General features: G+C 47.5%; 3 protein-coding genes across 3 annotated transcripts; 2 read left to right on the forward strand and 1 right to left on the reverse strand.

Annotated features, from left to right (window-relative positions):
• The first annotated feature begins 2,588 nt into the window (after positions 1–2,588).
• On the forward strand, positions 2,589–20,855 carry LOC133352726 (potassium/sodium hyperpolarization-activated cyclic nucleotide-gated channel 1-like). The gene is made up of 5 exons (XM_061568555.1): positions 2,589–3,871; positions 6,991–7,060; positions 12,357–12,430; positions 17,216–17,384; positions 19,407–20,855. The coding sequence occupies exons 1-5, from the start codon at positions 3,772–3,774 to the stop codon at positions 20,116–20,118; spliced, it is 1,125 nt and encodes a 374-aa protein (XP_061424539.1). The 5' UTR covers positions 2,589–3,771; the 3' UTR covers positions 20,119–20,855.
• LOC133352733 (cysteine-rich, acidic integral membrane protein-like) lies at positions 15,504–16,052 on the forward strand (the record flags this gene model as incomplete). The annotated part of the gene is given in 1 exon segment (XM_061568563.1): positions 15,504–16,052. A coding segment is annotated over 1 exon segment (549 nt), but the record flags the coding sequence as incomplete, so codon positions are not given.
• A 31,770-nt stretch (positions 20,856–52,625) lies between the features above and the next one.
• LOC133352645 (WD repeat-containing protein 25-like) lies at positions 52,626–70,363 on the reverse strand. The gene is made up of 7 exons (XM_061568414.1): positions 70,166–70,363; positions 68,831–69,696; positions 65,121–65,268; positions 64,291–64,421; positions 62,698–62,868; positions 58,261–58,401; positions 52,626–53,747 (listed from the first exon to the last, which is right to left on the reverse strand). Exons 2-7 carry the CDS (start codon positions 69,677–69,679, stop codon positions 53,523–53,525), a joined length of 1,665 nt encoding a protein of 554 aa, XP_061424398.1. The 5' UTR covers positions 69,680–69,696; positions 70,166–70,363; the 3' UTR covers positions 52,626–53,522.
• Positions 70,364–71,609: the final 1,246 nt, after the last annotated feature.

A 71,609-nucleotide genomic window follows, 5' to 3' on the forward strand; every position in this document is an offset into this window, starting at 1 on the left:
TTTATTTTATTTTTATTTAACTTTTATTAATTTTAAATTTTTTACCTACGTGACTTTACCGAAAAAAACCTAAGAATGTGAATCCTTTCAGTCACGAAAGCTTCCAATCTAGAATCAGAAATCCATTGTTGTACTCCACTTTGCTCCCCCTTATATGCTCCCCGTGGTGCACGGAACGTCCCCCGTGGAGCAGACACATTGCTCACGACACTGCAATGGCAGCAAGAGCAGCTTGTGTCAATGCTGTCGCAAGAGGTCACACGGGTAGCAACGGTCCTCTGTTAACCATGCGTGATGGTAATGGTGTGCATGTATTCATTTGCTAAATTATGATTCTTCTTCTTGGTTCTTTCGGTAAAGTCACGTAGAAGGGAAATAATAAAATAATAAAAATAAAACATAATGAAATAATTCTCACGACGTTTCGGCCACAACGCAAGCAGCCGTCCTCAGGTGAAGAACAGGTCTGTCGGAAATACAGCGTCTGAATGATGAATCCTGCAGTCACGAAAGCTTTAAATCGAAATTTAAATTATGATTGTTGTTACATTTTCCACTAATAAACGCAGCGAGACATAAAACACGTGGCATTTGCAGTCTTAATGAAAGATCAGCAAATGATGAAGACAAGATGACAGAGTAAAAGAACATTATTTAATAAAATTCGACTCAACAAAAAATACAATGTCTCGTGAACGGAATGTCCAGCATCTGTTCGTGTGACCCAGAGCAACCACGCGTAATCTGTTTGTCAATGCGGCCAATGGTTTAGGAGGAGAAAAAACCCAGCACAAACATCCAAGGATGCGAAATGGGATTCTGATGCAAATTAAGCATCTGTTGACAAAGAGACGGAAGGGCACGGTGGGGTGAGTAGCCCTATGGAGAGGGGGAGTGGTTTTGGCGAGTGCGGTGGTGGTGGCAATTATGGTGATGTGTGCGCGTGTGGGTGGATTTGGCGAGTGTATGGATGGTGATGATGATTCTGGCGAGTGGCGGGCTGGGAGGGTGTGGTGATTACGATGGTGAAAGTGGTGTCTTCGTGGAGGGTTTGCTGATTGCGGTGGCGGAGGTGGGGGGGTATGGTCGTGGAAGGCTTTGGGGAAAGCCAGTGAGGGTCTCCTGTGGAAAGAGAAGGAAGAGGAGAGCGGTGTAAATGTGATGGGTGTTGTGCGGTTTCACTTCGGGTCGCGAATTCACCGAGGTCTCCCCCACGCGAAACGGTTCAAAATTCCACGTGCGGACGTGTGGACGAATGCGGTGAAATGGCAGCATGGTTGCGTTTCGGGACATTTGTAACTAAGCGGCGTGTTTCGCGGCCCTGTCTCATGAGGTTGGTGGATCACGCAGAGATCACAATATATCGCGAGGTTCAAGCGATACAGCACCATAATTTTTATGCGCTCTGCGAGTGCCCACGTTTTGTTAGAATCCCGAAATACTATTTATAGGCTGAGTCGAACTAGGGGCGGCTCAGGACTGGTTAATATAATCGTCAGTGGTGATAATCTGTGGAGGGAGCTGAAGGTTCGAGTTGCCAAACGTCAGCCTCGAAACCTTAATGACTTGGAGAAGATCTGCAAAGAGGAGTGGGACAAAATCCTTCCTGAGATGTGTGCAAACCTGGTGGCCAACTACAAGAAACGTCTGACCTCTGTGATTGCCAACAAGGGTTTTGCCACCAAGTACTAAGTCTTGTTTTGCAGAGGGGTCAAATACTTATTTCCCTCATTAAAATGAAAATCAATTTATAACATTTTTGACATGCGTTTTTCTGGATTTAGTTGTTGTTATTCTGTCTGTCATTGTTCAAATAAACCTACCATTAAAATTATAGACTGATCATTTCTTTGTCAGTGGGCAAACGTACAAAATCAGCAGGGGATCAAATACTTTTTTCCTTCACTGTACACCGAACATCACACCCATACAACCGTATACATGTATACTAACTAATGAATTAAGAGATATTTGACAAATGTTGATGGAGTACTAATACTGCAGTAGTAATTATACAGATCATAATAATTGAAATAGTAATTCAATATCATTGAGTGATATTTAAGCGTAACATGCTATTCAAAAAATAATTATCGGAAGGAAATAGATAAGTTGACAATGTGTCACCTTTACGCATCTTTTTTTATCTTCTCAACATACAAAAAAAAACCATTTTGGACACAACCTATCCGCCCCACGGCTTTTTTGTCGTGCATAATCTCAGCAGCTTTGATGCAAGACAAGCAACACTCTGGACCAGTTTCCGCACACGGGTGAGAAGTCTCGTCAGCAAAGACCTCCGATTATTCGCACGCTTGGCTACAAAAGAAGTGCAACATACAAACACACAGCAGCAGTCAGGCTGGACCGGTCTCCACAAACAGCGTCTCATCAGCAGAACTCAGGCTCGCGTTTAAATCAATGCTGGCGAACTGCCAGACGTTATCGGCAAGGGCCCTCTCTTTAAGATATCGATCCCTGTATCAACGCTAAACTCTGTGGGAACATAACGGAGAATGTTTCAGGCGGGGGCAGGGCTCGGCACGAGCGAGAGAGCGAGTGCGTGACGTCACTCCAGCACCACGGACAGCGAGCGCAGCAGCCGCGGCTCGCGCAGAGCGAGACGCGGCGAACCGAGGACGCGGTTGCTGGCTACCTTCACAGCATCATCATCATCATCAACAGTATCATCGTCAACATCATCATCAGTAGCAACATCAGCTTCATCAGCATGAACAGTGGGAGATCGCTAGCTCATTTGATGAGTGAGCGAAAATGTAATTAACCCTTTGACTCCACTCCGCTGTAGGGGTTCTTTTATGAGTTAAGTTTAAGAAAGGATCCCTTATACTGGCTTAAATTTAAATATCGAGGAAGGACAAATCCTAATAATAATAATTAACAATATAAACTAGTGGGCCCTGTGTTCTTGTCACAGCTCAGGTCCCCACGATGTCACAATAGTCATCGCGTGCTTGGCGGTTACCTACCGAGTTTTCATGCTGGGGAGGAGGGGCAACGCATTTGCAAATTAAACCCCACCTTGTAGTTACGTTCACCTCTGTCCTGTGATATCTAATGCACGGCAGCGCGAGTGAGTGTGTGTAGCCAGCGGAGTTCTCGGCTGAGCTCGGGCACAACGGCGGACGGGGAGCAGATAATCCAAATCGCTTGCTTGTCTCCTGCGAGCTCGACGCTCGAGTTAAATTTGTCCCCGTGATTTGTTTTCTTACAACCCTCTATATATATCATCTGTCTTGGCTACGCACAATTTGCACAAATGCAATGAAGGTACGTAGCACAGCGGTATTAGTTGAAGAACAATAATACGCAATAACAATTACATTATTAGAATTATTAGTATTACTTGGCGCTCCAATCATGTAAACTATATTCACAGCCACACGTATATAAATGTAATCGTCCGCTTAGAGCAGGGGACATTAATTTAGCAACCTCTATCGCGCGTTCCGTCGCACTGAGCAGCCGCCGTGCTGAACATCTGTGAAAAAGAGTTTCACAGCTCATCGGATTTCTCCTCCAGTCTAAATCAACATTTTTATTCTGGGTCTAGGGGTGAATTCAGCCTCGAGTCATCATAGTATCCACCACGGATTCATCTCCTAGTTCGTCCCCTCCCCACTCCTCCCTCTCTCTCTCTCTCCCTCTTAAAGTCGCAGACTCTCGCCCAGCTTTAGGCCACCCAGAGTCAGAGCTCTTCTCCCCGTCTGTCCATCGGCCGAGTCACGGCCGGGCCGGGAACGCTCGGCAATGCTGGAGTCGCGCACCCGGCGGGGTGTCCGTGCGTCGTGGCTCGTGGCGATTTGCGTGAGCGTGGGGCTCACAACAACAACAACATCAACATCATCAGGTACCCGCCGGTTCTGCTTCGTCCCTCGTTGCGTTCACCTAGCTAGGAGTTCGAGCGTGCATTGTTTCGCTGCATTGTATCGCATTTCTCGGGATGAATGTGTCTTATTGGCGGTGTGACACATTGCGTGTACATGGTTGTACGCAAAGCAAAGAGAGAGAGAGAGAGCAGGCGCTGTGGTATATTCTGTCGTTGAGGCTCTTCCGCTTGTGCTGTGCTCAAATGGGAGGGTGCGTTAAGTTAATGCGGTCGCTTCACCGCGATGCGATGCATTGTGGATACACGCTTAGCCCTGCACCTCCGATTAGCACGGTTGGCTACGTACGGCGCGAAATAAGTTCAACACGTACATTTATATACACGGATGACGGGCGCGCGGATTCGTAACGATTGTTCGAAGCCGTGAAAAGAAAAGTAAATTGGGGAATGTTTTAGCAGGACACGTTACGGCTGGAAGGGATGATAATGACAACGATAATGAGGATGATGGTGATGATAATGATGATGATAACGACGGTGATGATGATCGCCGATGGTCAAGAATAATGACGGAGTGGCAGCAATTAAGGAGCGGAACGCGTCCGAGAGAGGACGTCCACCCGTCGAGGAGATGGAGCGATGGAATCAGCTCACGTGTAGCTGCTCGGTGGATAATTAATTAACAACGCATGACCGTGATGACGACAGCTTGTGGGAGAGGGGCGCGGGAGGCCTTCATCCAGCAGTGGATTGAGCATGGATGCTGCTGCTGCTGTTGACTATGATGCAAGGAATAGTTGTCAATGGATGAGTTTCGTACATGCTGCGTGACTGTGTACAGGGGAAGCGCTACGCTACGCTACAGCGTGCGTGCGTGTGTGCGTGTGTGTGTGTGCGTGCGTGTGTGCGTGCGTGTGTGTGCGTGCGTGCGTGCACTCGAGTCTGTGCGCTTACGCTGCGTGCGCATTGCACACGCGAAGTAGCGCGCGTGTCTGCATCCCCGCAAATTCAATGGATTCTGCACAAGCAGCTGCTACATGCACGGACATATATCCCTCGTGCTGGATTATAGACCGTAAGAGCAAGTTTTGCAGCGCACAGGCATGATATAAAATAACCAACCCATTTACTGTAGAGCCTCTAAAGCAACTGTTCAGGCATGTGCTGGTAAGCGAGCGCCTATTAGGACCCGCGTGACGCACGAGGAAGTGGTTTGACCAGAGGATCGGTTCGAATATCAATCGCCACTGATGTTAGCCGTGGCTGGAAATCGAATCCAGGTCGCCGGGTTCGCAAGTGGCTAACCACTACGTCACGTGAGACACAAAAACAACACACAGACGAAAGATGATGAAGAGCATCTGTATATTCTTGTAGATTGTAGCGGCACGTGATGTTAGCGAGCACCGATTAAGGTCGTCACGACGTACACCAGGAGGGGGGAGTGGTGGAGGAGTGGCATGAAAGCACCACAATCGGTCACCTTTGTCTCTCTGTCTCCCGTGTTGATGTTAACGCAACGGGTACGTGTCCACTCGTTTGAGGCAGAGTAAAGCTAGAATATGTCCAAGGCAAGCTCAGTGCTGATGATATCCGCGAACGGGAGTCGAACTGAAACTCTCTCCGGGACCGGAGTGCAGTGGGAGAATCACAGACACGTGTGCGTGGGCGTTTCAGCACCTCCGATTAGCACGGTTGGGCTCCGAACGGTCCGAAAGAAGTTCAACATACATACATACGCACCCGATTACACTGTACTGTATATACAAACACGGACCTGCAAAGTGTTGCACGCGACGTTTTTGCTGAGTAAATGCATTATTAAACGCACGACCTTAGCACTTGCAATATTATTCATCAAAAGCTGGCCATAAGCACACCCATTGCGAGCATGTCCACGTGTGCGGATATCTGAAGTGTGCTCGTATTAAACGGGCTCCCTTTGCATTTCACCCCCCCCACCCCCCACCAGTACAATGTAGGGATGTGTATTTTTAAATAACCGACCAGTGCTTATATTAGCAAACGTAAGCAGAACTCCATTCTGTACCTACACATAAATAGAAATGTGTTTAAATCCTGCGGCCCTTTGGCTTTACAGACCGATAATATGAAGCAGGATGTAAGAATTGTATGTGAACTCTGGTCCGGTTTTGACATTCTGGGTCTCATCAGCAGTGTCAGACGTTTTAAACGGAACACGTTCGTCAACAGCAGTGGCCTACAAATACAAACCATATCATGGGCGACGTTTCGGGCAATGCCCTCCTTCTTCAAAGCACATTGTCTGAAACGTCACCGATTATACATTTGCTTACTTCTGGGACAGTGTTATCGACAGATGTGTTGAGTTGTTTTGGTTGTTTATAATATCAGGTGTGCTTATATACCAGCTTCCGCCGTACAATTTTGAATGCAGAGATAAGTAGGACACGTGCCTGTGTATTTAGCCGCGCAATTCGGGAGACTCTGGAGATTTCCCTTGCTCGCTAATTGTGGACCCAGGGTGATTTATGACGTTCAATTCACCATTACAGATATGTCGCGTCTCCCGCAGCCACGTGTCTTCTGTACGTGCCTTCCCTATCTATCAGCGGCTCCAAGTGTCTCCCTCTCCTGCGGCTCGGTTCTCTTAATGTTTCCCCGAACGCGTCTCCTTACCCGTATCTCGCCCACTCGCCTCCTCGTGTCTCTTTTGGCTGTGCGTCCCAACGTGTCTCCCCAACGTGTCTCCAGGTGCCTGCTCACGTCCCCCAATGCCTCCTCTCTGTCCTCCTGCGTCTTCCAATACCCCTTCCTATTTACCCATGTCTCCTTTCGTCATTCATAATAAAGGTCTTGTGGGTTAGATCGCGTTGTTATAAATGAGTCACAACCCTCCATCACCCGACACGACTAATAAGTAAAAAATGTGTCACGTTAACAAAACATCAATTAGTTACTTCTTCAGCCCACCGGTGTGTTTGAAGAGTGAATCCACGACATTTCCTCTGACCGTCTGCGTCTAACTGTGTCTTCCTCGTGGCTCCCCTGTGTCTCCTTCCCTCTGTCCGTGTCTCACGGCGTCTCCCCGTGTCTTCCATGTGTCCCCCCTTCCCTCTGCCCCCCACCCCCTGTGTCTCCCCGTGTCTCCTCTCCAGCTGCCTCCGTCCCGTGCCATCCAGGATGTAATATCGTAGGCGGCTACTGTGGACCCAGCGGAGGCTGCAGGTGAGAGACCCCGAATCCGTACTCAAATTTCACTTTCAAAACATCAGTGACCTCACGCTCTGGGTAATCTAGAAGCCCTGCTTGATTTAGGAGGTCGCTCCCTATCTTCTGCTGCTCACAAGGTCTGGGTCTGGAATGCTTTAATTTGTAATAACAGCACTTGCCACAACAGCCCTGTTAAAGCCAACACGGGGGCTCTTTGCTGCAGCAGGAGATTGATCATGACTGATTATGATGATGATGACATCGATCAGCACAAAGTGCAAAGAGCGTGGCTGTCACGAGATGAACGCGCGTGGTGGGTCAATTGCTCGTCACGTGCAGGGCTATTGTCTGTGTGAGACGAGCATTTAAACTCGTTATGAACGCGCAGTCGGGTGCTCACGCAATGTGCTCGTGTTATATAGATACAAAGATAAAGCTCGCCCCTTATAGCCTTTAACGGGTTGTTAGGGCAAGTGCTGTTAGCGAGCACGTGTGAAGGCCGCAGCGGCACACGAAAGGTGGGGGGGGGGGGGGGGGGGCAACACCACCCCCGGCAGTTTTTGTCTCCCCAGTAGTGATGATAATCACATCGCACCAGGCACCTAGGGGAGGACCAGAACCAGTTCAGATATTCGTCACCGGTTTAGATTGATCGTAAGCGGGAATAATAGTCGGGTCTCCGGGATCGTAGAGCAGTGCAATAACAACTGAACTACCGCGTCCCATGTATGTTATATAGTATTGTGTACTCATACACAGATTACGGATTTTGTTTGTGGGGGGGAGGGGGGCGGTGGCGCAGCAGTTAGCACAACGCGTTCTGAAACCCTTAACTCTCGATTTAAAGCTTTCGTGACTGCAGGGATTCATCTTCTTGGTTCTTTCGGTAAACTCACGTAGAAGGGAAGTAATACAATAATAAAAATAAAACATAATAAAATAATTCTCACGACGTTTTGGCCACAACGCAAGCAGCCGTCCTCAGGTGAAAACCAGGTCTGTCGGGGCGACAGCGTCTGAATGAAACAGCTCCAAGCACGTGTGCTGTTTCATTCAGACGCTGTCGCCTCGACAGACCTGGTTTTCACCTGAGGACGGCTACTTGCGTTGTGGCCGAAACGTCGTGAGAATTATTTTATTATGTTTAATTTTTATTATTTTATTATTTCCCTTCTACGTGATTTTACCGAAAGAACCAAGAAGATGAAACCCTTAACTCTATTCCCGGCGACGGCTAACGTCGGTGGCCCATAACATACGAACCACCACCCCGCACCGACAAAGCGTGGTGAAGTATGGTCAATCAAACATCTCCCACGGCCAACACAGCGTGGAAAGGAGGCCTTCATCGAGCGAATGTTTGACACTGGGACAGTGGCGGCTCCTGCAAAATCTCTCAGGGGGGGCAAATGTCTGGATGATTGATAAGGATAAGGTCCACCCATGCAATGGATAAATTAACAGCTTAAGCATGTAAAGGCAACTTCACTTCTTTAATATTAATGAAAAATCAAGTGACTCTTACAATACATCTTGTTTGTTTCTATACTCACTATTAAAACAAACCACTCAAGTTTCTTTTATTAAAGATTCCACTAGGTGGCCACAAATTATATTGTTGGATGAAACGTGCTTACGTATGATGACGTAAGCACGTATGATGACGTAAGCACGTTAGGGCGAGCCCTCCCGGAAGCCATAGAGAATGCATTGCAGCGCCCCCGTTCGAAAAAAACATATTTGAATGTAAGTCTATGGGAACACTCGGGGCGATTTTCAGCCGGAGTGAAATCGCCCAAAAAGAGGCGGTACTCCACAGAACGTGACATGACGCTGATTGGACTATATCCAGAGGCTGCAGTGACGGCTAGCGTGACTCTGTGGTTCAATGACATTGGTGGTGCGTCACCCAATCGCCCTAATGAAGAAACCGCCCCTGCACTGGGACATCGGTAATGTAGTTTTTTTTTAAAGCAAGAGGTGCATTTTCCCGTACACTTGAAATGCATCGCAGTGTCGAGATGTGCGAACACATGAACTCGATCTGTCTCTTTCACTGTCGACTTCAATCGAAGTCCATTAGCAGGGAGCCAGCCCTTAAATCCCCTTCAATAACGAGGCTCCTCGACAGCCCATTCGAATGTTCCCACACCAAGCACCCTGCCGGATCTTTTTCACTCTCTCTCTCTCTTCGCTCCCTTCTCTATCCCAGCTCTCTCCTCTCTCTCACCTCTCCTCTCTCTCTTTTCCAGCTGTTTTCTCTTTCCCAGCTCCCCTCTCGCCCTACATTCCATTTCCTCCTTCTCTCTCCTATCTCCCCCAACTCCCCCCTCTTTTTCTCCCAGCTCTGCCTCTGCTCTCCCTCCGAGCTTCAATTAGCTCCAATCTCCCCAGGACCCCACAAGGCTTTCATGACCGTGTAGCTACAGAGATTCTAGATTTGAAGCTTTCGTGACTGCAAGGATTCATACTCTTAGTTTTTTCGGTAAAGTCACGTCGGTAGAAAATGAAATAAAAATAAATAATAAATAAAATAATAAAAAATCACGATGTTTCGGAGGCAACACAAGTCTCCGTCACCAGGTGGGACCGTCACAGCCAGATTTGTGTTGCCTCCGAAACGTCGTGATTTATTTTAATTTTATTTTTATTAATTTTTATTTCATTTTTTACCTACGTGACTTTACCGAAAAAACTAAGAGTATAGCTACAGAGACTCTAGATTTGCTGACAGAATACGTTGTCAACAGAGGTAATTGGAGGGTGAGCAAATTAGTCTCGAGCCAAAGATCCTATCAATTTCCATGTCATTTATTTTTACATGTTCACTCCAATTATATTAAAATCGCTCCACAAATTCCCATTCTCAAATCCCACTGCGAGAGAGCATCTTGACTCGGTAGAAGAGTCGCGCGGACGATGTTAATCACAGGACGCCTTCTGAAGCCTCTTCTCTTGCCTTTCATCCATTGCAACACCGTTCCGACCCAGCTCCAACTAAACCCAACGGTTCAAACCCAATATTCCAACTCAACAGTTTCGGCGCAGGATTTCGGAAACAGTAGCAGCGTATGCGAGCCTCTTATTTGTACGCTATGAAGAATGGCCATTTCCCGAAACGTCACTTATACGCCCCCGCCCCCCCCCCTTTAAGAACAATGTTAGAATTGTATTTAGTATTTATTTTGGGGGATATTTTTTCGCCTCTGTACCACTTCACCGCTGCAGCATGGTCTTCGATTCGCTATTCTCTTTAAGTCTCACGCTGCCCGGAATTGTGTGAACGGGTACCATCCCTCCTCTCTCGACTTCAAAGACCACCGTTGATTTGGTGACAATCCTTAAAAAATTCAGCGTCCCAATTTTTGTTTTGCCCGCACGACTCCGTGACCCCGTGTTGCCTAGGGACCGATGGGCCCGCTTTGATTTTTATTAAAAAATCGCGAGCCGTGTATTTTTCGGAAATCCAGGCTGCTCATTACAGAGGCACACAATGGTATCCTCACGAGGATGACGTCGCGTAATGTTTAACGCCTGTGCTGGACAAAGCAGACAATGTACTTTGCTTACAAAAAACAAATTACTATTGAACATAGTGAATATCATCATATGAATGCCGCGTAACTGACTCGGTGGGGAGCCGGGTGAATAATTCAGTTGTACCCAGTCACCTCGAATTAAATTCATACGCAAATATACAGGGTTTCCCAATGCTTAATTGATCAAAGAGCGATATTCCTCCTTACTCCTCTGCCCAGTCATTGTCTCGAGGTACCTGTCCAATATTGAGGTAACTTTGAACCCTTTCCCTTCAAATCGTTATTATTTTTATGGAACAATTCTTTTTTTTCAACAGAGAAAAATGTCTTAATTGTACACTTTAGTTCTAGATTTGAAGTTTTCGTGACTGCAAGGATTCATACTCTTTGTTTTTTTCGGTAAAGTCACCTAAGTAAAAATTTTAAATAAGCTTTCGCTAAGTTGTCCCCACCTGAAGAAGGACGCTTGTGTTGCGCCCGAACCGTCGTGATTAAATTTATTTAAATTTTTTACCTACGTGACTTTACCGAAAAAACCAAAGAGTATTATTCGGAGAGCCTTGGTGAATCTCAAGAGTGTGTGTGTGTTTTATTGTCCGCAGGCTGATACATTGGGACATTGGGCCAAATCTATTAATGAGAGTTTCGCTTTGTGTGCGAGGAGATCAGAGTACCTGGACAACCCCCAAGCATGCAAATAAGTTTAACACTCAGACGTCCATGCAGACGGGTTCATGAACCCACTTGCTGTACACTCATCTCCTAGTTCCCGTCTGAGAAGCACTCAAGTTTTGACTTATAGCTTTTGTGACAGCAGGAATTCATATTCTTTGGGTCTTTCGGTGAGTCACATAAATAGGTTCAAAGAAAACATAACAAAAATAGCAAAAGGCTACGACGTTTCGATCACAACACAAGCGATCGTGTTGTGATCAAAACGTCGTAGTTTTTTGTTGTTTTTGTTGTTATATTTTCTTTGAACTTATTTCCGTCACTTTACCGAAAGACCCAAAGAATAAGCACTCAGGTTGTGTGTGTGCTTCTTCGTGTGAGAATATGGGTCTCCGTGTGAGTCTGTGAATCCGCATGAAAGTCTATAGGACCTCGATGTGAGTTTATGGGCCTCTATGTAAGGCTGTGGGTCTCTTTGCGAGTCTGTGAGTCTCTATGAGCCTCTGGATCTCTGTGTGAATCTATGGGGTTCTAGATTTGAAGCTTTCGTGACTGCAAGCATTCATACTCTTAGATTTTTTCGGTAAAGTCACGTAGGTAAAATAATAATAATAATAAAATAATAATAAATTAAAACAACTCAATTAAATCACGACGTTTCGGAGGCAACACAAGTCTCCGTTTACTGATACAGTAAATTTAGCTGTGACGGTCCCACCTGAAGACGGAGACTTGTGTTGCCTCCGAAACGTCGTGATTTAATTGAGTTATTTTCATTTATTACTATTTTTTTTACCTATGTGACTTGAACGAAAAAACCTAAGAGTATAATAATGGGGTTATCCGTGAGTCGATGGGTTGCTATGAGTCTGTGGGTCTCAAATTGAATCTACGGTCTCTTTGTGAGTCTATGCGCCTCGATGTGAGTGTAATGGTCTCTGCGGGAGTAAGCAGCACTGATGATGCAGTCACTGCCAACGCAATCCAATAATCGTGGAATCCACCTGCACGCGTCATGCAACTGAGACTGTAAAACCCGGAGTGGAGTATTGTAGCCGGAGTTGTGAGCGACTCGCGGGCTCGTTTCTGTTTGCACACAGGTGCCGGCCAGGCTGGACGGGGGCGCTGTGCGACACACGGAGGCCACGGCCTCTGAGTTCGAGTCCCACTCCAGGTGAGAAGCAGGGTGAGGGAGCAGGTGCTGGTGTTGGTTTGGCGGTGGCACGCCTCTGATGGGGCCACATTCTCTTGAGTTCTCTGAGCACCACCTGATGAGCATCATCATCATCATCATGGGCAAATAGTCCGTCCACTGCACATCTCGTCATTTGTTTTCACTTTACTCTGTCTTGTGCCAATATGCTCATTTAGTGCCACGTCTTTCTGGCACCACTTTCTTACGTCGTCGCCGTCAAGCTATTTTCTGGTAGGTCTTCCTCTCTTTCCGTTTCCTTCCATTTTCCCGAACAACACCAACAACAATAACAACACACTTTAAATTTCCCTGTTGGTTGCTCATCCTGCTGCTTATTTTTTGTTTAATTTCCTGCACCGAGGCCCATGCCAACCAACCTCGCTGTAACCCAGACGGGGGATGAATGCGAAGGGACGGACGGAGCGGCGATTCTAACGACTCCGCCTGCACCGTGACGCCACTCTGCCCACGTGGGAGTTAATTACGCGAGCGCAGTGAACGTCGCACTCGATTGTGCTTCTGTAATTGATGGGCGTCTTGGGATGTGTGCGGGGGGGGGGGGGGCGCAGCGAGGATTGACCTCTCCATGTCTCTCTATGTCACTCTCTCTCTCTCGCCCACTCATTCTCTCTCTCTCCGTCTGATGTATTTCACCCTCTCTCTCGCCCACTCATTCTCTCTCTCTCTCCGTCTGATGTATTTCACCCTCTCTCTCTCTCGCCCACTCTTTATCGCGCTCTTTACGCCTCTCACGCACCCACCATGTGGTTGTATATCACCATTCTCTCCTCGCCCACTATCTATATCTCTCTGTCTCTCTCGCCCCGACTCTGTCTCTCTGTCACACTCTCTCTTTCTGTCGCTATCTCATCCACTCCGTCTCTCTCTCTATCACCCTTCTCTCGCCAACTCTCTCCATCTCTATCTGCCTGAATGTCTCTCTCAGTAACTCACTCTCTCTGCCTCTCCTCTCCCACTCATTCATTATTTCTGTTTCTCTCTCCTACAACCTCTGTAACCCCCTCTACCTCTGTGTGTCACCCTCTCCATCTCTCACAATGGGAACCGTGGATTCACGTATAGAGCCATTAACAAACTGTTGGGGCAAGTGCTGTGAGCGAGTAGCAATGACCTGGGTCGACACTATGGCACACGAGGGGGTGGGTGGCCAGCACTACGCCCGGCCACCATTGTCTCCCCAGTGGCGATGTTTTTACACACCGCGTCAGGTACTCATTTGAGGCTGAGTCGACCTAGGGGGATCCCAGGACCGGATCAATTAATCGTCACTGGGTGTTGTTGGCCTTGAGCGGGGAATCGAACTGGGGTTTCTGCCGGGTCCGTAGCGCGGCGCGCTCACCGCTACACTACCGCTCCCCACCTGGCTGCGCTCACCGCTACACTACCGCTCCCCACCTGGCTGCGCTCACCGCTACACTACCGCTCCCCACCTGGCTGCGCTCACCGCTACACTACCGCTCCCCACCTGGCTGCGCTCACCGCTACACTACCGCTCCCCACCAGGCTGCGCTCACCGCTACACTACCGCTCCCCACCAGGCTGCCCCCAGACACACGCGCCTGCATCGTGCAGAGAGACGCCGGGCGGCGCGGGCGTTCTCTGCGTGTTCGTCACCCGTGGGTCATCACCCTCCCCACTCGCGCGCTTTGCTTTAATTGATACACGCGTGGGGGTGGGGGGTGGGGGCTGTTGTGGGGAGGGGCTGCGGGGGGAGTTGGGGGGGGGCTGCGGGGGTTGTTGGGGGGGGGGCTGTTGGGGGGGGCTGCGGGGGGAGTTGGGGGGGGGGCTGTTGGGGGGGGGCTGCGGGGGCTGTTGGGGGGGGGGCTGCGGGGGGAGTTGGGGGGGCTGTGGGGGTTGTTGGGGGGGGGCTGCGGGGGGCTGTTGGAGGGAGGGGCTGCGGGGGCTGTTGGGGGGGGGTGCGGGGGGAGTTGGGGGGGGGTGCGGGGGGAGTTGGGGGGGGCTGCGGGGGCTGTTGGGGGGGTGCAGGGGGAGTTGGGGGGGCAGCGGGGGCTGTTGGGGGGGTGCAGGGGGAGTTGGGGGGGCAGCGGGGGCTGTTGGGGGGGGTGCGGGGGGAGTTGGGGGGGGGTGCGGGGGGAGTTGGGGGGGGTGCAGGGGGAGTTGGGGGGGCAGCGGGGGCTGTTGGGGGGGGTGCGGGGGGAGTTGGGGGGGGGTGCGGGGGGAGTTGGGGGGGTGCAGGGGGAGTTGGGGGGGCAGCGGGGGCTGTTGGGGGGGGTGCGGGGGGAGTTGGGGGGGGTGCGGGGGGAGTTGGGGGGGGTGCGGGGGGATTTGGGGGGGCAGCGGGGGCTGTTGGGGGGGTGCGGGGGGAGTTGGGGGGGGTGCGGGGGGAGTTGGGGGGGCTGCGGGGGCTGTTGGGGGGAGGGGCTGTGGGGACTGTTGGGGGGGGGGGGGGGCTGCGGGGGGCTGTTGGGGGGGGGGGCTGTGTTAATTGAATTCGTGAGTCGCGCGATAACGCGCTGGGCGCTGTCACTCTTCGCCTCTCACCACCGGCGGTGTGAACCACAGAGCGCGGGAGAGAGATAACACGACAACAAAACAACAACAACACACTCAGTAGCACTGCCCTTACAGCAGCAGCAACGAAAACATGATAAGCGACTAATCTGAATGTTTAAACGAAACGCTCAACATATTCGGTTACAGCAGTGTGGCCTTAAAAGTAAAATCATTACTACGTTTTATCTTGACTTAAACCTTTCGTGACTGCATGTATTGAAATTCTTTGGGTATTTTCGATAAAGTCACGTACTGTAGATATGTTCAAAGATGATGAACGCCTGTGTTGCGATCGAAACGTCGTAGTTTTTTGTTATTTTTCTTTGAACCTATCTACGTGACTTTACCGAAAGACGCAAAGAATATGAAATATATTTTAGGCAACGTTTCGGGCAATGGGCCTTCATAGCACATGCATTATTTATTGTGGTATGAAGAAAGGGCCATTACGTGATCCACCAACAGTCACGCAACACCCACGCGTGGATGTGATGATTGTGATGATTGTGGTGATGATGATTGTGATGATGATGATGATGATTGTGATGATGATTGTGATGATGATGATTGTGATGATGATGATTGTGATGCTTGTGGTGATGATGCATATGATGATGATTGTGATGATTGTGATGATTGTGGTGATGATGATTGTGGTGATGATGATTGTGATGATGATGATGATTGTGGTGATGATGATTGTGATGCTTGTGGTGATGATGCATATGATGATGATTGTGATGATGATTGTGATGAAGATTGTGATGATGATGATTGTGATGATGATGATTGTGATGATGATGATTGTGATGCTTGTGGTGATGATGCATAAAATGATGATTGTGATGATGATTGTGATGATGATTGTGATGATTGTGGTGATGATGATTGTGGTGATGATTGTGATGATGATTGTGGTGATGATGTTTGTGGTGATAATGATGATTGTGGTGATGATGATTGTGGTGATGATGCATATGATGATGATTGTGATGAAGATTGTGATAATGATTGTGGTAACGAGTCCCCGTGCTTTAAATTACCACTTGATAAGCCACTTCGTTGAGATATAATTTGTGGCCAGGTCGTTTCTGGTAAGATGAAAAAATAGTTTTGTTTTATTTGTATATTTGTTAAACGATTCGTTTACCTTTCCCGTACTTTGCACGCTATCGTGTTTTTGTATTGATTGTTGTTACAACGTTCTGATCGCGTACTGGAAATCTGTGAAAAAAGAGCTTTATAGCTGATCGGATTCCTCCAGGGTAATTAAATACTCTGATGCTGATTCATGTGTGGTGTAGCCGGACGTGAACAGATGAAACACGAAGACGAGGCTTTATTTTCCGCTGTAAGGCACAGCGACGGACATTAACATAACAAAAAAAACACTTCTATTTGGAACTGATATCCATCTCAATGAGATGGTTACAAAAAAAATGATGCTTCAACTCTCGTTCACCGAGTCACCCACCGACTCGTGCATTGTAACCGATTCATTAACCCATCCACGCGATTATATGTACACCCATTCACTAATTCATACGCGCTCGCTCGCTCGCACGCACGATCGCGTTGTTCTCGTACCCCACTCACCCACACGCTCACTCACCTACACCCAATCACTCGCTCACTGCCTCCCTCAATGGCCCATCCACTGACTGCACGAAGATAACTACTCACACTCTTACTACTCGTTTCTTTCTCTCACTCACTCGCCCACATATCCAAGCACCGACTCAGTCACCCACCCATTCGCCTACACACTCACGCATTCACAAATCCGCTCATTCACCCACAAGCTGACGAACCTACGAAGACAAAGATCCCCTATATAACCTTGACAGACTGTTAGGGCAAGTGCTGTTAGCCAGCACCACACCCAGCCGCCTTTGTCTCCCCAGTGGCGATATTTACACACTGCAACAGTTACTCATTTGAGGCTGAGTAGACCTAGGGGAGGCCGAGGACCGGTGCAGATAATCGTCACTGGTTTTGGAGCTAACCGCTCCACTTCGAACGTACCCATGTTCACGCACCCATTTGCACACGTACCCATTCATCATCTATCCGCCTGCTGACCCACCTACCCACTTACCCACCCACTGATCCGCCCACGAGCTCACTCGCCCACCCAATTACTCACTCATTAACCCACGCACTCGTCCATCCACTCGCCCGTCCCAACACTCACACCATGTTCTACCTGCCGCAAACGCGTGTGTACAGGTGCCCACCGCTGTAACACGGACACCACCACCACGACCACCACCACCACCACTATGACCACCAGCATGGGGGATCAACCTCTCTGCCCAGGTCACGGCTCTCCGTGTGTCGCGGGGGGTCCCGGAGAGTCGGGTTGTCCTCCCCGCGAAGATCCCTGCTCCACGCCCGGGTATGTACGTGTGTGGGTTTGTGTGTGGCTGGCCACCCACAAACTCGTATGCCATGCTGACATTCATAGGTGCTCGCTAACAGCACTTGCCCCAGTGACTTGTCGCAGGCTATACGGGGGATCTTTGTCTTCGTGTATGACCGTGCGTTTACAACATGCACATTTCAATTATGCATACAAAGACACTGCTGCCCCATGTAGCCTTAACAGACTGTTGGGGCAAGTGCTGTTCGCGTGCACCTTTGGAGGCCGGCTCGGAACACGAGGGCAGTGGGTGGCCAAGACCCCCGTCCGGCCTTTTTGTCTGTGCTATGAAAAAGGGCCATTGCCCTAAACGTCGCTTATTATTTATATATATATAAAAGGCTTTAGCGTCATTGATAAATGCGTTGAGTGTATTTGTTCTTATCACACACACATCACACTCGCTGCACGTATCCCAACACATTTGATACAACGATTGTTATTGTCTCTGCCAGCCCCTCCCCAATCCTCATCCTCGCCCCCCCCCCGGGCCCCCACCCCTTCCACCCCTTCCACCCCTAATTAATCAACACGACACGCGCCCCATTAGGCAAGAAGCGAGAGAATTGGAAACAGAGCCGCGGTTTGACCGAGCGAGTGATGATGATGATGTCTTTGGGATGATTCCTTACAAACACTGGCTGCGCGCACGCGTGGCATAAATTAACCCAATTTAGTGGAGAGCCAAATGGGGGGCGAACGAGAGGATTTTAATTGGGGCAGACGCGAGGAAGACGAGCAATCAAAGCGACAGGGAAAACGAGACGGACAGGAGTGGAGATAATATATTAATAAAAAAGTGTGCCTTTCCGGGCCCTTCCCCCCTCAACCATTATATATACGGAGTGGTAGCTCTTGTAATCTCTCATTTACTTGATACAGCTGTCGTGGCTGTGACGGTTCCACCTGAAGACGGAAGCTTGTGTTGCCTCCGAAACGTCGTGATTTTTTATTTTTATTTTATTTTACTTTTATTAATTTTCATTAAAATTGTTTACCTACGTGACTTCACAGAAAAAAACCTGAGAATATGAATCCTTGCAGTCACGAAAGCTTCAAATCTAGTGGAAATAATAGCTAAATGTCTCCTTCACATATAATCGGTCTCTCCGCGTAAACAAATAAAACATATCTTCTTACACAACGATTAAAACAAGTATTTCTTACACAACGGCCGTCTGGTAGTGCAGAAATCCAGCAGCACTGATTGCTTATCCTGAATCAATGCTACTGATATTATGTCCTCCCAGAAAGGATGTGCGGCTGATGAGTCAAGTGAGAAATGCTTTAGTTTGTTTTTGTATGCGGAGAGATGGATTATATGTGAAGGAGGAGACACGTTGACTGTTTACCCATTATATATAATTTGTAACCGTTTTTTTTAAATCCGTCTCACATTTGATTAGATCATCACAATCATCAGTCATTGTCTATCTACTGCCGGCTGAAGTCCTACCTTCGCCGTGGCCATCCGCTCGCTCTCTCGTGCTGCTTCAATCATCCACCTCCCGTCCTGCTTGCACGTCAACCCAATATCATGGCTCCATCTCCCGCGTCCCCTTGGATGCGTTCTCTCCTTTGGCTACCACTACGCCACGAGTCTCGTCAAGCTGGCCATGATCTCGTCCAGCGGATCTATTCCGCTCGAATCCACAGGTATCATAATAATACCAGTGATAATTCCCTTTCCCGAATTTTTTATTTTTATTAAAGAGAGTCCTACTCTGTTCGGTTACATGTCCAATGGCATTAGTGAGCGTTTGCTAAATGTGTGTGTGTGTGTGTGCATGCTAAACGTATTTCGCACCGTACGTAGCCAACTGTGCTAAATCTATGGGGCGGGGAACCAAAAGTAGAATGTGGGAGAGTAAACCGGAGTAGACTGACCTTGACGATATTTCACGTTGCTATGTCGCAATGATGGCATTTTGTGTAGCGATTGTGTTGTGATGGCCTTGTGATGATGAGCATTCGTTGTTTGTGTCATTCTAACCCCAGTTCCCCGCGCGAGGTCACGACTTCCACGCGTGGCTGCCAGCAACCACACGTCTCCCCGCTGACAACATTCACATCTCAAACACCCAGCCACCAGCCACCACAACAACAACAACCACCGCCACAACAACAACAACCACAACAACAGCAACTATTACTGCTACAACAGCAGCAGCAGCAGCACCAGCAGCAGCAGTCACAACCGCATCCACACCTGCAACACTCACAACAGCACCACCACCGCCAACAGAACGAACGGCAACTTCAACATCCGAGAGTCGAACATCGAGCAGCCCAGCAGCATCTCACGCCACCGCTGCCGCTCATATCTCTCGGACCTCCGACCGCGCTCCTCCGCCGCCGCGAGGTGACGATGGCTCAACGCCGATCGACCGCCCGCGTCCCCGACGGTGCCGGGTTCGACTCCGGCTCCGGCTCCATGTCGGACTGGCAACGCCGCTGGGCGTGCGTGGGAGCGCTCGCTTCGTTCACGTCGCTTGTGCTTCTCGGCAGCATCGCCCTGGTGTTCAAGCCGCGATGGGAGACGTGGGCGGCCAACGTTCGCCACCGCCGACTCATCGAGAGACACCGGGGCCGGGCCGCTAGGGACGGCTCCACGTGGCACATCGAGGAGGAGGCGGCGGCGGCGACACCGAGAGGAGGAAAGCGTGCGGACGAAGGAGAGAGCGCTCGGCTTCTGGGGTCGTGCGCGTGACCGTCTATGGAGGGAGAGGGGAGAGATGTTGGGGGTCGTTTCTTGTGTCGGCGTGCGTGCGTGCGTGCGCGTGGCGGGGAGCGGTGGCGCATTGGTTAGCGCACTGTGCTATGAACTCGGTGGACCCGAGTTCGATTCAGGGCCAACGCCAGTGACGATTATCTGAAACGCTCTTGGGCCTCGCCTACATTGACTCTGACTAGAATGAGTACCTGGTGCGATGTGTGAACATCGATGCTGGGGAGACAAAGGCGGCCGGGCGTGGTGTTGGCCACCCACCGCTTCGTGTGCAGTGTCGGCCATCATAGGTGCTCGATGACAGCACTTTCCCCAACAGTTTGATAAGGCTATACGGGGGATCTTTGTCTTTATGTCAAACGTGACACAGAGAAGGCACTGAGTAACGCGTGACGTGTTTACCAATCATTAGGCGCGTTTAGCGTGTAACGCCTTACATTTCTATTAGTAAGTAGACAAACTGATGGGGGGAGGGGGGAAGCTCGATACAAGACGAAGCGTGCTAAACTGAGAGTTGGAACCCGTGGTCCAACCAGAGATTCACTTCGGTCGAGTTCGTACAGGTCGTCCACCCGGCACACCACATCCAGTCCACATATCGCCATGATTGCGCCTACCACAGTCAACCACAGTCCACCACAGTCCACCAGCGACCCGGGAAGCACGCCGCGAGAACTACATCATATCTGGGTATAACGAGAATGTTGTACGGGGCCGTCCATAAATGACGTCACGCACCTGGGGGGGGGGGGTCAGACATTTGTGACGACGTGTGACGAGGGGGGGGGGGGTTGATAAATGTGACGTCACATCAAAATGCGCAACTTTAAATAAATATAGACAACACGTTCTACTTAATTAAAAATCCTTTTTGATAAATGTTTTCTCCTACAACTTCAGAGTGCAGCGCCACATTAAATACGCACTACAATGACAATAGTTTAAAGCGATTTTAAGCATCTTCTTGGTTCTTTCGGTAAAGTCACGTAGAAGGGAAGTAATAAAATAATAAAAATAGAACATAATAAAACAATTCTCACGACGTTTCGGCCACAACGCAAGCAGCCGTCCTCAGGCGAAGAATGAAGCACCACCAAGCTTGGAGCGTATATTTAAGCTGGGTTAGAGGGGGGGAGGTGGGAATAAGAGCGCCTAAACAAAATAATTATCATATCAAGAGGAATTCAGCATATGGAAAATGCGTAGGAGGTGGGCGGGGGGGGTTCCAAATCAATACTATGCCCGTGCATTATGCAGGATTAGCAGCATCAAGGGGGGGGGAGGGGGTAGCATTAACAAAGGAAAGAAATGTTAATAGTATGTAGCTGCAGTTACTAAACAACTACGTAAAAAACTAAAGTATAAACTGCATAACAAACTAAAGTATAAACTGCATAACAAACTTTACTTTTTTACGTGGTTGTTTAGTAACTGCAGCTACATACTATTAACATTCCTTTCCTTTGTTAATGCTACCCCCTCCCCCCCCCCTTGATGCTGCTAATCCTGCATAATGCACGGGCATAGTATTGATTTGGAACCCCCCCCCGCCCACCTCCTACGCATTTTCCATATGCGGAATTCCTCTTGATATGCTAATTATTTTGTTTAGGCGCTCTTATTCCCACCTCCCCCCCTCTAACCCAGCTTAAATATACGCTCCAAGCTTGGTGGTGCTTCATTCTTCGCCTGAGGACGGCTGCTTGCGTTGTGGCCGAAACGTCGTGAGAATTGTTTTATTATGTTCTATTTTTATTATTTTATTACTTCCCTTCTACGTGACTTTACCGAAAGAACCAAGAAGATGAATCCCTGCAGTCACGAAAGCTTTAAATCGGGATTTTAAGCATGTTTTATATTTTTTTTGGGGGGGGGAGCAGAGCTTTGTGACGTCATATTTGAATGGGGGTCTGACTTTTTGTGACGCCGAGTGACGAAGGGGGGGGGGGGGGTAAAAAATCGTCCAAAATCGCGTGACGTCATTTATGGACGGCCCCTACGATTTCGCTATTTATTACACGGCGGTGTATAAATACACGTCAATTGTACACGTGTGTGAGTGAGTTCCACAGCCTCACTAGAGATTGTGTTTGATATATGACTCGTGTAGGGAAATAAACAACGGAACTCATGACGCATGTGTCTTGTCTATACCACTGTGTGTGCACAGAGCCGCTGTTGTACTGCCACGTGTTGCCTCACGTGTCCCATTGAGTTGTATTATCATCTTGTTAGCGTCGTGTTACCCCCACGATAATCATCATCATCATCAGCAGCAGCTATCATCTATCCACTGCTGGATGGTCTCCCCAGCACCATGACGGATTTATGAAGGGAGGAAGAAACGCCGCGGGAGCCATAGAAGTAGAGTCCAACTGCACTGCTGCCTACCAAAATATCCTTCCTATAACAACCTGCCATGCACGATGCTCGCCAATACAGATAGCCAGCTTCAAGTCGGCCTGGCTTCCGAGATCATTCTCTGCCGAGATCGGACATGCTCATCGTCGTGTTGGTCATGTACAGCCATGGATCATCTTCTTGGTTCTTTCGGTAAAGTCACGTAAAAGGGAAATAATGAAATAATAAAAATAAAACATAATAAAATAATTCTCACGACGTGACTTTACCGAAAGAACCAAGGAGATGAATCCCTGCAGTCACGAAAGCTTTAAATCGAAATTTAGCCATGGATCACTGAAGCAAAATACCTCGAAAGATGTTTTCTCATTCAGACGCTGTCTCCCCGACAGACCTGGTTTTCACCTGAGGACGGCTGCTTGCGTTGTGGCCGAAACGTCGTGAGAATTATTTTATTGTTTTATTTTTATTATTTTATTACTTCCCTTCTACGTGACTTTACCGAAAGAACCAAGAAGATGACCTCGAAAGATGATAAAAAAAAAGATTTTCTCTCTCCTGCGATGTATCTCTTGTGACCTTATCCTGCTGATCCCTAACCAGATCCTTGTGTCTGACGTCAAACGAATTTTAAGAGTTCCCTCCCCAGGCAAATCCACCTGTGGTCAAATCTGCCTCTGATTTCAGACCTCTGCTCCGTTCCTTTTCTTCGTTTTCAACCCCATGCTTGGGGCACCCTGTTTCATCACCTTCCCTTCTGGCCTTCGTTTCGGTCACAGACCACCGTCTGTTCACTTATGAAGTATCAAACGCACTAGATATCTCCATCATGGGACCTCCTTTGCCAGTACCAAAATATGATAAAAGGTTTTCCCCTTTTTTTCTGGAAACAAAACAGGTGTTAAGATGTTAAAACACCAAACTGAAACCTTTTCACTACCGAATCATTTGCGGGTAATATTTGAAATGTGACAACGATTGAACCATGACGCCGCAACACAATGGCCTACGCTGGCAAATGACGCCACGGGTTCTTTAACGTCCACTGTGCAGCAGGCGGTTATTACGCCCGCAGCATTAATTGGGGCGGCCACCGGGAGCCGAACCGCGAACCTCTGCAACAAGGAGGCGATCGCGCCACCCTCGGCGTCCTCGTCACCTGTTGCTGTCAGGTTATGAGCGCATTATCGATGTAAACTGTTGCTGTTGTTGGGGAGAGAGGGGGGGGGGGAATTTCTTCCCCCTTAACGCAAACTCTCTGATTAATTATTTGGTGGCAAGCGGTGTTATTAAGAGTGTTTTTTTTCTTCAAAGTATCTAGCGCTGAACGCAAAACGAAATCGGTCCCACGTCCATGCATGCACACGCGAAGTGAATGTTCATATGTTGTTGAACTTCTTTCGCACCGTACATAACCAACCGTGCTAATGGGACGTATGGGAGGTGCGGGCGAAGGACGACAAACGAATCACCAAAAGCAGTTCACAGGAAAGGAAGAGGAGATGTATGTACGTAGAAAGTCTTTCGCACCGTACGTAGCCAACCGTTGCTAATCCGCTGGTCTGCACCTGTGCGATCTCCTTCATCTTCTTCTTTGGAGGGGAAACATCGATCGACCGGAGATCCCGAGGGTACCAGTGAGAGAATGGAGTGTTTTATTTTTGCTTTGGCACGGGATGCGCCCATTCCTCCACAAGCTCACGCAACGTCTACTAACAACAACAACAACAACAAAAAACCCCCGTATAGCCTTTAGCAGACTGTTGGGCCAAGTGCTGTTAGCGAGCACCTATGAAGGCCGGTACGGCACACGAGAGGGGTGGGTGGCCAGCACAACGCCCAGCCACCTTTGTCTCCCCAGAGGGGATGTTTACACCCCGCACCAGCTACTCATTTGATGCTGAGTCGACCGAGGGGAGGCCCAGAACCGGTTCAGATAATCGCCACTGTTATTGGTCGTGAGGGGGAATCGAACTCGGGTCGCCGGGTTCGAAGCGCAGCGCGCTCACCGCAACCCTACCGGCAGCGCACACAAAGACAAAAGACCCCCCGTATGTATAGCCTCAACCGACTATTAGGACAAGTGCTGTTAGCAAACACACCACACATTCCGTCGCACAAACACAAGCGCGCGAACACGCAGGCACGCAGACACACACTCACAACATATCACGGCAAATATCGATTTTTTTTTTTTTGCTCTCAATTTATTTATTTGGGCCTGGTGGTAAACCCACGCAAACGCTCTAGGACAGTCAGCACTCAAAGCCTCCCACAGTCAGCTCAATAACCTACCTCGCCGTCCCACTGCTTTCGATTCGCACCTCACGAGCATGCAAGCAAGTTTCATTTTTGTTTCCCCACGACAGTAGAACGCGAAGTGATTGATTTCGACGCTCCGTCTCCAGGGCGAACGTCATCTCGGGGGCCTGTTCTGTCGTTTGGCCACCACCCCGACGACATGGGACACGGTCCCTTCGACCGTCTCGCCGAAAACTCCACGCACTCTTCTCAAGAGAGTCAGGATGATGTCCCCCCAACAGCCTATGTTCTTTGAAATCTTGCCTGTTGTCTTTTGTGTTTAGTTTTGTTGTCCTTCCCCCGTACCTCCGATTAGCGAAAGAAGTGCAACATACATAAATACAGTGTTCACTAATAATCATCATCGCGAGTCGATGACTCATTGCTCTGCAATTGAAAATCAGAGAGCTGCCATTTCCTGCTCTTCTCATGACCCTCCCGTACTCGGAGCACTCAAAGTAATCTGCTATTTTTTGCAATAAAATGCGAGGATAATATGCATTGTGAGTTTTTCGTTTTGTTCAACATGCATGCATAGAATCCACGTGCTCCTCGTTCCGTCTCGAAGTGCAAATCCCAAGGGCGCGCCTCTCCACGCTTCTTTGCCCACTTTTCATCTTTTGTTCCGTTTGTTCTTTCGTCAATAAATCTGATTTAAAAAAAACATTCGCCTTAAAGGAAACAAAAAAACAACAAAGCAGGCGATCGGTCACGTGTCTGTGTGGTAGCACGTGCTCCAGAACGTCGGTGTCACCTTGACATGCGCAGGAATGCTGGGAAATTCCATTTGGTTTGCTGTTGAAGACACCTCTGCACGTGCGTAATTTTAAATTCGCACGCGAGTTCAGCACATCGTTAAGACTCCAAACGAAAGTCGAGCGACCTACAGGCGGGGACACGTCAATGTCAGAGGAGACCATGGCCGGTGGCTAAGAATGGTGACAGCGTGGCAGCCAAGGAACGGAAAGCGTTCGAGTGGACGCTCAATCGGGGGAGAGATGGAGCGATGAAATCGGCTCGTGCTTCGGTGCTGGACGGATCGTTACATCACGATACGAACACACAAAAATAAACACGGTGAGAGATTGCGACGGATTTTGGAAGGCCTCCATCCATGGGTAATGTTAATTATCACTTGCCTCTGCGGATACAGCAACGTGCTTGAAATGTAATGTCATTGTCCCACTAAACCACTGCGGTTTGTGCTCCTTCAACGGAGGAATAGCAACACGACACGAACTCTCTACGGAAGCCTTCTCGTGGCTAGCAGAGCTCGACATTGGCATTTATTGTAGATCCCGAGCAAATTGCCATCACACTCAATAATAAAATGATTGCAGACATCCAGGCATAAATGTGCATATTAACACCAACGCACTGGCGCTCACGGTCCGTATACATCGTGATTTCTTTCTCTGCAATATCATCAGCACTTCACCGAGCGGATTATTCGACTCAACGTGCCAGTGTAATATAATTAAAGGATGCTCGTAAATAACATTGTGTTCCGTCAAATGCCAACGTTTATGACAAAATCAATTTCCTCTGCACACAGTCTCACAGCTCAAGCTTTTTGTCTAATATCACAACTCCCCGGCTAGGCAGTTGGCTTGCCTGCTTGTTTAAAATGCGTGCTGTATATTATCGTAATGAGTTGGGAAAATTAATAGGACAGATATATATATAATGCATGGTATCAGACACAATTACCTCACTCAAGATTAGTGTCATATTAACATACAGTGTTTATATAAAAACAAGGAATTAAATTATTGGTGATAATGATAGCTATAAAACAACAATTGTATAATTTATATAACTAGATCAATCCACTGCTGGATAAAGTCTGTATGGGATAGAGTGTTGGCCCCTCGCACGCGTGGGTTTCCTCTGGCTGATAACACCTTGATGTATAGAGGACCGCAGAGCGTGGGCAATTGTTGTCTGTAGTTCACCGCGTGGCTGCTGCTGCTTGCTGCCTTCCAGCTCATATGTACTTCCTCCTCCTCCTGACGCCTCTGAGTCGTCCTCTCTCTCTAAAAGAGCGAGCGATTTACATGCGGCAGCGCAGTGTTACGAGTTGACATTATTATCAATCTATTGCAAGTCGTCGCATGCCGAAATACACCGACTCATGGATGACTTATGTTTTTTTAGATATATAAAAAGTAATTTTGCTTGGAACATTCGGTGGGGCTGGTGATTCTCAATGTTCTCTTATTCCGGACGTTGTACCACGAACTGCTCCTAATAAGATCCAGTGAGACAGCGCGAGAGTGCGAAGGTGAGAGATGTGGGGTGCGTGAGTGCGAGAGAGTTCACCGTTCGTCGACCTGACGCTTTCACTGGGCCAAGAAGAACAGGGTGCTTCTATTGGGAACGCACAATGGCCAGCTTGAACACTTTACACGGACATAGACAGAAGCATACACGCACACCTACTCACGCAGGCACAAACACGCACAGCATAAATTTCGATTGAAAGCTTTCGTGACTGCAGGGATTCATCTTCTTGGTTCTTTCGGTAAAGTCACGTAGAATGGAAATAATAAAATGATAAAAAATAAAACATAACAAAATATGTTTTATTTCCATTCTACGTGACTTTACCGAAAGAACCAAGAAGACGCACAGCATAGTTTAAATTACACACGCGTACACAAAGATCACCCTCCGCCCCGCCCCCTATAGCCTTTAGCTGTTGAGGCAAGTGCTGTTCACGAGTAGGGTAGTGACCGGCACCCCGTCCGACCGCCTTTGTTTCCCCAGTGCTGACGTTTACACACCGCGCCAGGTACTTCATCAGAGGCTGCGTCGACCTAATAGTGGAGGCCAAAGACTGATTGAGATCATCGTCACAGGCGTTGGCCGTGAGCGTAGTTGCTGTTTTTTCCTGGATTTTTATGTTGAGCGTAGTCACTTTAAGATGTTTCTTGTTCATGTTTTGTTGCGGCTGCACCCGAGTCAAGAGCCGCATGGCTTATAGGGTTATATACCTAATATATGAAACAGAAAACTGATACTGAGTCGTCGGGTTCAATTGGACACATGTTACAATCAATAACAATATACACTCGGCCATTCGCCACTCAGTGACGGTGACGTCACCACGGCGCCTGTGCCAGGCCAGGTGCACTTAGAGGCCACGTGCAGTGTCGAAGAATCGCTGCCGACAGGAGGTCTCGGGACAGACTCAGGTGCCATGGGCTGGCTGACTGAGACGACTGGTAGATGCACACCAACTGTATCCCCGACATGCTGTGTTTCCCCACCCGGCGCTCCGCACGTTGTTGTGAGCGTCGCTCCTCTGCCCTCCGTTGTTGTTGGATGGGGCGACTGCCTCCCAACTGCCCAGCAGCAGCAGTAGCAGCAGCGTCCTTCACGAGCCTCCTCCACAGAGGCCGATCTTGACACCGCTGGTACCGGTCGTCGGCAAGTCCACTCAGCTCCACACCCTCCCGTTACAATCTGTCACTGTCACACACATAGATGCTAGACAGCTAGAGGGTTGACCCAAACGATAGATGTGTGCAATGAAACGATGGCACGTGACTGTGTGTGTGTTTTTAATGAAAATGATGTGTAAATAATATGCGTTTGATATGCTAAAACGTTTATTTATCGGACCTACGCAACGTGGTGGGAGACGGGCAAATTGAAACGCAACGTTACGTATTCATTTCTTTTTGTTATATCATGATGATTATTATAACGCACGCTTAATTAGGATGGCCTCACTGAGTCTCAAGACATTTTTTTGGAAATCTGCCGATTTGGCTTGAGATCAATAGTAGGCGCACAAAAAAGACAAAGATCCCCCATATAGCCTGAACAGAATATTGGGGCAAATGCTGTTAGCGAGCATCTATGAAGGCTGGAGCGGTACACGAGGGGGTGGGTGGCCAGCACCACGCCCGACCGCCTTTGTCTCCCCAGTGGTGATGTTTACACACCACACCAGGTGCTCATTTGAGGCTGAGTCTCCCTAAGGAAGGCTCAGGACCAGGTCAAATAATCGTCACCGGTGTTGGCTGTGAACGGGAATCGAACTCAGGTGGCCAGGTTCGTAGCGCAGCGCGCTGACCGCTACACTACACATAACTCTCCCCACAGCACACGCACTCACATACTGCATGTATATTTATTTACAGCCTAGCCTAACGGTCTGCATAAGCTGCAATGAAGTCAACAGCTCCCAGTAACGAGAGGCGAGGTGCCACCTGCATCATTCGCGGGCCATTACGCAGAGCCAGACAGCTTCGATTTTCTAACAGCGTTGAGTGTCCAACTGTGTTTAGGCTAACGATATCGATTCCTGGTGATTTACGCGGTCGTGGCCATCCCCTAGGTTGACTCAGCCTCGAATGAGTTGCTGGTGCGGTAACTTGCCGCAGGGCGTGATGCTGGCCAGTCGCCTCCCTTATGTGACGTGTTGGCCTTCATTCAAATCGGTGCACGCTGATAGCACTCGCCCCAAGAGTCTGGTGAAGGCTATACGGGTGATCTCTGTCTTTGTGTATTGCCCGTGCGTTTACAACATACACATTTCAAGTATGCACACGAAGACACTGCTCCTCCCATATAGCCTCAACAGACTGTTGGGGAAAGTGTTGTTCGCGAGCACGTTTGAAGGCCGGCACGGCACACTAGGGCGGTCGGGGTGGGGGCATGTTTGCCTTTGGAGCGGTGGCACAGTGATTAGCGGCACTGCGATAGGAACCCGGCCATCTGAGTTGGATTATCCGGCCACGATTCACGTCGGAGTGGGGTGGTAACCGATGCCGTAGCACCTTAGAGGCCACATCTCGTGAAACATCGCTTTGTTTCACTTTGACTAATTTAAGACAATGTTGTTGTTAAATTCATAACGATTCTCGGCCATGACCTATCCACTGCTGGATGATGGCCGACCGCAACGATCTGCGGTGAGCGTCCTCTGGGGCAGGACGTGTTCTCGACTTTGCTTGCATGTCCGCAGTTAGTCTCGACCATCGTCATCGTCGTCGTCATCCATTCGAGTGACGCGTCCCGCCCGAAGCCTGCTTACTCCTCTTAGCAGTCACCGTGACATAATAATAATAGTACTAATAGTTCAATTTGTAACGCGCGCAAATTTGCAGACGTAGTGGCCGCAACTCAGAGGCGCGGAGCCAAGCTCAGAGTCGCTCGAAAGCACGTGATTGTAGAGGTGAGTTTTTAAGTGTCTCTTGAAGGAGGCGATTGAGGTGATGCTGCGAATGTGCAGAGGGATGACGGCGTTCCAGACTGTTGGGGCTGCCACCGAGAAGCGGCGCATTGACGTGATCATCCTGGATATTTGTATCAAGAGGAGGCCGTGAGTCGCGCTGCGCAGGAATCTGCCGTGTGCTGAGCTGCAAGTTGTCATCTCTAAGCTGCTGTGTGTGTTCTCGACTCAACGCTGTTCCAACTCGTCGTCTTGGCGCAATGTTTAAATGTTGCCTCCTTCAATTCTCATTTGCTCGCTGACCCTATGTCCCCAGTTCCCTTTCAGTGCCATCCCGAGCATGCCCCACCTACAGACCCCCTCGCAAATTTTCACTTTCCAATTTCCCCGGTTTTTTTTTCGTTCAGAAAATAATCATTATAATATGTAACCATCGAAGTCAAAGGTCCGCACAGAGAGGCTCGTGACACACACTCGCTCTGCTGTCGTACCCTGGCAGCGCCGGCCGCACAACTCATCGGTAGGTTTGGAACTCTCTCAGGACACGCAAGGCATCCCTTTCCTGATCCACCAACCCCCTTTCTGCCTCCAAAGCTTCTCTTGACAGGTATGCACCACCATCACCTCTGCCGAAATCGCAGGAGCTCTAAGTGAAAATGTTAATGCCATGGCGCGACTTTGCTGATGAGCACCCTTTGGCCACCGGAATGATTAAATCATCTGCTTCAAAAGCCGATTGTCTACTCTTGCCTCTACCTCTCAGACCTCTCTCTGTGCGATGTGAATAAGGGCCATTTCCCGAAACGTCACCGATTATATACGTTTTCTTTTCAAGGCTAAAGGGCTGTGGACGAATCAGTTGAGTGTTGTTGTTGTTGTCCATTGTGCGTGTGCATCACTGCCAACGCAGCAGCACCAGCAGCACCACCAAATCATGTTGAAATATTCATCTAGAAATTATATTTTTTTGCCTGTTACCTAATCACCCGCAATGCAACCGAGTCGCTTGAGATCTCGGAAGCTCAGTAGGCTTGAGTCAGGCCACATGCCAGTCACGCCACATTATTCGCACGGTTGGCTACGTACGGTGCAAAGGAAGTTCACCATACATACGTAAATACAACACACATACATGTCACATGTGAAGCACCAGAGTAATACAATAACGCAACAAATTGGCCTTGCTCCGCGTCTCGACCGAAGAGTAATATACACGTCCCATCGGCCCAGAGATTAGAACCGATATTGCATTTCATTATACTCCGCCACTACAGCGCTTCATGCAATGTTCTGCTTTTGGGCTCGCCTCGTTACACAAACGAACGCTATGATGTATGGTCCCCACTAAAGGCAACTTTATTAGAATAACAACAAGAGCAGCAGCAGCAACAGCAGCAGCAGCAGCAGTGGCAGCAACAGTAGCAGCTGCTCAGATTATACAGCCCAGAGCTCGATGATTAATTGGCAAACATCACTTACTCAGCCCTTGTCCCCGAGACTCAAGCTTTTGCCCTGCATTCTAATCACATTGACGTCCCCTTCCCTCCTCCGCACCCTCCTCCCTCCTCCCCTTTACCAAAGAGCTCGAGAGAGAGAGCGACGCTCGTGTCCTAGCAATTACACGGCGCATCACGTCGCATTCATGCTTTACATTACACACACACACCAGGCAAAGATCCCCCGTGCAGTCTTGCATAGACCGTCGGGGTAAGTGTTGTTATAGGGGATCAGCTATGAAGGCCGGCTGTCACGTGCTGTGGTCAGCACCACGCCTGGCTCCATATTGCTCTCACAGCGGTGATGTATTACACACCGCATCAAGTACAAACAGCCAGCAACAAACAGAACGTTTTAAGTCGTAGCAGTAAGGCAGGGTCGGCCTCATTTATGGGAAGGCACAGAACTGGTTCAAATAATCGCCACTGATGTTCGCCGTGAATTTTAACTCCGGGGGCGCTGGGGTTTGTTGCGCCGTGCGCTAACCACCGCTACGCCTTCGCCGCACACCCCGCATCCTCCAGGAGGACGTGGTGTGTGGTGTGTGGTGTGCTGTGTGCGTGGGGTGGTGTGCTGTGTGCGTGGGGTGGTGTGCTGTGTGCGGTGTGCGGTGTGTGGTGTGCGTGGGGTGGTGTGCTGTGTGCGGTGTGCGGTGTGTGGTGTGCGGTGTGTGGTGTGCTGTGTGCGGTGTGCGGTGTGTGGTGTGCGGTGTGCTGTGTGCGGTGTGCGGTGTGTGGTGTGTGGTGTGCGGTGTGCGGTGTGTGGTGTGTGGTGTGTGGTGTGCTGTGTGCGGTGTGTGGTGTGTGGTGTGTGGTGTGCGGTGTGCGGTGTGTGGTGTGCGGTGTGTGGTGTGTGGTGTGCTGTGTGCGGTGTGTGGTGTGCGGTGTGTGGTGTGTGGTGTGCGGTGTGCTGTGTGTGGTGTGCGGTGTGTGGTGTGTGGTGTGCTGTGTGCGGTGTGTGGTGTGTGGTGTGTGGGGTGTGGTGTGCTGTGTGCGGTGTGCGGTGTGTGGTGTGTGGTGTGTGGTGTGCGGTGTGCGGTGTGTGGTGTGCGGTGTGTGGTGTGCTGTGTGCGGTGTGTGGTGTGTGGTGTGTGGTGTGCGGTGTGCGGTGTGCGGTGTGCGGTGTGTGGTGTGTGGTGTGCGGTGTGTGTGTGTGTGGTGTGCGGTGTGTGGTGTGTGGTGTGTGGTGTGTGGTGTGCGGTGTGTGGTGTGTGGTGTGCGGTGTGTGGTGTGTGGTGTGCTGTGTGCGGTGTGCGGTGTGCGGTGTGCGGTGTGCGGTGTGATGTGTGTGGTGTGGTGTGCTGTGTGCGGTGTGTAGGTGTGTGGTGTGCGGTGTGTGGTGTGTGGTGTGTGGTGTGTGGTGTGTAGTGTGCTGTGTGCGGTGTGCGGTGTGTGGTGTGCGGTGTGTGGTGTGCGGTGTGTGGTGTGTGGTGTGCGGTGTGCGGTGTGTGGTGTGCGGTGTGCGGTGTGTGGTGTGCGGTGTGCGGTGTGTGGTGTGTGGTGTGTGGTTTGTGGTGTGCTGTGTGCGGTGTGTGGTGTGCGGTGCGGTGTGCGGTGAGCGTGGTGTGCTGTGTGCTGTGTGCGGTGTGTGAACGATTGCGACGTCTCGCGTGTGCGCGCCAGCGTGACAGATGTTGCGACCGCGATTTGTTCCACCCCACCCCCCGGAATTATCTCGGTTCGTGTTTGCTGCACAGTTGCTAAATGTGTCTGCAGTGAACTGCTGGACATCAGTCTAACACGTAGTTAGGCTTTCGCGACAAATATTATCCGTAATATAGGGTTTTTTTGGGCGTTAGATTGCGTAAATATAAATGTGCCGTTAAACCCGCCACCACCCGACAATTATTAAAGTTTCTTTTCGATTTAAGGCTTTCGTGACTACAGGGAATCATCTTCTTGGTTCTTTCGGTAAAGTCACGTAGAATGGAAATAATAAAATGATAAAAATAAAACATAATAAAATAATTCTCACGACGTTTCGGCCACAACGCAAGCAGCCGTCCTCAGGTGAAGAACAGGTCTGTCGGAAATTCATACTCTGTCTTCTCGACAGACCTGTTCTTCACCTGAGGACTGCTGCTTGCGTTGTGACCGAAACGTCGTGAGAATTATTCTATTATGTTTTATTTGTATTATTTTTATTATTTCCATTCTACGTGACTTTACCGAAAGAACCAAGAAGATTATTAAGGTTTGTTACGTAAACAAAACATGCCAATTCGTTACTTTCCAACACAGCGGTTAGTGCTGTACTAGTAACGAATTGCCATGCTTTGTTCACGTAACTACCCCAACTAATTGGATGTGTCGGGTGGTGGCGGGTTTAACGACACATTTTAAGCCGACGTGTGAAACTGCTTGACATCAGTCACAGGATTTTTGCAATTGACGGTTCTTTGTCACTCCACTGCTGAATAATAATAATGTTTATTTTTATATAGCACATAGCATCTCACAACAATCACCGAGGATCCGCAGGCAAAGCTGGAAGGCAGCAGCCAGGTGGTGAGTCGGCGTTACCAACAATTGCCCAAGCTCTGCAGTCCTCCATGCATTAACATGTTTTCAGAAAATAAATTAATATTTATACGCGATGAATGTCTTCCCATGTTGTGTCGCAAGGACAAAATGGGTTGCGATGGATGCGTGCGTGGCCAGAATCTGGACAGCTTCATAGCTCATCGGATTCCTCCAGTATAAATAAATACAGTATTCTGTCTTCTTGGTTCTTTCGGTAAAGTCACGTAGAAGGGAAGTAATAAAATAATAAAAATAAAACATAATAAAATAAAATTATTTTAAAATAAAATAAAATTATTTTATTATGTTTTATTTTTATTATTTTATTATTTTTCTTCTACGTGACTTTACCGAAAGAACCAAGAAGATGAATCCCTGCAGTCACGAAAGCTTTAAATCGAAATTTACAGTATTCTGATTCTGAAAATAATTCCCCCGGAATTTTTGTTCCTGGACTGATGCAGCTGGAATTAAAACACCAATCGCTGCTGATGTCAGCTATAGCCATGGCTGGGAATCGAACTCAGGTTACCGTGCGCTCCTGAGCACAGAGCTCAAACCGACGCTACCCGCCCGCTCCTTACCTGGTTTAAAATGAAGGAAGTTGAATTTAATTGAACCATTCTATGAGCATAATTGCTACCCAAGTTTTCCCTCACACTTAAGATTGTACAGGAGCGACCCTGGTGGCAGCGAAATTACACCCCTTGTCACGATTACGCTCTCGCCCCCACCACCCCCGCCTCTCTCTCTTGAACGCTCACAAGCGTGCCATGCATTCGCGATGTCACACGAGACGAGTCGGCTGACAGCACACACAGACACATGCCATGTGTTTTGCTTCACAGGCAAGCCAGGGTGAGCACCATTAGCGAGCGCCTATTAAAACCGACACGGGAGTACGCAAGAAGGTTATGAGTGAATGCAAAAACAAGGTCAAAGATCACCCGTGTATAGCCTTAACAGACTGTTGGGGAAAGTGCTGCTAGCGAGCACCTATCAAGGTCGGTACGGTACACGAGGGGGGTGAGTGGAGAGATAGCACCACGCTCGGCCGCCTTTGTCTCCCACGTGGCGATGCTTACACACCGCATTAGGTACTCATTTGAGGCTGAGTCGACCTAGGGAAGGCTCAGGACCGGTTCAAATAATCGTCACTGGTGTTGGCTTTGAGCTGGAATCGAACTTGGTTCGTGGAGGTCAATGCTAGCACACACACACCCCAGGCGACTGACTACAGCGCACCAGGGCTGGACTCATCATTTTAGGCTGAGCCTATCATGTGGACGGCCAAACCACGTCAATTCATATTGCACAAACGATGTGCGAGGTGAGGATTGACAGCCAAATTATCTGAGATTATTTTTCTGCTGTAAATTTCCACGTGATAAGCCACTTCGTTGAGCTGTCATTTGTGGCCAGGTCGCTTCCGAAAAATGATCTAATAGCTCAGTGGGCTTTAGGTGGTAAGATTAAAACAAATCGTTTAGTTTTATTTTGTAGATATTTTAATTGATTTGTTTACCTTTCCTATACTTCGTACTACTATCATGTTTTGTATCGCTTGTTGTTCCAACGCTCTGACCCCGTGCCCCTTCTGGAGATCTGTGTTTTAAAAAAGAGCTTTACAGCTCATCGGATTCCTCCAGTATAAATAAGTATTCTGATTCTGAAAAAGTCCGCCACGTCCAGTGCTCCACATGGACACGGAGCCTCGGGAGACGGGAAGCAGCCCCGAGTACAAGACTCCGTGACGCGGGGGGCCAGAATCACATTTCACGAGACATCGCCACAGTTTTATTGCACACCCGTCGCACGATATTTGAATCTTTCACTCAGGGAGGGTTTTTTTCTTCTTCCTATTATTTTTATTTCCCCCCCTCTGGGTGGGTGTTTGCAAACACACAGACTTCTCAAGTGCAACTTAACCCATTGGTGCTTTTGTTGCTCCTCGTCTGGCACAGCATGCATGGTTTAAAGTTGCAGGCCTTGGTTGGGCTTTTGTTGTTGTTGCTGAGCGTATGCCCAAAACGGGCCCAGTAACAATATTCAGGATTGATGGTTGTTATCGTTAAGAGTTGGAACATGTTCACGGATTGAGCCACGGCTAATGAGAATCTGGGAACGGAGACGATAGGGGACACCATTCCAAACATAATATTGTCTTGCCACCTGGGCTCTGTTTACATTCTGTTGTGCTAAGGACCTGAGGCTGGCTGACTAAACAATGAGTGTAATACTATAACGATGTATTGAAATAGATGAAGGGCTTAAATGTAACAAAGTAACCAGCTCCCGTGTTCAGTTGCGGTTCTAGGCACAAGTGAAACCAAGAAAAAGCTGAGGGCACTTCAAATATCGGCTCAGAATTCACCTCCCTGCCAATTTAATTAAATCTATTTTGGCACTGTTTCTTACTCTGTCAAGCGCACTGAGTGAAGGCGCTACAAAAACGTAAAATTAGCTTAGATGAATGATTAACGTAAAACACCAATTCATCTCTCTTCTCTCATCTCACTACATCTCTATCTATGTCTACATATACATGCGCTCAATTAGCCTATCTCATCTTTATCTGGTCTGTATCTCTATCGTCGCATCGAACGACATATGTTGTTCGCCCTTCGCAGCACCTCCGATTAGCACGGTTGCCTATGCACGGTGCGAAAAAAGTTCAGAATACATACAACATCCATATCTTTTTGTCTCTACTTGTCTCTCATCTCACAAAATCTCGTGTCTATATCTCTTCCGTCATCTCACTAGGATGTTAGGAATTAAGAGGGGGGTGGGGGGAAGGGGTCCCTGCGTAGGGTCCCCAAATTGGCCAGCCCCACCACCACCACCAGCCCCACCACCACCACCACCACCAGCCCCACCACCACCACCACTGGCAGTGACGCTCACTCGCTCGGAGCCGCAGTCACTTGCCGCGCACTTTGTCAAAGCTGTGAGTGGCGCCGTGCGGAGTGGAGTCGTCCAGGGGTCGTAGGGGGCAATTGGACCTTGGGAGCACATCAATGAGTGGCTGGAGTGGCTGCAAATCACACACCAACACACCCACTCACACCAACTCACTCACCCTACCCCATCACTCATTCATTCACCCACCCATCTTTGCAGCAACTCACACACACACACATCCGATATCGCCTCCTCCTCTCCGCCTCTTCCAAACCCGTTGGTTTCGTGATATCTTCAAACGCCCCAATGCAAATCTCATAGAATAATTACTCGCAGTGACCTCGAGCGAGCACGGGTCTGAGAAGTAGTGTGTGTGTGTGTACACGGGATGTAAATGTACGTATAATGCTTATGTGTGTGCGTTCTAACTTGGCTCTGACAGGTGTGTGTGTGTGGATACGTCTGTCATCATCACCAGTCATGATCAATCCACTGCTAGATGAAAGCCTCACCCAAGCCGCAACCACCTCTCACGGTCGTGCAATTCAACAATCCACTAATTCACCCGGCATCTGCACACCGTGTAGAGAGTAGTGTTCTTCGCTATATTTTCAGAGCGGGGGGGGGGGGGGGGGCACTTTCGTCGATAAGACATCATCAGTGTGACGGCCGCCGGGCTTTTGAAACCATTGGGGGGTTTGACAGCATCACGATGATGATGATGGGGAGTGTTTTCACCACTTGTGTATTAAATTTCGATTTAAAGCTTTCGTGACTGCAGGGATTCATCTTCTTGGTTCTTTCGGTAAAGTCACGTAGAATGGAAATAATAAAATAATAAAAATAAAACATAATATTATGTTTTAAATAAAACATAATATTATGTTTTAAATAAAACATAATATTATGTTTCAACAATCCACTAATTCACCCGGCATCTGCACACCGTGTAGAGAGTAGTATATAATATTATGTTTTTATATTATGTTTTATTTTTCTTATAATTTGTATTATTTTATTATTTTCATTCTACGTGACTTTACCGAAAGAACCAAGAAGACACTTGTGTATTGTCGGGGTGCTGAACGTCGGGGGGGGGGGGGGGGGCTTACTAAAGGCCACCAGGGACCGCCAATGGCCCACGGGCCTTGCAACGAAGAGCTTTGCCCTCTCGATGCTGTTCATTGCTCCGGTCGTGAGCCTCCCCTGGATCGAACTCAGCCTCAAATGAGTACCCGGTCCGGTGTGTACGCATCGAGATGAAGGAGACAAAGGCGGCCGGGCGTGGTGATGGTCACCATCCCCCCTCGTGTGCCGTGCCGGGCTTCATAAGTGCTCGCTCACAGCACTTGCCACAAAGGTCTGTTGAGGCTATCGGGGGAATCTTTGTGTTTGTATGAGTGCTGGGAGTGGACCATGCATATGTTGGTAGTTGCATGTGTGTCGCTTGGGCAAATGTATGCGGAGTGGTAGTGCGCTGTGCTACGAAGCTGGCAACCCGAGTTCCATTCCTGCTCACGGCTAACATCGGTGACGAATACCAGAACCGATCCTGGGCCTCCATAACTCAGCCTTAGATGTGTACAGGGTGCAGAGTTCGCAAACGTCAGCACTGGGGGAGAAAAAAATTAACCCGTAAAAACAAAGTTTTTCACTATAAATCCTTTATATGCGTGGCGGCTAGAGTCCTCTCGTCCTCTGGCTTGAGATGGCTGCCACCTATGGGTCAGATGATTGCCTGCCACCATTAAGCAATTGGTAATTAAATATAAAAAAAAATTCCTAAAAAGTGTAAAATTTTGGATTTTTTTTTCACGAAAATAAATTGTCACGCACAACGAGTCTGTGTGCAAAATGTCAGCTCGATTGGATCACGGGAAGTGGGTTAAAAAACGACCGAAAGATTTGCACGGTCGTAAGCGTGCAAGCAAGCAAGCAAGTGAACTTAATATAAAGGATTTAAAAAACGTCGCTCCAGCGTAGTGCTAGCGATGCGATTATGACGGTTGGCTGCGTACGGCGCGAAAGAAGTTCACCATACATGCATCACCCCCATCGTGTGCCGTGTATTAAACCCTACTGGGGGATCGTTGTCTTTGTCTTCCAGCCAGGTGAGCGCGCGTGTGTACGCGCGGCGCTGTGGGGGAGCGGTGGCGCAGTGGTTTGCGCGCTGCGCTACTATGAACCCAGCCACCTCAGGTCCGATTCCCGGCCACGGCTCACGTCAATGGCGAGTAATATTTGAACCGGTCCCGTGAGTTCAAAGGTGACCGTGCGTGGTGCTGTACACACAACGCACCCGCCGGTGCACCGTGCCAGCCTTAATGGGTGCTCGCTAACAGCCACTTGCCCTCCCCCCTACCCAACAGTCTCCAAGGCTATTCGGAGCATCTGTCTTCTTTGCCTTTGGTATGTGCGTGCGTGCGCGCGCCCGTGTATGTGGGTGTGCGCGTTTCAGCACTCGCTTGAATCGGCTGGCTGCCTCCATCCAATTCACGCCATGAATTATTCATCCAGGAGCTGTCGCCATCCTTGGAGCGGTGTTGCAGAAGCCGGCTGTGGAGGCGGCAAGAAGACTGACAGATAAACGAGAGTCCTAGGTGAACGTGTGGGCATGTGGATGTGTATATATATATTTGCAAACCACGTGTGTGTGTATTTATGACAAATTATTTGGTTATTCTGTTGCGATGGCAGTGATGCACAAGCACAACTTTAATAAAATACACATTCCCTTAACATAAATACTTGCAAAGCGACGTTTCGGGCAATGGCCCTTCTTCATAGCACTTCTTCATGTGTGTGTCTTTGTTATGTGTGTGTGTGGGCGTTAGTCACCTGGGGAGCGGTAGTGTAGCGGTAGTGTAGCGGTAGTGTAGCGGTAGTGTAGCGGTAGTGTAGCGGTAGTGTAGCGGTAGTGTAGCGGTAGTGTAGCGGTAGTGTAGCGGTAGTGTAGCGGTAGTGTAGCGGTTAGCTACAAACCCGGCGACCCGGGTTCGATTCCCGCTCACAGCCAACACCAGTGACGATTTTCTAAACCGGTCCTGGGCCTCCCCTAGATCGACTGCTGCTGGTAACAATAATGTTAATGTTTCACTGCTTTAGGATAGCGATTGTGAATGGATGATGACAGAAGGATTGTGTAGCTTTCACACACCCTGTATATTCATGTGCACGTGACGATTATTTTTATTATATGGGCCTCCCCGAGGTCGACTCAGTTTCAAATGAGTACCTGGTGCAGTGTGTAAACATCCCTACTAGAGAGACAAAGGCGGCCGGGCGTGATGCTGGCCACCCACCCCCTCGTGTGCCGTCCTGGCCTTCATAGGTGCTCGCTAACAGCACTTGACAGAGCAGTCTATAAGGGGGATCTTTGTCTTTGTGTCACCTCAGTCAGTCAACCCATGCTACCTTGGGTCTGTTCCGTGACCTCCTGCCAGCGGGCCTTTGACACTTCACGAGGCCTCAAGGTGCACATGGCCTGGCACAAGCGTCGTGGTGACGTCACTGCCACTTAGTGGTGAACGGCGGTTGTTGTTGTTGTGTTACCAGGGTAGATCTCGTACGATTGCGTGAACATTGTCTCTCTGGCTTCACGTGCCAATGGGCCAGTCTGCCGCCCGTGGAAAATCACAAGCCCTTCGATTACACCTGGATATTGGGACTTTGTGAAGTGGGACGGGGGAGGGTTTTGGGGAGGGGGGGATTTATCCCCTTAATCCCGCGGCCGTGAACCGGGCGGCTGTCTCTCAGATCAGCTGCCAAGACCCATCGGAGAGGCGAGGTTTTAGTCGCGAGTCACCAGATGGGTCGCAAGATCAGTTGCAGCTCTTGCGAGATTTCAAAGATGTGGAAGAACGCTGGGGAACATTGGAACAACACGGATGTCCAGAATGAATACCTCATTCGAGACACAAACGGATATTGGCTTTCAGCTCTTGAACGTATTGCCATCCGTAAAAAAAATTAACCTGTAAAAACAAAGTTTTTCACTATAAATCCTTTATATGCGTGGCGGCTAGAGTCCTCTCGTCCTCTGGCTTGAGATGGCTGCCACCTATGGGTCAGATGATTGCTTGCCACCATTAAGCAATTGGTAATTACATATAATTTTTTTTTCCTAAAAAGTGTAAAATTTAGGAAAATTTTTTCACGAAAATTAATTGTCACGCACAACGAGTCTGTGTGCAAAATGTCAGCTCGATTGGATCACGGCAAGTGGGTAAAAAAACGACCGAAAGATTTGCACTTGTCGTAAGCGCGCAAGCAAGCAAGCAAGTGAACTTAATATAAAGGATTTAAAAATAGGTGGACTTTGCAGCACATATACGATTGGTTTAGGCTATTGGATAAATTGAACAGTTGTGTGAAACTAATACTATTAATAACACTGCGCATATCTCTAATGTGTCCATCGTCACTTTCACATTCCACTGCTGGATGAAGAATTTCCCCAGGTCCGGCAGCCAATGAGGGGGTCGTATCATCTCAACCACTGAGCTTTATCTCTAACAACAAATCCTATCCCTAACACGAAATCCAATTTCGATCATTGCTCCCTATATCGCGAACACTTATCATATCACGAACACTCATCGTGCGTGTCCAACATGAATCCTATCCCTATGAAACTGATCCTGTTTTGCTAGATATCCTGTCTCGAGCACCGGACTTATCTCGTGCATAAATCGGTGTGCAAATCCCATCGAAACAGAAAAAAACACACGAACCGATATAACGGAGCAATTAAACAACAGATGTCAGTGAAACGCTACTACCCTCACTCTTAACCGCACTGGAGCAGCCGGACAATCATCTGTAGAGGAGCTGCCGCACTAATTAGGACGCCACAATCTTAAATACCCCGTAACCCCCCACCCCCCATGCAATTCTACCCGTGGCTTCCCGTTTAATTGCGTGCGATTTTCGTGATGGAGGTTCGGGTATGTAACGAAAAAAAAATCAGCAAAGGTCAGGCAATTACGATCCAACTGATGGAATAATACAAATCATTGCCATCGTTGAAATAATCCATTGAAGTTTTTGTTATTTTCGCAATCCAATTATGCGTGTAATTTGCCCTATAGGTAAAACTAAAATCGATGGCGTCTGAACGCGTAGGCATGTTGATAGATGATTTAACACGTAGGCTTTCACGAGCAATATCATCCATAACATAGAATTTTTGGGGTTAGATCGCGGAAATATAAATGTGTCGTTAAACCCGCCACCACCCGACACAGCCAATTAATAAGGTTTGTCACGTAAACAGAACGTGGCCAATTCGTCACAAGTACAGCACACCGGTGTGTTGGGAGAGCCAATCCACAACATTAACAATCTGCGTACGACGTTTCGCCAGTAATTACAACCAGCTTCATCAGGCGACCGCCAGATTTGTGGATAAATCCTCCTGTTTCGTTCCTTAAATAGAGGCGTAGATGTGATGACGTCACTTGTGAGCCCTTCACGTGCGAAGGGGAGGGGGGGTGATTAGTGAATGCATTTTAATTACAATGGGTAACCATTGCAGGTTGGTTTATTCACGTGGTAATCTACGTACATCATGCGTGCACATTGTTCGTGTAGCTCCTGTCGTTAGCGTGAAATAAATAGCAGTACATACTATTATAAAACATTTTTTATTTAAACCATTCGGATAGCTATAGGCTTAGTGCTGCTTGTTTAAATGTATGCCGCTGGGCGAGACGTCCCTGAGTTCAATTCCCTGCCACAGCTGACACAAGCGCGAGAGTTGTCGTTTTTGGTCATGTTGTTTATTGTGCTTGCACAACGCTGTCAACACAAAACCCTCGATCTTTTAATTCGATTACCAACACGGCGCTGGGCCAAACTGCCATGAGGCAACATTTCATGTGGCTCTAGCAAGGCCTTAAATCCTCACTTGATATATTCTGCAATGTGGCCTTAGGCTGGCTTGTAGTAAGGATTATATTGTCGGCAGAAGGAAATACCACCAGAGTACAAAGTTTCACCTATCTACAATAACCCTGTATTAGTATTATATTCCTCTAAAGTGCTAAGCGGGGGAAGGACAACAAACCAAACACAAAAAAGCAGTTAAAAATAAACGAGTTAACAATGACATGAGGGCACGTCACGGCGAGTTATTTGTGACGTGGGCAATATATTTATGGAACAGTGCTGTTAGCGAGAACCTATGAAGCCCGGCCGTCCATAAATGACGTCACGCGATTTTGGACGATTTTTGACCCCCCCCTCTCCTTCGTAACACGGCGTCACAAAAAGTCAGACCCCCCCTCAAATATGACGTCACAAAGCTCTGCCCCCCCCCCCAACAAAAAATAAAACATGCTTCAAATCGCTTTAAACTATTGTCATTGTAGTGCGTATTTAATGTGGCGCTGCACTCTGAGGTTGTAGGAGAAAACATTTATTAAAAAGTCTATTTAATTAAGTAGAACGCGTTGTCTATATTTATTTAAAGTTGCGCATTTTGATGTGACGTCACAATTCTCAACCCCCCTTTTCACACATCGTCACAAATGTCTAACCCCCCCCCCCTAGGTGCGTGACGTCATTTATGGACGGCCCTTAAGCGGATGGTCAGCACCATCCCCGACCGATTTGGTCTCCGCAGTGGCGATGTTCACACACCGCACCAGGTACTCATTTGAGACTGAGTCGACCTAGAGGAAGCCCAAGACCGTTTCTGATAATCGTCACCACTGTTAGCAGTGAGCGGGAATCGAACTCGGGTCGCCGGGTTCGTAGTGCAGCGTGCTGACCGCTACGCTCCCGCTACACGTACGGTCTAAGACAGAGACAACAACACTGTTGAGGCACCGACACACACGCACGCAAGTTTGTGTATCTGAAAGGGGTCACATCCTTGTACACCGACGAACACACGCGTGAACACTTTGACATGAGCCACGGACCGGTGGCTTCTGCTGCTGCTGCTGCTGATGATGCTGCTGGAGTGTGGGGGTGGGGACAGACTGCCGTCCATCCAGGCGAGGGAGTGTGCACGGATTTGGGAACCCGAGCGAACGCGCGCACGCATCTCAGGGTCTCAGTTATGGCTGGGAACGAGGAGCACAGGGCACGGCGCTCGGGGTTATCGGATTATGCAGAGGCCGTGTTCACAGCAGCAGCAGAAGCAGCAGCCCACAGCGAATGGCTTTAGCTGTAATGAAATGTACTGTATCCTGAATAACACGGTGGCGCAGTGGTGAGACTGGAGCCTCATAGCCAGGAGTTCTCGGGTTTGATTCCCTCCGGCCCCTTCCGTGTGGAGTTTGTATGTTCTCTCTAGCCCCCTGTTCTGCATGGGGTTTCTCCGCCATGGTAGCGAGATGTTAACTACCTCGCCTGGTATACAGGAGATTGTGGTTTCGATCCCGACCCTGACGCCTGCTGTATATTTGAAGTGTGCATGTTCTTCCCGTGGTCGCGTCGATTTTTCTCCGGATCCTCCGGTTTTCCCCTCCACATTTAGAATCAACACGCGTTTAGAGTGTTTGGCTGCTTTAAATTCCCACGTGATGAGCCAATTCGTTGAGCTATCATTTTTGGCCAAATTATAGCTCAACCGTGGGATCATGAAATCCACGATTCAAATCCTAACGGCGAGGTTCGGATTCGAACCGTGGGATCATGAGCTCCACGGTTCAAATCCTAACGGCAGCGACGGTGGCGACACAAGGAATAAAAGATGTTCCCTGCGATGATCGTTGAGAAATTGGGAGTTGGATCCGAACAATCGCGCTTCCCCCGCTCGCCCACGGAGTGTTTTAACGAAGTGCCTTGAAACCTTTGAAGGAATACGTTTAATAAAGCGTTTTCGTTATGAGATTTTGAGATGTATTTCGCAGCGCCGATGAGATTCCCTCCGTGTGTGTCACCCCTCCCACCACCACCGCTCCCCTCCACGTGTGCTCAGCCGATTGTGCCGTCCGTTTGCACGATGGCTGCTGTCAGAACCACTCAAGTTGATTAAATACATCGTGTTTTGTGCGGTCAAATCAGCGTTGGCAAAATAACAAAAAACTTCGACGCACTCGTCAGGAACGCAGTAGCCCTAAATCAGAACAATATAAATAAATAAAACATTTGCGACGTTTTAGGCCATGACCCGTCTTCTTATCTGCCTGCGATAAAGAAGGGCTTTTGCCCGAAAAGGTTTACCTTTATTTATTATTTTTGGGGGGCGCTGTTAATTATATGAATCTGTTAAGTGTGTGCCAATTTCATTAAATTACAGTTGTCACCATGAAGCCATGACGACAACACGCCACTTCCTCCCGTATCTCCTGCCTCCAGCTCATTACCATGCACAGGCCCTTTGTCAAGCCACTGCTGGATGGAGGCCTCCCGATGCCGTCCCTGTTACGTGGATTGCTTGCCCATACTTCAACCATTGCTGGTCAATGCGGGGAGGGGCTCAGGACCGGTTCAGATAATCGTCCCTGGTGTCCTCTTTGAGCAGGAATCGAACTCTGGCCGCTGGGCTCGTCGCACAGCGCGCTCGCAACGGCGCCACCGCTCCATCCTCCCCACCTGCGCCGCACACAATTCACTCGCGAATTGATGCAGCCGGGGCAGACGACGCGCTGTCGTGCCCACAAAGATGAAGATCCCCCGTATAGCCTTTATCTGACTGTTGTGGAAACAGCTGTTATCGGGCACCTATAACGGCCGGCACGGCAAACAAGTGGGTGGACATCACCACGGGTGGTGATTTTAACAAGACCGCACAAATTTGTTAAAGCTGAGTCAATCTAGAGGAGACCCAGAACATTTTCAAAAGAACTGCCATTGAAATTGTTCGTGAGCGGGAATCGGAATCTGGGGGGGCGCCGGGTTCGAATTAACGGCGCGAGTAGCACAAACCGCTGCAGCGCCACGTACACCAGAAAGCCTTGGGAATGTTTTCACTGCGCTCTCATGCATATTAATCACATGCCTTGGGGGGGTAGAGGTGAGAGGAGGAGGTGGCGGCGATGCTGGGGACGGATTTAATAACAATTTATGCCTTAGGAATTTTGAAAAAAAAAAATCAAGAGTTTAAAAATCATGGATGCAGCAGCGCAGCAGCAGCAGCAGCGGTGTGGCCAGTGTGGAAATAACAAGTGAGGCACAAGCTTCACACGCTCACGGGGTTGTTCTCTGAAGCGTACAGGAGATAAGACGCCACGCTTAGCCATTCATAGATAGATGGGTCATGTGCAGTGAGGGAGCAGCGATGAAGGCCGGCACGGTACACGAGGGGGTCGGTGGCCAGCACCACGCCCGGCCGCCTTCGTCTCTCCAGTGGCGATGTTTGCACACTGCACCAGGTACTCATTTGAGGCTGCGTCGACCTAGGGGAGTCCCAGGACCGGTTCAAATAATCGTCACTGGTGTTGGCCGAGAGCGGGAATCGAAGTCGGGCCGTTGGGTTCGTAGGGCAGCGCGCGAACTGCGACACGACATGCACACACACACACACACCCGTACAACAGCAATTTAAATTTAGATTTAAAGCTTTTGTGACTGCAGGGATTCATAAAATAATAGAACCAAGAAGAGCAATTTAAATCTGTGCAGCAGCTAATGCAACCGTATGTCCAGACACAGAAGCACACACTGTTACAAAATACTCTCAGCCGATACAATGTCACCTGTTTGCAAGAAATGCATAGCCTTGATTCATTTTATTTATTTCGCTTTCTTATCCACCGGAGAAGCAATGTCCATCAGACATCGTGATGCTGGCGTGTTACTTAAAGCGACCGAGTTCCCCGCTGTCTGGCAGCATTGATAAACGTCTACCTTAGGGACCGATGGAGAGCATGTGTACAAACACTCGATGCAATTACCATTCCGCTGGCTGACACGGTCAAAGAAATTCGACGAAACGCCATCGCTCGGCAAAATGGACATCTTTTTTTTTTCTCTCCAATAACACACACGGGCGCTGGAAACACATAATAAAAAAATTACATGAATTACCATATAAACAACGGACGCTTTCGAGTTGCGTTGACGAGCATTAAAAAATGAAAAGGCGGCATGCAATTGGACTTGAATCCGCCACCACCAACCGCCACCACCAACCGCCACCACCAACCGCCACCACCAACCGCCACCACCAACCGCCACCACTAACCGTCACCACCAACCGTCACCACCAACCGCCACCACCAACCACCACCACCAACCGTCACCACCAACCGCCACCACCAACCGCCACCACCAACCGCCACCACCAACCGCCACCACCAACCACCACCAACCACCCCCACCACGACACGAAACGCAGGCACAGAGCGAAATCACTCAATCAATCAATAGGCCTATGCGTCTTGAGAGGCAATTCGTTTGCACCTTACGAGGTCAGCTGTAGGTTTTGCAGTGCCGAGAACGACTTAGTAGGCCAATCCTTGAGTGGCAATCCTTGCCACAGCAATTGCAAGTGAATGCGGTGGTAGCTCCAGAGGTATTTATTGTTTTTTCTTTACATCGCTCCCTCTTGGTCTGCCAATCAGTGTGTATTTTTTCCTCGCCTCTCCTGAGGCCTGTTTTCACCGCCTGCTGCCAGCTGAGTCAGTCGCCGGCAGTTTTCTCCCAGTCACCTGGGTTGATGTCGCAGCTCTTCATGTCCCGTTTACAGACATCTTTGAAGTGCAGGACTGAGCGACCAGTGGCTCGTGTGCCTGATGCCACCTCGCCGTACAAGACATCCTTGGGTATTCTGCCATCCTGCATGCGGCGCACGTGTCCCAAGCCATCTCAGCCGCCTATGACTGAGTAGAGAGTACATGCTGGGAATGCTGGCCATGTTGAGGACTGATGTGTTGGGAATGCGATCTTGCCATCTGATACCGATGATGCACCTGAGACATCAGAGGTGGAATGTATTTAGTCGATGTTCTTGATGGGCGTATGTTGTCCAGGACTAAGGACACAAGCCCGATACACCTGTACTTTGGTGTTGAGCATTAGGGACTTGTTCTCCCACACTCTTTTGGTCAACCTGAACATAACTGTAGACGCATTCCCAATGCACTTGTCAATCTCTGTGACAAGGGACAAATTGCAGGTCATGGTGGAACCCAAGTAGGTGAAGTTCTGAACGGCTTCCAGGGTGTAGCTTGCCAATGTTTATGGAAGGGGTGTCTCTGACATCCTGGCCCATGACATTGGTCTTTTACAAACTGAATGTCAGGCCAAAGTTGTTGCAGGCATTGAGTGTCTGCAGACCTTGTTCTGTGTGAGCTGTCAGCGTGGCATCATCAGCGAATAGTTCTCTGATGAGGACTTTGCGGACTTTGGTTTTGGATCTGAGACGGCCAAGGTTGAAGAGTTTGCTATCAGATCTTGTATGGAGAAAGGCTCCCTCTTCTGCTGTCCCAAAGGCATGTGTGAGCATAAGTGAGAAAAAGATGCCAAACAGTGTTGGCGCAAGCACGCACCCCTGCTTTACACCGCTGAGAATGGGAAATTCCTCTGAGGTGGTGCCGCTGTGCTGTATTGTTCCTTTCATGTTGTCATGGAAAGAGGAGATGACTGCCAGCAGCTTCGGTGGGCAGCCGATCACTTTGAGGAGTTTGAAGAGGCCTCCCCTATTGATGAGGTCAAAGGCCTTTGTAAGATCAATGAATGCCAAGTACAAGGGCATTCTCTGTTCTAGACATTTCTCCTGTAGCTGACGCAAGGAGAAGAGCATGTAAATCGTGGACCTTCCTGTTCTGAAGCCACACTGAGCCTCAGGATACATCCTCTCAGCTAGTATCTGTAACCTGCTGAGGACCACACGGGCAAAGGTTTTCCCGACGATGCTCAGCAGGGAGATGCCGCGGTAGTTATTGTAGTCCCCACGGTCACCCTTGTTTTTGTATAGGGTGATGATGTTGGAGTCTCTCCTGTCTTGAGGCACTGCTCCTTCTTCCCAGCACTGGCAGAGAAGTTTATGGAATTTTGTGAGGACGGCGGGTTTCGCACATTTCAGTACCTCAGGTGTGATGCCGTCCTGTCCCGGGGACTTGCGGCTGGCTCGTGAGTTGATGGCGTTGTCAAAATCACTACATGGCAAGTTTTCAATTGTTTTCATTTCAACTCAACGCGAGGCCGGTACATAGCACCGATCACAGAATAAGAAGTGTGCGGGGGCGAGGGGGGGATAAATCCAGAAATCAAAAGCCCCGAGATTGGCACGGCAGGGTTTGGTTTGGGGAGTCTCCAGCAGACAAGTGAAAGATTATATGGGGGGGAGGTAAGGGGGAAGATAACTAACACAAAAGGGAAGGGGGACGGGCAAGAGTGGGGGGGGGGGGGGAAGGATCACACATCAAGTTTTAAACACAACTCGAACACGCGTAGTAAGCACACAGCCATTGTGCGCGTGCGAAAAACCGTCAGCATTTCTTGATCAAGTGCACTGCGATCCCCCTGTCCTGGGCTTGCTCTTGTCAGATCACGATCAAGAGACAAGACGACCACCGTGTACTTCTTCAGGAACTGCTGACACAAATTATATGTTTGCACAAAGGCTGTGTGCTTTGTGTACCCATCTGTTGTTGTTGCTGTTGTTATTTTAACTGCATGGTTTTCCAGCCGGTGCTGTTTTCATTTTTATTCTGCTGCGATTGTTTTTTTCCCCATAGGCGGAGTTTGAGTTATATATTTGGGGTAAATGTGTTGTTAACCCGCCACCACCCGACACAGCCAATTAGTAAGGTTTGTCACGTAAACAAAACATTATTAGTACAGCACTAACCGGTGCTGGAGAGTAAATCCACATTTACAACTCGAGTACGACGTTTAGTCAGTAATTACAACTAGCATCATCAGGCGACAGCCAGATTTACTGAAACTAAAATAATAAAGGTGTCCAGTTTTGGGGAGGGGGGCTTTCCTCCATTTTGCCCCCCCCCCCCCACGCAAACTCCACCCATGTTTTTTCTCGTCATTTGCTGAATGGAATCACGCGGCATTCTCAACGCCCCATACGCTAGGTTGCCCGCCCGCCCGTGCACAGCAGTTGTGCCACGATTTAATTACTTAAGGTCCATTGAGTCCTGCATTGGTGGTGCTGGCCCTTTGGTGTGGGGGGGGGGGGGGTCCTGGGCAGAGATGACAGAATATATTTATCTAGACACATAAGTGATAGATTTAACACGTAGGCTTTGAACAATAAATAATAGATGTAGCAAGATGACATAAGGGAGATAATGAGACAGATGTCAACAAGATGCAATGATGGGGTTGGCATTCATGTTCACAGGCATTTCAATGTACTTTTGGTTCACCCCTAAAGTTTTCATGAATATAGGTCCCCTTGAGCTACTTGTGGGTCAACGCTTTTGCTATTTTAGCTTTTATTTGTAGCACCACCACTGTAGCCTTGCCACTGTGGCCCATTCAAGGGACGGAAATCGCTGCATTTTCCCCAGTAAATGAGATGATGTAAATCACAGAATTTGCACTGCGCCCGGACAAAGATCGTTTTCTGAATTGAGCATTAGCTCAGGGCACAGAAATTCAGCCAACACGACTGCACGGTCAGGCAACCCTCATAAAAGAGCAGTGCAGCATTGCAGTGCGTGTAGTGGCAGGATATATTGTGCCAATTATTTTTTTCATTTTGCCTGCATAAAATCATAAACACTGGTATTTTATTCACATAAAAGCGTAGATATTCACACACAAAGATCCCACTTGTTACAGCCTGCATGGACGACTGGAACGAGTGCTGTTAGCGAGCATCTCCAGTGGTACCCCAGAGATCGAACTTAATTCGTTCCAGAAGGCCATTCGAACACCGATTTGTTCGAACAGCGAATTAATTTTCCCCATAAGAATGAATGTAAAATACATTAATTGGTCCCAGACACAAGAAATCTCTCATTATAAAGCATTTTACAAGTTTACAGTAATAACATGTATAAAAGCATAAAAAATTGAATAAATGAATAAATATGGAATAAATGAAATAAATGAACATTGAACTTCACTTTACCTGTAGTAAGGAGAGTTGATGGCTTGAGTGGAAGGTGGTGAGGAGGAGGAGGTGGTGGTGGTGTTATTGTTTGGGAGTCCCCTTCCATAATAACGTCGGGTAACTGCCCTTCTGGGGTTCTTTCTCTTTTGTGCCTCTTTTCTGCCACTAACTGTGAGTCACTTGAACTCTTTCTGACTAAAACCTTATCTAAAGAGGTTTGTTTCTGCCTCCGTTTTAGGATGTTTCGAAAATGACACATTGTATTATCATTGGCTTATCACTACCACTAACCTTCTTAGGAGACATTGTGTATGTATAAACACCAAAAAACACTAAAATAAAGGAAATTAACGAAAAAGTTAAAGAACGATGTTTTGCGGGTCTGCACTGGGTGAGAGCTACGCGTTAACTGAGCCTCTCACATGGTAAAACCTTTGTCTGGGCAAGCATGATGCACGCTGGGCCATACGCGTCTCAGCCGTACAGGTTCTTTCAAGTCGCGATTGCCCGTTCGACCTCTGAATTTCGTTCGGTTTCCGGGGCTAAAAATGTTCGGAAATATCGTTCGAACACCGATTTGTTCGAGTTCTGGTGCGTTCGATCTCCGAGGTTCTACTCTATTAAGACCGGCCCAGAATGGCACTTCAGGATGCCCATGGACTCAGCGTCCCTGGCTGCTCTTAAGAGTTTGTTGGTGCTGCTCCAGCTGCCCCCACTGTCGCTGGAGATCGTTGTTCATGATGGGTCACGGTTGCTTGTTTCCAGGCTGTCCAATGAGCTTTACAATATTTATAGAATTGAACATCTGCAACAAGCGGCAAATACGCTACCGCTGGGCCACTGTGCCACCTCCCTTAAGTTGACTCCCAGGGGGAGGTCAAGGAAAGTTCAGATATAATTCGCCAAAAATGCTAATCAAGCCCCGGAATGAAAACAAAGCATTTGCCAATAACACTGCTTTAAAAAGAGAACCATGCATGACGTTTTGGGCAACAGCCCTTCTTCATAGAATGTCGCATATTATTTATATATTTTTGTATTTTAAGGCAGTGTTAGTGACAAATGTGTTTCGTTGTTTTTTGCTCTTTGCGCTTGTGCACCACTGCCAACGCAGCAGGAGCATCACTAAATAATTAGGTTGAATCAAAATCAGGTCACCATGTTCCATAGTGCAATGTGCCAACTACTGTGCACAGTGCTATGCAACAAAGACAAAGATCCCCCGCATAGCCTTAACAGACTTTTGGGGCAAGTGCTGTTAGCGAGCACCTTTGAAGGCCGGCACAGCACACGAGGGGGTGGGCGGCCAGCACCACGCCCGGCCGCCTTTGTCTCCACAGTGGCGATATTTACACACTGCATCAGGTACTCATTTGAGGCTGATGGACCTAGGGGAGGCCTAAGACTGATTCAAATAATCGTCACGTGCACATGAATATACACGGTGTAAGAAACCTATCTTGGAGACCATCACACATTCTGTGCAGCCGATCCTTCTGTCATCATCCATCCCCTAACGGCTTCACAATCGTTATCCTAAAGCAGTGAAACAATAACATTAAACCAGCAGCATCCAACACAATAGCATCCATCTGTTCACTCAGCTTGCAGATTAGCACACGGTCGGAGCATTTATTACAAGCTACTTTTTCTAGCAAATGTACCTATCCAGGAATACATCTTAGCAATAATAATCTAATCAATGATCTGCTTGTCAGCACGCATAATTCACAAAGAACCTTAAAAATGAGTTATATACGTTTATTCGTGAAATTGGCAACATGTAAGATTGCATTTCACTTGTAGACACTTGTTCAGATATTGCTTGATAACATATCATTGACAGGATTACTTCTGAAATGCAACAAAGTCGGGTAATCGTGAACGCAAGGATCTCAGATTGCTCATCATCACTTTCATGTCCCGTTAGTATGCGCCGTCACCGTTCCGCCTTTATCCGTGTGGGCACTTTCCACCTCTTCCAGCAGCATGGCACAGAAGGCCAAGAGTGCCCAACGAGAAGGCGCTTTCCAGAGCTCCCTCTGGTGGAGGCTCTTCCACCAGCGGTGGATTGAGAAATAAATTGCAGGTCTGCACCTTTGCCCATTCTTTGCAAAGCATCGCGCACTATGCATATTAAATATGACGCTTCGTTGACATGAATCCTGCGTTTTGTTTGTTTCAGCTTTGGAGCCATAAAAAAAAGAAGTTGAATTAATTGGACGTGATGTCCCACACGAATGTAAACGAAAACACCTCTAACTGGTGGAATGTCTGAAAGTTGCCAATTGTATATTTGCCAACAGAGGCAATTGGTGTCAGAGCTGTAAATGAAATCTCGTTGGGTAGTACTATGGCAGAGCGTCCAACTAGCTTCAGAACGTCACAGGTGTCAAATTCTTTATCCAGAACAGCCTCACGGAGGCTCAGGACTCTCCTTCAGGTCGGGTTCTGAATTGGGATGTTCGGCCAATTTCGCACACAGGATGAACTTGTAGTGGTCGGAAAAAAACCCACGGTCCGCGCAAGAGGACAACACTCAGGCAGCGCTCCGCATGGATAAAAACAAACAAATAAATAAAGAATTCACTGCTGCACCGCCATCCGTCCGGCCGCCTCCCTCCCTCTCTCTCTCCCCACCGTCTCAGTTCCAGACGCGAACACCGCCATCCCATCCGGCGGTGGCGAGCGTGCGGGGCAGCACGGGGTGGAAGGTGGCGCCCAGGCAGGGCCCGCCGGCGTGCGCCGCCAGCGACGCCAGCAGGCGCCCCGAGCGTGGGCAGTAGAAGCGAGCGGAACCGTCGGCGCTGCCCGTGCCCAGCAGGGAGCCATCGCGAGAGTACTCGCACGCCACGCCGTAGCCCTCCACCTGGCACGCGACGGGCGAGAATGCAAATGTTTTATTACGCGGTTGCGCTGTGGCGTCTCCACGGTCTGTGTTTTCGGGTAGCGCCCCACGTGTCGTTGTTCGGCTCGATGTCCGCGCGCTTTGCTCCATCTTCAGGTCTGCTCTGCCGATGAAATCGTGCCGACGAAGACAAACACATGCTGGAGAGCAGCACCTTCGACTACCGAAGCTCCAACCGCATGGAGCGAAATGTTGAACGCCGCGCTGAACAACGCGCGGTGCGACCAGAAAACCCACCGGGGGGAGGACGCAAAGTGTTGCTTTTAATTGACAAATGTTTAAACGTGTCTTTTTAGTAACACTTTCTCACGTTGAAAGTGTTATTCAATTAGATATGTCTGTCCATCCATAACAGGGGGGAAGTGAAAACACTCCTAAAGGCTCATTCATTACGTATCACGTTTATCCACCCTGGAGGAATGATGGAACGAGTTGAGTCACACATCTAGAATTTGACACCCGTGACCTTCTGAAGATAGTTGGGTGCTCTGCCGCAGTGCCACCTAAACAGATTTCATTCGTAGATTCGACACCAAATGCCTCTGTTGGCAAATATACAATTGGCAACTTTCAGACATTCCACCACTTCGAGGTGTTTTCCTTTACATTCGTGTGGGACTGCACGCCCAATGAAATCAACTGAATTATTTTATTTATTTAATGTCATATGGCCCCAAAGCTGACAGAAACACGAACACAAGATTGAACCCAACAAGGCGTCACATTTAATATTCCCAGTGCGCGATACTTTCTAAACGAATGCGTAAAGGTTCAACCCTTCAATGACTAGCTCATGCCACTGCTGGCGGAAAGGCCTCCTTCCATGCTGGCCAGGAATTGTGGAAGAAGGTGGGAGTACCCACAGTTTACCCCACCACAAGCAACCTGCTATCACCAACTGTGGTGTAATCTATTTATACTTCAAGGCGGACCAGAGGTCGCAAACGGGTTTTGATTCCTTACGTGTACCCGTACCTGGCCGCACCAGGGTCGCAAACGGGTACCCGTACCCGTACCCGGCCGTACCAGGGTCGCAACGGGTACCCGTACCCGGCCGGGTATGGGTAGCCGGGTATCGGGTAGGGTACGGGTATCGGGTACCCGGTTGCGACCTCTGAGGCGGACAGACATTTAAGATATTTGGGGATTGTTTCAACTGCCACGGCGGGAGAGTGAATCGAACCGCCAACCTCTGGACTCTAACTCTATAGACGAAGACAACACCCTAGAATTGTTGCACGCTGCTATAATTTGGATGAATGAATTCCATTTTTTGGTCCATTTCACATTTATGTCAAATTTCAAGCAATCAGCAATTTAATTTGTGGTAACATTGTAAGAACTTTGGCCCTTGCCTAGTTCTTTAGGTATCATGAACAAGTGGAAAATTATAACACGTGACTTTATACACACAGTGGTCCGAAAGTGAGGACGTAGGGTGATTATGTTTATTTTAACAACTCACATAAAGCGATTTCATTTATTTTAACAAATATTCAAGCTGCCTTCCATGAACATTAATGCATGCATGAATTCTCTTTTGACATAAATGCAGGACTTAAAAAAGAAGATTACAGCTGCCTTCTTTTGCATACATAAAAACGGATTGAACTCGTTCGTCATTAGTCACTTAAAATTCCATTTGTAAATGTCACCTGAAAAGGAAGAAATATATATATGTATATGTTAATAATGATAATAGATCAAATATTAACTTAAAACAATTAAATGTTTTAATGCCAGCATTAAAAGAAATGAAATAACTCGATAGTGCCCTGACTTTTGGGTCACACTGTGTATTTATATTTCAAAAGTCTACCAAGCCACAATTTAATTCTCTTAAAAGGCTTATTTTTCAAAGGGCAAAATCTATTTCCCCCAAGCCAAGTGCAAGACTTTAATGAATATTTAATTTCCTTTTGGATGAGCGCGTAATCCTCTTTTTCAGCTCCACTAAAATGTGGAGCTACCCTTGAATGGCAACGACCCTCGCAATTCCCGAAACCGCTTAAACCATTCGGATCATCGCAACACTTCTCTAGCACCCTACAACAGAAAAAAAGTGGCGCGGCTCGTGCAGCAGCAGCAGCATCAGCAGCGACAACAAAAAAACAATTCTATATTTTCGTGTGCATTTACAATTCTTATTTTACATATTACATTTCACTGCAGGGGGTAACACAATTAGGCAAGCGGGGACTCTGCGGCGGAGGCGGGCGAGGGTAGGGCGGGGGGAGTCGGAGCGAGCCAGAGAGCCTGGGAGGATGATACAGAACTGTTCTCTTGCGTACGAAGGGAGCCATCAATCACGACGGTAGCCAGAATAACCGAGCACCCAAAGTCCCTGTCGCGCCCATCCGTCACGCTAATGGCGGCGGCGGCTTTCTTAATCACGGGGCTCATCGCGCGGCTCACGAGAGCTTCCGAGTTTCCGAGCGTCTCCCGTGTCTCTGCGCGGGCGAGAGGTGTACAAGGGCTATCTTGTGCGCTTCGCTCTCTGCCTCCCACCGTCCTCTCAACCTGCACCCCCCCCCCAACCCCCCCGCCCCCTTTCTGTACTCAACCATGTGCGTTAAAAAACGTTCAGACCCAACCCCATCAACCTCGTGAAAATTAAACCTCCCCAGCAACACCCACCACTCTACGCCTTAGTCGTCCTGTGGTTGACCTAATGCGTGCAAATGGCAGGCGTGTAAAAAGTAACTTGCTGATTCTGCGTGGCGTGTGCGTCTATTTTTAATTTGTTTGGTTGCTGGTTTACTGTTGTGCACGCATGAATCATAACAACCAAACAAAATTCTTGTTCATAAACACTAACATCGAAATAAAAAGTTGCTGCAGTTTTTCTGCTGTGTAGCTCTATGCTGTACTTGAACATCTCGAGAAAAAGAGCTCTTCAGATTCCTCCAGTGGAAATAAATATTCAGATTCTGCTATTGGGTTATACCATGCGTTATTCAGTACGATGTCTCATGCGTCTCTCAGACATTCAGGAAAAATCCAAAACCCATCAGAGAAAATATACAGCCCTTTGTCAATCCACTAATGGATGAAGGCCACCACCACCCCAGGACATGTTGGTTACGGGGGTTGTTCAACCGTCATGCAGGTCAGTCTGGGTTGGCAAGACCGGATCTATAGTGCTCTATAATTAAGAATATAATTATGTTTCTCCACAATGTTTCTTTTATTTGTCAGTTTTTTATTTTATTTTAATCATGTAGAGTATAAAATATAATATTACTTTCAATGTAAATTGTCTTTATTTATAATATGAATGGTAAGTTATGAAGGGTTTATAGTGTGAAATTGTAAGTTACGAAGGGTGGGAACGCATCCTCATGTACTAATGTTATAAGTTATTCAATATAACTCATTATCCGGGCGAAGCTCAAGGAACGCATCGACTTCGTACATCGAGCTATTACTGTACACGCACAAGCACTGCAGTTTTACGTAAACAAAAAACAAAACGCGGGGAAAATATAAGTTCCACAGTTGTTATGGTCACCGACAGAGGCAAAGAGGTCCTTAAATAATATTCCCAAAGCGATGGTTTAAAGGTAGACTGTGCAATCCATTAAAAGTGTCTGACCGTGACAACGGCAACATGACTGCGCTGGGTGACAGCCCATCGCGCGATAACTACCTCCAGCGCACCTGGGCCTCGTCAATCACTCTTACTCATTTCTGGCGAGAATGATTCTCATTAAAGATAAGAGGCCGCACGTCCCACGCCTGCCATCGAGTATTTATCAGTTTGTGCGGCTACATCCTGGCCCGCGCTAAAGACCTGTCCAGTTCAATTAAAATTTAAATACCTGCTCAGCCGGCTTGCTAATATGTTAAGCCGAGCATGGCAAGTATGCATCCTTGACACCAAATTGCCAGCAAATTATTAGAAAAGACGTGGCCGAGATAGCGTTGGAATACTAAGCAGGGGATTATTACCGGGCTTGTTGTGATTTTGACCTAGTCTGAAATTAGTTTTTTTATTCATTTATGAATGAATTGGGCGATAAAAATATACAGTTGGTTATCTTCATTAATTGGTGATTTCTGGTGAATTGTCGTTTATTTGGTATATGTAAATGCCTATGATCGATTGATACATGCATCTTGATGTTGTGTGTAATTTGTACAATACTTATGCAAATTTTATGCAAATAGTGTGATATGTAAATGAAACATATTGGCTAATGGCATGAAAAAGTCAAATGAGAAAAAAAAACATGAGCAATGATATAAATGAGAGAGTAAAGACGACACCAGAATAATCAATTGCAGAATTAAATTGCAGCCAGCGTATAGTGACAATTCACCAAACGCAGTTAACACAATCGTACAAATTACAGCAACGCAGTAGCAATGTCTTCACGCAGGAAAGAGACTCGCAAGGAACACCGATGTCCCTTTCGCCAAATTCACCTTGCCCTTTGACCTACGACCCCCACACCCCAGCCAGAGAACTAACCGTGTGGCCTTCGAAGCGCTTCTTCTTGTCCATGCTGTACGGTCGCTGCGCGGAGAACACCGCGATGTAGTTGCCGTTGGTTTGCGCCGCAAACACCGGCTCGCGCGGGTGGAGGCAGAGGCTGGGACACGTGTATCTTTCCTGTCAGAATCAAAATATGTATTTATACTGGAGGGATCCCATGAGCTATGAAGTTGCTTTTTTCACAGATGTCCACCTAACCCCTGTCCACACAGGCCAGGCCAGGGGTAAGGTGGGGGGGATAGTTCATGAAACATCACCATTCTTAACAACAAGAGATGCCAACACATTACTCCGGCTCTTTGATCATTGCACTGGCTTCCTGCAAAATGCAGCATTGATGTTTAAATTGTGCATTCTACCTACAGTTCATTATTGATTACACTGGTCAACAAAAAAATAAATAAATTCTGGCCTGGACTTTTGCAGCTGTTTTAGACTAATTTCAGGGTGCTGATTCCAAATCTGATCTCAGATTTGCTCTATCACATCTAATTTTTATGCTATCGGCATAACCCATTTTCATTGATTTTACCCGAAATTAATTCTGTCACTTATGATTGCAAGTTGTTGCGAGTCAGTGACTGCTTTAGTGTTAAAATATGGTGCTGTATTTTTAGGATAGTGTGTTTATAATATCATTTTATGTAGAAATCCACATTTTTTTTTTCTGCAGTTTTATTGAAAATGCAATATTTTATATCTCAAAAACCTGATGTGATAGACAAAAACTGATGCCAGATTTGGAATCAGCACCCCAAAATTACCTTAAAACCGTTGGAATACCTTATGCCAGAAAAAGTGTGTTGACCAGTGTTATCCACGGCCAGAGAGTCGCATGTTAAATAAGCTTGCGAGCAAGTAAATCATGTACGCTCGCTAGTTCCATTCTTAGCGCGTGCTCCTTATTCACCTATGGTCCAGGACTAAGTGCCATTTTGACCAAGAGCCACAGACACCTTCTTGGTTCTTTCGGTAAAGTCACGTAGAAGGAAAATAATAAAATAAAAATGAAACATAATAAAATAATTCTCACGACGTTTCGGCCACAACGCAAGCAGCCGTCTTCAGGTGGAGAACAGGTCTGTCGAGAAGGCAGAGTCTGAATGACTCTGAATGACTCTGCCTTCTCGACAGACCTGTTCTCCACCTGAAGACGGCTGCTTGCGTTGTGGCCGAAACGTCGTGAGAATTATTTTATTATGTTTTATTATTTTATTATTTTATTATTTTCCTTCTACGTGACTTTACCGAAAGAACCAAGAAGATGAATCCCTGCAGTCACGAAAGCTTTAAATCGAAAGCCACAGACACGTCAGAAAGTGAGCTGTGTGTATGTTGAACTTCTGTCACACATACGTCGTCAAGTGTGCTAATCAGAGGTGCTCACCTGCCTCTGGAACTCTGTTCCAAATCACATCAAGATTGCTGGGACAGGAATGCTGACACAAACACATATTTTAAATAATTGTATTTAAACATGTTTGAGTTGGTTTAACACGTAGGTTTTCGCGAACAATACCATCCATAATAGAGGTGTTTTTGGGTTAGATCGCGTAAATATATAAATGTGTCGTTAAAACCCGCCACCACCCAACACAGCCAACTAGTGAGGGTTGTCACGTAAACAGAACGTGCCAATTCGTCACTAGTACAGCACTAACCGGTGTGTTGGAGAGCCAAGCCACAACATTTACAATCTGAGTACGACGTTTCGCCAGTAATTACTTACAACTAGCTTCATCAGGCAACAGCCAGATTTATGGAGAAGTTCACCTGTTTCAAAAAACACCTCTATTATGGATGTTTGAGTTAGCTTATCTTTGAGTTGGACTGATTGGCCAATGGCATTTTTCGAGATTCTATTGGATTGTAAAGTTCCTTGTAATGGTCTTCCTGAAGAGCACATATAACAGCAATGTATATTGTGTTAATGGATCAACAATAACATTTGCATCGTTTACAATTCCCATTTGAACAGCTAACGCTGATATTTTGGCCCATGATTAGAATAAAAAAAAAAGTGATTTTTTTTTCCTTAGAGGTCGACAATCAATATAATCAATTCATTGAAAATGAAACATCAACTGCATATATAATTAACAAAATGGATAATATAATAAATTCAATTACATGTATGAAGGGTTAAGTGCTTACATCAACATTTAATGGAAAATTCTTATTACATTTTGACACGTTATTAAAGTATTTGCACGACGGGGCTGCCTCAACAGCTATAAATCATCGATGAAACTACATTCATCTTTTGATGGATTTACAGCTACCTACATTTTAAGATGGAAAAATAGCAGTGAAATGTTATCCTCATATATACGGAAGGCCTTCTCAATCATACGAGCTAGGGCAAGCCCCCCACTCCACACACCAATAAGTCATGTGACAGTCAACCATTGCACACTACCATTATTGATTAACTTCAGGTAAAGCTCATGAATGTTTGCAGAATGACAGGCTTTTTTTCAATAGAAGGCTTATATAATGATTTTTAAAAAAGGTTTTACCCTTTCTGGCAAAAATATAGGTGTTAAGATGTTAAACATCAAATTATAAGGCATCTAAATTCTGCATTAACCACCCATACCTTTGGTAAACATTCAAACAAATATGCTTTGATAATGTATATTGTCCTTGCAAATGATTGGCCTACACCAGAGGCAGCCTCCTTGATGGCTTTGTCTCACCGGTTGCTAGACATAAGAGCGCCGAAAGGCGAACGGCAAAAGGGTGCTGCAAATTCCAAAGCATTCATATTTTGGTTTAAGTAGTTTTATATGCTGGACCCGTTTTGTCTTAAAGGGTAAAAGCCTCACTTGTTTTTTTATTATCTTAATACCAGAAAAAGGGTCATGGAGATAGAAGGTATATATATATATATATAGCTTGGTTAAACTCATCTAGAGACAAATGCCCTCCCTGGTGACTCTTCATTCTAATTAGCATCTGCCCGAGGTGTCATGACAACAGTGTTTGGTAAAGCAGCGTGGACAACGTATTCCTGTTATTCACCTCATTTAAATCTTACTCGGTCTCCGTGCCTCTATTGCTGTGCAACCATACAAAGACCTTGATCATAGTTGATTAATTGTTTATGTAAAACAATCTCAATACATGCATTAATAGCAATGCCTTCAAATCGTTACGTGCTATAAAGGGCCATGTTTCGAAACGATGACGATTACATTTTTTTTCCTTTTAAGGCCATAGTGTTATTGACAAATGTGTTGATTTTTTGGGTTAATTTGTGCGTGTGCACCACTGCCAAGGCAGCAGCATCACCAAATAATGTGCTTTTTTATTTTCAAATCGATTTAAAATTAGAGATGACATCAATATACAAAACCTTTACTTTCTGATGTTAGAGCTTATTATACAGTCCGTTCTCTGATGTACAGCATGCATAGCAATGCTGCCCTGTGTGGATTTCTGGGAGACAGTAAAAATCTAAAGACTGACTGACACCCAAGTGCTGAATTTTCAAGTCCAATCTTTAGGCCCACCACTGTTGCAGCTGAACATTTAAACATATCATTAATTGTGCACCAATAGACACTCAATCTGTAATTGAATGGAGAAGATGGGCAAACGAGAAAAAATAATTGTCACAATTTCCCACTCACGATTAAATTCAGAAAACAATTTTTTGTTAAGCATTGTTTCGAATCACGTGAGCTAATCACATGTAACATATATGAATCTAAAATAATAATTGATCTTTGCACATGCGATCGATGGAAATATCGCGAGCGTAAGGATCGTGTTTACGCCACCACACTGGCCAGTGAAGGGCGAGTGAAGGTAGGGAGAACAGGAGTGCAGTACAACGATCGATTTTGCTGCGCTACCTTCTGCTGCTATCCACATAGCCTGGCAGCCTATAACCACCTGATGCAGAGAGTGGTCACCCAGCTCAGCACTATCCACCTGCTGACGTGGCCTAGAGGTTGTACATTGTTGCAGGTTCATGGTTCAAATCCAGTGGCCAACCTGATTAATACTGCGAGTGTATTCATAAATATACGCAGTGTCTGATTCACGGTGGACATAATGGGTCCTGTGCTGTCATTTGCAAGAATGGGCCATTATGTGCCGGCATCAGGGTCCAAATTTCCAAATCTTAAAAAAATTACCCGCAAATGACTCAACTTGAATGTACGTAGTAGTAATCATCATCCCCGACTGCAGAAACTTAGCAAGACCTTGCGAAAGCGAGGCTTTCCTGGGTATACAGGTGCAAATAATAAAAATAACAAGAACTGCTTAGCTTCCAAGGTCTGATGAGATTGGGGGAAATTTTAGACGATTTCATCATGAAAGCCTGAAAATAAAAACCACTTGCATACACCGCTGTTATATCGAGTGCATCAGGTGTAATGAGGTACGGTGAAGGGCACGCACGTGGAAGATCTGGTTAGAGATGCGCGCGCCTGTGCCGAGATCCCAAGCGAGGAGCGTACGGTCGGGCGAGTCGCGGCTGACAGCGTCCGTGCTGGAGATGAACTCGTCGCCTCCGCGCAGGAACAGCATGGCCAGCACCTGCTGGCAGGGCGCGCGGAACTCGCGCAGTGCCTATGAGTGAAACACATCAACAGCAGCGGTCGTCAGCATTTTGTCAAAGAGTACACAGTACGTATAGCCCTGGGATTAATCTCTCATCGATTATTTTTGCTGGTAAACTGGAGTAGGTGTCACATTTCTGGTAGACGCAGACAAGGAGAGAGAGAGGCATACTGGCTGTGGTGTGCTGGGTGCAGAAACATTTTCTAGATCACTCAGCCAAACAAACCTGGCTGATATTGGGGTTGACATCAAAGGATAAAAATTAACCCGTAAAAACAAAGTTTTTCACTCTAAATCCTTTATATGCGTGGCGGCTAGAGTCCTCTCGTCCTCTGGCTTGAGATGGCTGCCACCTATGGGTCAGATGATTGTCTGCTAGCATTAAGCAATTGGTAATTAAATATAAAAAAAAAATTCCCTAAACAGTGTAAAATTTTGGAATTTTTTTCTCACGAAAATTAATTGTCACGCACAACGAGTCTGTGTGGAAAATGTCAGCTCGATTGGATCACGGGAAGTGGGTTAAAAAACGACCGAAAGATTTGCACGGTCGTAAGCAAGCAAGCAAGCACGCAAGCAAGCAAGCGAACTTAATATAAAGGATTTAAAAAAGGGCAACTCTACTCCAAACTTTTGGACAATGGGAAATAAGCCATTATATGTGCTCTCCTAAATTTATATCTTTCATGGGTTCGCAAGGACACTTACCCTCCAACTTAAAAAAGGCAGCTGAGACAACCTCTGGAGAATCCAAATGACATTCACTCTGACCTATTTTATTATTTTAGTAATTGAAAATCATCTTCATTATGTTAATCAGCTAAAGTATGTTTTGGGACAAAAAAAAACTATTCTCACCTTGCAACAATTACGGATTGTTCTTATGTATCCCCAAAGCCCTCTCCACAACTCTCCAGCCCGCCGAGACTACTGATGAAATTCGGGAGATTAATTTTCTCACAGAGCGGGGATCCCAACGCTGGCCCACATGTAACCTCGACGCACCAGCCTAATTGTGTGGTTATCTCAACTCTGCAGCCACCACCAAAATCCCGGAATGTTAAAATAGAAGTGACTGTATTGTCATTTTTATTCAATGGAGGCTAGCGAATGCAACGAAGATGGACCGGTATTTAATTGTGTTTTGCAAAGCATTAATGCCATTATTGATCTTTGAGATTGGATAAAGCGAAGCAGGGAATTGAAAATAGAGGAACAACAATGATCTGGAAAATATTGAAATTGACTTGCAAATAGTATTGACAATTTAAGAGGAATGAATGAAAAAGCCAAAGATAAAAAATAAACAGACACATGTGCCCTTGTGATAAGGAAGAAGAGGGATAAAAAAATACTGGGTTCAAAAAGTATGACTCAAACCCATGCTTAGTGTGCATATGCAATGAAACATGGGATGGGATCTGCCAGTACCTTGCAGGTCCTTAAGTCCCAGGCTTTTGCTGCAGAGCTGAAGCCTCCTGAGATAAACAGGTTCGGCTGGCAGGGGTGCAAGGCCAAACACATGATTTGCGAGCCATGGTCGATCCTGGCCATCACTTGACCTACGAAACACAACGGAGCACAGAGCGTGATTGAATTTTGTGAAAACAAAAGTAAACAGTGCAATTATGAATGCCCGGAGCAACAATATGAATTGAGGTGCATAGTCATTATACCTTGAAACACATATCCCAAACTTCTAATCGCAAGACCTTCAAAGCAACTTTGAACCATTTCTGAGTACACGCTGCTCAGGACCAAATGGAAGAATCTGTTTATAAATGTTCTATGCAAATGTATTACATCTGGAAATAGATACAAACGTTTCATTATCTAGTCCATATTTTTTATTTTCCTTTTAAAGCACAAGTAAATTAGTCTGCCTTGTGGCACAGGCAATTCTCAACCTAATTATCAGGCGAGCCGGTAATTATTCACCACGCACCTTTACATCAGCCGCACCTAGTTTACACAACAAAGGCTCATTCCGAACAGCGTGCTTCAGCCGCACCGAACCTCACAAAAATAATATTCAGGGCCTACCTTGGCTCCTCCCACCCTCAATCAGAATATATACAAGGACCGTTTTCTTGGAATTTCTCTTACTTGATACAGCTATCGTGCTGTGACGGTTCCACCTGAAGACAGAAACTTGCGTTGCCTCCGAAACGTGATTTTTATTTTATTTTTATTTTACTTTTATTAATTGTAATTTTTTATGTACGTGACTTTACCGAAAAAACCTAAGAATAATTATTCACCAGTCTCCACGTCGCTCAGGCAGGTGGCAGAGTCAAACCCGCCGGTGAGGACACGGCCTCCGCACGGCATCCAGAGTGCAGACCGCACTGCAGCAGTGTGGTGCCGCAGGGTCTGCACGCACAGCCCATGACCCACACCATCCCACACCTGTGCACACCACAACCTCGGTCATGTCACCTCAATCCAGTGTTTAAAAACAGGTGCCGTAATGCACAGGTGCCGTTATGTACACCACCCCACATACCACGCAATCCCACACCTACATTTCGTGTAGGTTGTATTTTTTGCCGTGGTTGCCGAGTTTTGCGATACATGTTATGGGAAATGATGCATTGCTGATCATTTTTCAAGACCCCCTTAGGATACTTTTCAGTTCTGTCCCGGTTAAATGTGCATTAACGAAATCCAAATTGCCAGCCGAGTCTGGTAACAGCGATAAAACTGTAAAAAAATATAAATGAAATTCAAACTGGTTCGGTGGAAATAATAAAATAAAAATAACCAAGTTCATGCCATTCTCAAACCACTAATGGATGAAGGCCTCCCCATGCCATGTTTTTAATGGGGGTGTTTTGACCCAAGCTTTACCAGAATGGTCAATGCGAGTTGGTAAAGGGGTGGGGAGGGTAGGACCAGTCCTCATATCCCTTGCCACTGTTGTTAGTCATGGCCAGGAATCCATCTATAGCTGATGTGAGGGCAGGACCAGCCCAGATATTCCTTGCCAATGTTGTTAGTCATGGCCAGGAATACAGATGTAGTGTAAAAGTGCCGACTGTTGTCCAAAAACGGCAACTGCAGTGGACGAGCAGTACATACGCCGTGAGCATATACACTGTTGTGCCGGCAGGGCGGAGGAACTGGGGCAAGGGTCATGGAAGACCCTATCTAAAAGCCCCTGGAACCTGCTAGTGGGTTCGAGAAGAGAAGCGCGGCCAGGGCAGAGCCAGGCCGCACCGGGTAGCATAAAAGCGGCTGAGAGCGGGAGCTCGTGGCTGCCGGTTCTGGGAGTCAACTCGTCTCGTCGTCGCTGTCGTCTTCGCCACCTTCGTCGCTCCCGTCTTCGCTAGATATTGCGCGGCCGGATAGTTGTTGGCTGTCTTGGCCGGCGCCATCAGTGTTACACGGTCAGGGTTGTGTTAAGGCTAGGCTAGACGACTAGGGAGAGAGCGAGGGCGAACCTGTGAAGGTGTTAATAAAGAAGGTGCTCCTAAAAAACTTTGTCTCCCACTCCGCTGACATTACACAACTATAGCCAATGAGTTAATGCACAGCATGCTAACTGCTATACAACCCCAAAACAAAAGACAAAGATAAATACAACGATCCCCCATGTAGCCTTTACAGACTGTTGGGGCAAGTGCTGTTAGCGAGCACCTATGAAGGCCGGAACGGCAAACGAGGGGTTTGATGGACATTACGACGCCCGACCGCCTTTGTCTTCCCAGTGGCGATGATTACACACCACACCAGGTACTTATTTGAGGTTCTATGGAGTGATACTAATAATAACAGATAGGTGTGGAGCCACTCAATATCAAAGAGCACATTGGGATGCGGACATAATATACTGGCCCCCTGCCAAGAGTCACTGTCGAGGCATATCCGGAGGTAATTAAACAGAGAATAACATGAAACTCTCAAAATGTCATTCGTCGCGTGTCCAATTTGCACCGCACGCTTCTTTTTAATTGCCACTGCGTTTGCACAGAAAGTAGTTAAATTGAAGCTAACACAAATTAATGCGTTTCTCCCTTGGCAACCGGTGAGCCACTGAAAAGTGGCATAGCAAGCTGGCTCCATCCAATTACAATGGCCAGGTTCGCGCACCTTATGTAAATTGTATTATACAAGACGGTCGACATCACAGGTGCCATTTGACTACATCAAACATGAGCGTTTGTTAAGTCAGCTAAAGAGCCAAGCGGGTTGAATGTTTACATTTGTAAAAATTGTCATTTAAACGTGGAATTAGGTCTTGGGAAAAGACAGTATGGAGCAAACTACCCTGTTCACGAAATCTTTTTTGTGTACTTTGGACATCACTAAACTCTCGCTTTACTTTTCAATCACTTAAATCAACTTGGAACAAAAAAACTCAACACATTAGTCAAAAACACTGCCTTAAGCGTTAAATGGGTAAACACATATATACTTGATGATATTTTTGGCAATCACCCATCTTCATAGCCCATCTCTCTGACCTCGATGTTCTATGAAGCAGGAACATTGCCCAAAACGTCGCCACGTATACATATTTTCCCATTTAATGTAGTTTTATGGACGAAAGTGTTGGATTGTTTTTGTACTCGCACTTGTGCACAATAATTTGCTTAAATTAACTCGCAGAATTCTGGCCACCTTTTCGAAGAGCATTGGCTGATTGCAGCAGACGGTGTCAATTGGTGCCCAATGAAAGACACCCGGTTCAATGTGTAATCAATAATAACGTGCGATCCAATTATTGATTGGCGTGATGTTCAGCATGTACTGCAACACATTCCTGCGGAGGGAGCTGGTAGGAACGTTGGGTTGCTCGGTCAATGGCCAGGGTCAACGGCGGCGTGTATTCCGCAAATATGGTCGACTGTGAGGGCGGGCACAAGCCGGCGTGAGTAGGTTAAACGTTGAGTTTTATAAGGGCACCACGGGGTGACCAGCCCCTCCCCACCCAGCCCCACCCCTCCCACCCCCCACCCAGCCCCTCCCTCCCCACCCAGCCCCTCCCCACCCTCCCCTCTCCACCCAGCCCCTCCCCACCCTCCCCTCTCCACCCAGCCCCAACCCCTCCCATTTTTGGATTCACGACGGACGGACGGACACAATAATCCCCTGTGGGCTGGTGTAACCAGGAGGTTCCTACCAGAATAGCGTTTGCATAAGCGACATTGTGAAGTCCCTTCCGTCAAACGACAGCATTCCAGCATTCACAATTAAACACATTTGCAGTTGCCGCCATCTAGTGGTAAACGTCGAAAACGGTAAAATGATTTAAAAACATTTAGACATAAATATTTTGAGGCTACAGAAACTAAACAATTTTTTGTTATTTTACCAGCTAAGGCCCACTGAGCTATTGATATGCATATGGCCATTGGAGAAAATAAATAAATTGTTGTACTGGACTTCAATTCTCCTATGTGTATGCGTCCTGATTTCACCAACTTGCGCTGACAAGTGCGGTGTAGAGACGCGGGTGCATGGTAGTACAACAAACCTAATGAGATCGGACTAATTTCAGCGATCTGGTGGTCACAGGGGTATGGGACCATCCATAAATGACGTCACGCGACGATTTTTGACCCCCCCCCTTTCGTCACACGACGTCACAAAAAGTTAGACCCCCCCTCAAATATGACGTCACAAAGCTCTGCCCCCCCCCACACAAAAAATGCTTCAAATCGCTTTAAACTATTGTCATTGTAGTGCGTATTTAATATGGCGCTGCACTCTGATGTTGTAGGATAAAACATTTATTAAAAAGTAAATTTAATTAAGTGTTGTCTATATTTATTTAAAGTTGCGCATTTTGATGTGACGCCACATTTCCCAACCCCCCCCCCCCCTCGTCACACATCGTCACAAATGTCTGACCCCCCCCCTAGGTGCGTGACGTCATTTATGGACAGCCCCTACATACACGGGGAAGGGGTCCAATTCAAAGCCTTCAAATGTATCGTGCACAGCCATGGATTACTGCGTGAAACACCTTGACAGTTTTGTCCATGGAGGCGGTCAACAGCAGGTGGCTCTGGGTCCGCACAGGGCACCAACGAAGGGCATTCACCGCCCCACCGTGGCCGGCCAGCTCCATGTAGATCCGGCTTGTCAACTGCGTGCCCGAATACTTGCAGTCCAGGTAAGGGGCAACCACTGGCGAGATGCCCCTGATGAGTGCTCTGTGGTCAGCTGCACCACTGCTCGTCTTTTGGGCTTGTCCACCGTCAATTCCACCGAGCTCACCCTGGCCCACACCAATACCACCACCACCACCACCGGTGTTCCCATCTTGAGAACCACCCCCATGGTCTGCAGCGTCACCAGCATCTCCACATCTCTGTCTTTTCGACACGTACGGTCTAATTGCCCCGAAAAGTGGCGAGGCTCCGGGCGAAGGCAATTCAGGTGGCCGTGTGTCCTGCTCGCTGAGCCTTTGTCTCTTTGGCACGTAAGGCCTGAGAGGGCCAACATTGATGGGTTTCCCCTTGGAGGAGTGCTCCGACCCATGGGTTCTCTGCTCAGCAGTTGCCTGCTTTTTTGCAAAAAGTGGCCAAGGAGTGGAAGATGAGGTCCAGGGCTTGGGTGCCTCAATGTGCTGTGCCCAGGTGTTCACAGTGTTGAGAGGGGTCAGTCCCAACCAGCTGATGTTGTTGCTGCTGCTGGCAGTTCCACTTTTCGTGGCAATGACACACTGACCGCCGTGGGATGTGCTCTCAGCAATGACTTGAAGACTTGATGACGACGCCTTCTGTGCGTGCTTTGATGTTATACCACACTCACCAGTATCATATTCCTCTGCGTCTGAATCGGAGTCACCGTACGCCAAAAGTGCCTTCATTGCGTGGCTTTCTCGCTCTTGCAAACAAAAAAATAATCAAAATTTTAGTTGCAAATCAGAAACGTTTCCTAAATGCTGGCTGGGTTGAGATGCCCCCTGCTGAGCTTGCAGGGCTTGGGCGATACCAATGGACACAACTGCCACAAAGCAATGTGTGGCATTATGATGATAAATGACTGGTGGTTAAAGTTTATGCTACAGCCAGTGGACTGTGAAAGGTGCCTTTAGTTTAAAATAGTATCTTACCAAGCCATTATCGCATTTCAATTGCACTACAGTAATTGTTATAAAAGGGCATTGGATATATTACTGTTTATACAACGTGTATTATTGTTAGTAACCACTAATACAGCTCAGCACGAAGAAAATACCGCAATCGTAATGTCATCTTCATACATTAAAGATGTTAATATTGCTGCGGCCTACGCGGGCGTTCGAGGCCTACGCTCTTGCCTAGCACCACTGGCCGTTCTAGGACGAGCTCACCCGGGGGCGCGCACGTCCCGTTGACCGGCGCTGGGGTGTACGGCGCAGACTTGTGCCGACTTTTCACCGCGTACCGAGGGCTGCATCAACGGGGTCAGAGGCGAGCAAAAGGTGGACGAGACGCAGACGTCGTCTAGCGTGCGTGGGGAGAAGTTTTAGCAACAGAATAGCGATACGCGTTTGTCCGCACCGATAACCACGGTGAGAGATTAGAACGCGGCTCCCTAGCGCTCTCTAGCGTCCACTAACTTCGTGTTACCGAAGGCTTGCTGATGCACAGACAACTACAATTTCGCATTCAGGTGGTAAAGCCAGAGTAAATTTCGATTTAAAGCTTTCGTGACTGCAGGCATTCATGTTCTTGGTTCTTTCGGTTAAGTAACGTAGAAGGGAAATGATAAAATAATCAAAATAAAACATAATAAAATACAATTCTCACGACGTTGTGGCCGAAACGTCGTGAGAATTGTTTTTTATTATGTTTTATTTTTTGAATATTTCCCTTTTACGTGACTTTACCGAAAGAATCAAGAAGATGAAGCCAGAGTAAGTGTATCGCTTGTGATGGATGTCTTCTTCCTATTTGTGGATCGGGGTATTGTCATTATATGTTGTTACCGTCTGTTCTGGATGACCAGAGTCGCACACTACTGGAGAGTTTTTAATTTTCTAATTTGTGCATCAGGTACCCCCGCACCTATTGCCATGATTTGTGCGGATGCGATTTAGGGTGGACCATGAGATTCGAAGATCATACTCAGGGATCTTCTTGCGTTGGATCTTCCACAAAGTAATTGCTTGTGAATTATTTTTAACTGGCAAATCCATGCATTATTTTGTATATTTCACAAATGCACCCACCACACTCACAAATGCACACTTACCACACTCACCACTCACCTCAGCGTGCCAACCAATCCAGTGTTTGGCAGGAGATTTGAATCAGACCAAAAAATGAGAGATGCGGACACACGGAAGATCAAAACCAGTTCCAGAGAATCAGGAACATGCCAGTGTTAAAGAGACGTGATTTCTGATGAAGACACAAACTCCATTTCTGCAAAGAGTGAAAATGGCTGTGTATAGGCTGGGAACATTAAGTGAGGTCAACAATGGGGAGATCTGAGTTTATGTTGGGAAAAATAGTTTGTGGTGCATTAAAATTACTTCAAATGTTTCAGAGCCATTAGCACTGTTGGCTAATTACAATGCAAAATAAGTTGTACATACATACACTATGGTCTAACATTCATAAATCTATCCACAACCCCCCTTTTCAGAACTAGGTGTGAATGTTGACTGAAACAATGTTTGATAAGGCACCCTTGTGGAATAATTGCAAGCAAATTGAACAATAATATTATTATACACTTTGCTGCAATTATTAAAGAGCGATGTGAAATGCTGCCTTCAGTTTGTTGGGATTTCATTTACTGCATCGGTT

This window comes from Lethenteron reissneri, chromosome 41, assembly GCF_015708825.2.
Source record: "Lethenteron reissneri isolate LAM-NWPU_2019-01 chromosome 41, ASM1570882v1, whole genome shotgun sequence".
NCBI lineage: Eukaryota > Metazoa > Chordata > Hyperoartia > Petromyzontiformes > Petromyzontidae > Lethenteron > Lethenteron reissneri.

Coding starts and splice junctions, on each gene's coding strand:
- LOC133352726 (XM_061568555.1), top strand. CDS start 3,772: ATGCTGGAGTCGCGCACCCGGCGGGGTGTCCGTGCGTCGTGGCTCGTG. Junction 7,061..12,356: donor GGACCCAGCGGAGGCTGCAG/GTGAGAGACCCC, acceptor GTTTGCACACAG/GTGCCGGCCAGGCTGGACGG. Junction 12,431..17,215: donor GAGTTCGAGTCCCACTCCAG/GTGAGAAGCAGG, acceptor GCGTGTGTACAG/GTGCCCACCGCTGTAACACG.
- LOC133352645 (XM_061568414.1), bottom strand. CDS start 69,679: ATGAAGGCACTTTTGGCGTACGGTGACTCCGATTCAGACGCAGAGGAA. Junction 65,269..68,830: donor CCATGGACAAAACTGTCAAG/GTGTTTCACGCA, acceptor TGGTGTGCACAG/GTGTGGGATGGTGTGGGTCA. Junction 58,402..62,697: donor TCTCTAACCAGATCTTCCAC/GTGCGTGCCCTT, acceptor TGATTCTGACAG/GAAAGATACACGTGTCCCAG.